The sequence below is a fragment of the Haliotis rubra genome, unplaced genomic scaffold (genome assembly GCF_003918875.1).
Source record: "Haliotis rubra isolate DU_JTF1 unplaced genomic scaffold, ASM391887v1 Scf248, whole genome shotgun sequence".
NCBI lineage: Eukaryota > Metazoa > Mollusca > Gastropoda > Lepetellida > Haliotidae > Haliotis > Haliotis rubra.
Window position 1 is genome coordinate 1,077,588 of NW_025766536.1, and position 72,089 is coordinate 1,149,676.

The window sequence follows — 72,089 nt, forward strand, 5'->3', positions numbered from 1 at the left end:
TTTACCCCAAGGACAGCTGAACTACACAGTGGATAATTTGTTTCAAAACAAGGTCCCCAACAAAATCGTTGTAGCGTTGGTATCTGCAGAAGCCGTCAATGGAAGTTACACCAAATCTCCCTTTAATTTCCAAATGTATAATCTCAGTTCTATTGTTCTTTATGTGGATGGAGAATCACTACCAGGGGAACCCCTACGGGTAACTGATAAACAGTACATTGCAGCTTATAATACTTTGTTTGAAGGAAGAGCATCCAGAGGGTTGAACATCAACAGGCACGACTTTAAGGGCTGATATGCTCTGTATCAGTTTTGTTTAGAACCCTATCATTTGAAAGAAGACTACTTGGATCTGATAAAAAGAGGAAGCGTATGGCCACACCTTCAGTTTAACACGGCATTACCCGAGACAACAAATCTGTTTCTCTATTCTGAGGATATTCTCATGCTGACAGTGGATAACGCGAGACATATATTGTACTCTACACCATGAATAAGCTACAATTGATGTGTGCCCTCTATGCGGATGGAATCAAAAAACAGTTAAATGTTAAAATATACTGAACAGCAAAAGAAACGCAAGTTTCGAAAAAATGAAATTTCATGAAGGTAAGCGTTCATGTATATGGAACGTTCATGGTAAAGTGACGTAATGATCCCAGATGAGATGATGTCATGCAATTTGACGTCCATACGAACCATTCACACAAGCACACCAACAGTGCAGCAAAACCATAATTTTAGCACATGCGTCGACGTTTCTGGATGGAAAGCATGCATTTAACTCTAGGTATTCTTTATAAAGGTTTGTTTAAAAACACTTGTAGAGGGGTATAAACAAAGCCCGCAGCCTAGACTCCCAGTTGTCCGATTTCTATTTGTGGAAGTCGCGGTGACTGAGCGGGTTAGGCGGCTGACTTTGTGTGCTGGCGACTTGGTGCCTGACTCTGAGGGTGTGGGTTCGAAACCCGGATGGGACTCAACCTAAAAAAGTACTAGAATCTGTAATTTACTAAGAAAGTATCATCCCAAATATAACATGCTGAACAAAGAAACAGTCACCAAATGTGTTTATTGAAACGCCTAGCTAGAAATGGCTTTCAAGGATTGAATGTCCCCGGTCCCCGGTGAAACTCTATGAATCAGTTGTTTAAACAGGGCGGTGATGAATGTCCCTTGTAGGAATAAATATTTTGGTTGAAGGATTGAATTGGGCATGTGTCATTAAAATGTCGAAATGTCTAAAAAATGTCATCGTTTTCAACAATTTCTAGTAGGTAGATCATTGACAAGACTGTCTTAAAGTTGTTGGTTGGGGTGAAGTGATCTTACGAGTGATACTATACGTAAATATGATTGAGAGTAGTGAGTGAGTGAGTTTAGTTTTACGCCACACTCAGCAATATTCCAGCTATATGGCGGCGGTCTGTAAATAATCGACTCTGGACCAGACAATCCAGTGATCAACAGCATTAGCAGCGATCTACGCAGTTGGGGGGCGGTGGGGTAGCCTAGTGGTTAAAGCGTTAAATAACTGTTCATCAATCAATCAGTCTACTGGGGGTTCTGATTGGGAACAGAAAAGTCCAACTATTATGGACCGGAAAAATGCGGATTAGAATTGGTCTTCAGCAGCCATGCTTGTCTTAAAAGGCAATTAATGGGATCGGGTGGTCAGGTTTGCTGACTTGGTTGACACATGTCATCGTGTCCCGATTGTGTAGATCGATGCTCATGATATTAATCACTGGGTTGTCTGGTCCACATTCGATTATTTACATACTGTCATCATATAACAAACGAACAACAAGAAAGCATTGGAAAGTTTACATTTATTTTCAGGGAGTTCCAAATGTTGACAAATTGAAATATTCACAGTAAACGTTGATTGGTCATCTACACCGCATTCAAAGTGAAACGACACTCTTAATTCTTAGGCTGTATTTGCATTTGCTTCAGATTTGATAATATGGTGATATAGACTTACAGATATGCTAAAGACCTGAAGTCGTGGGCTTGAAATCCCAAGACCTCACTCACTCACTCACAAACTCACTCACTCACACAACTCACCCAGGACGCAGGACGCCAAGTACTGATAACCATCTGATTTCTCAAAGGAAAAGTTCAAGCTCGTTTGGGACTGCCACATGGCACCTTGTGTCTTTTCTATGGCTTTCTAATGATATATTAGTTGCCTAGGCAATATGTTTAAAAACTAATGCATCCATTATTCTAATTTCAATATAGGTGCACGTCTGGCATGGCACGTCTCACTCACTCACTCACGCACTCACTCACTCACTCACGACAGAATGCTTTTTAGCCCATGTGTCAACAGTCAGCATCTCAGGCGTCGGTTCTTCAAACACAGTGGACAAACGCCCAGCCCAGTCAGCTAGATATTGCTTCAGCTTTTCCTCCGTCCCATTCTCGACACCAAGTGAAACCTGAGGGGTCAGGACGTCGAATCCGACCATGTTCAAAGTCCCAACCTGTAAAATACATCATAAACCTCGTAAATAGAGAATCTCACCCAAGTGTCTTCTGATATTAAATATATCAACACGATTAAAGTTACAAATATTCGAGGCTTGCCCAGGACATTTTACTTTAATCAACGAGTGATCATATATTTGATATCAAAAGACACGAGGGTGAGATTCTATTTATCATAAAAAAACACTCTTCTTTATTTTTCAATGAAAACTGTACGTCTGTGAATATGGTACTGTCATTGGACTTGCAGTGCAGTGATGTCATAGCATTGTGACGTCATCAAGTTCATGACGTCATAGCATTGTCAGGGGATTGCACAAAATCTAATTTCAAATCTATCTCCAAGGAGATATCGTTTGATCTCAGACAAGCAATATATCCTCAGAATTCTCGTAAAAGACCTCTCTACCTTATTCCCGGATTGAACCCGGAGAGTATAGCCAGTTTATTTGTAGTTTAACGCCGCACTGAGCTTTATGGCGGCGGTCTGGACCAGACGATCCGGTGGTCAACAGCATGAGCATCGATCTACGCAAGTGGGATACGATGACACATGGTCAACCAAGTCAGCGAGCCTGACCACCCGATCCCGTTAGTCGCCTCTTACGACAAGCGTGGGTTGCTGAAGACCCGGATCTTCACGTGTATTAGAACGCACACATCTGCCAGCCCACTCTATAATCAGAGCATTTAATTGGGGTCCGATTTTGTTTAGCGGTTACAATAGATATCAATGTCTAGAATACCGTGCATAAATGCTACACAGAGTTAAATCTAGAGTCACTCCGTTTAACAATTGGTTTTCAGCAACCCACGCTTGTAAGAGGCAACTAACGGGATCGGGTGGTCAGGCTCGCTGACTTGGTTGACACATGTCATCGTATCCCAATTGCGTATATCAATGGTCATGATGCTGATCACTGGATTGTCTGGTCCAGACAGCCGTCATATCAACTGACCGACAAAAGAAAGTACACGTATACCAAAAGTTACCATTTCTCAAATCGTAAAGAAATATTTTTGTAGGTAAATTATACACTGAAACATGTCGCCCCAACGTAGTAATTTGATACCTGCAGTGAAATTCACGTGCACGTCGGGAATAAAACGTCGAAGTGATCAACTGTATAAACAATGATTTTGGGCCTCTGTCAGAGATCCACATGCACTAAAGGTATAAAAGTTAGTGTGCGGACAGGTTACACATGCAGTTTGAAAATGATCACGTGGTCACAGATATGCCACGACTATCAGCAGTTGAACGTGAGAGGATCATAGGTATGCTCTAGATGGGGTCGACACACGCCAACCTTCGGCTGCACCCGTGTAGCCGTCTCTAGACTGCTGCAACGTTACAGGCAGACGGGGCAGACACAGGGCAGACCAAGATGTGGGAGACCGCGAGTAATAACACCAGCTGAAGACCGGCATTTGAGGACGTTAAACCTGAGAAACCGTTCGCTGACGGTAACGTCATCAGCGTCAAATTCCCTTGATCACCGTGTCAGTCGATACACGGTGGCTTGAAGTCTTCGGGCAGCAGGTATCAGAGCCTACAGACCCTTCAAAGGACAGGTGTTGACCCTTGAACACAGACGTCACAGATTGCGTTGGGCCCGAGTTGTTCGCCGTTGGCAGCGATGAGAGGAACAACGTGAACGTTCTACAGTGGCCAGCGTGTTCTCCAGACATGTCCCCGATCGAGCACATGCGGGATGCACTAGACAGAAACGCCCTAACCCACCACAGAATAGACAGCAACTTGCACAAGCCCTCCAGGACGAATGGCGTCGCATACCACGTGACTTGTCCGGCGTCTGACGTCTTCGGCTAGAAGGAGGCTGCGTGCCTGTATTGATGCAGGGGGTGGACATACAGGATACTAAAGTGATGGTAGTGAACATTTCTTGTGTGTAACTCAGTACCTGCTTATCCTCTATATGTTTGAAAACTGTTTTTCAGGAATCCCAGTAAACTTGCACATGTCTGACGCCACGTGTTTCTGTAGTATGCGTGTGATATTTATCTCAGGTTGAGTATAGATGTTGTTAACACCCCTGCATTATGTTTGTGTGTCTAGGTAGTCTTGGTCAATGATAATGACCTCTTGAAAACCTTGTATACTTTCTTTTTGCCGGTCAGTTTAGTAGGAATATTGCTGGATGCATTGTTAAACAGCAAACCAACCACGACAAGCATGGGTTACTGAGGATCAATTCTAATCCGGATCTTCACGGGTGCTAAATGAAAGTACTGGAACCAGTTACTGTTTTACCGGGGCGGTGGGGTAGCCTAATGGTTAAAGCGTTGGCTCATCTAGCCGAAGACCCGGGTTCGATTCCCCACATGGGTACAAAGTGTGAAGCCCATTTCTGGTGCCCCCCGCCGTGATGTTGCTGGAATATTGCTAAAAGCGGCGTAAAACCAAAACTCAGTCAGTCAGTCAGTTACTGTTTTACCACGTATACATACCTGCATTGGTAAGAGCATGGCTTCCAGGGACTTCACGGGTATGCTCGGAGATCCGGTAGTAAAGGACAGTAGCGCCCTTTTACCCTGGAATCAGAAAAATAGATAGATCTTATCTCGGTTTAAGGCTTAAACCAGTCAAATCTAGGAGTTTGATGTTTGAATGAATCATAGCAAAGCCTTTGTGCCCCTACTTTATAGGCTGGCTGGCAGTATATACTGGCTGAGTATATTAAGGCAGTTTATGACACTTCTTGGGCAGTGGGACCTGGTAGGTAGCGTTAGCTCGTCACACCGAATACCCGGGTTCGATTCCCCAATGTGTGGGGCCCAGTTTTGGTGTCCATCGCCGTGATACTAATTACAAGTAGTTCATCTTACTTCTGGGGCTGCGGGATAGCATAGTAGGTAAAGCGTTCACACCGAAGACCCGTGTTCGATTCCCTACCTACAATGAGTCAGTGGCGGTGGGATAGCCTAGTGGTTCAGGCGTTCACTCGTCACGCTGAAGACCCGTGTTCCATTCCGTTCAATGTGTTAACCCCATTCCTGGTGTCCACCGACGTAATATTGCTGGAATATTGCTGAAAGCAGTGTAAAACCGTACTCGTTCACTACAATCAATGAACCGCATTACTGGTGTCCTCCGACGTAATATTGCTGGAATATTGCTGAAAGCAGCGTAAAACCCTACTCACTCCCTAACTCACCCTTACCCTCAAATCACCTTCTTCGTAGAATCCTGTTTTGCGGACGAACCCCGAAATGACCTGGATGACCCTGTCCATCCAACCCTTCAGTATCGCGGGAAATGAGCTCCAATACAGAGGGAACTGGAACACGACCAGGTCCGCCTTCTCCACCTTGTCCACCTCCTCCTGGACATCCCTGCTTACATCAGATGGACCTGAATCTGAAACTGAATGGGGCAGCGGATTTAAACACGCGATCCTCCGCCCTCATCCTGGACATTCCTGTATACATCAGCTGAGCCTGAATCTGAAACTGGTGCAGGACCCGCTCGTCTTTATTCACTTCTGTCTGAGGGACAGAGGGTGAACGTGAGGTAAAGTGAGGTGAAATTGGGTTTAACGTCGTGCTTGAGAATATTTCGCTCATATGACGATGTGCATGCGTGTGTATGTGCGGCTGCTTGTACTAGCCCAGACTTAAGATGGTTTTATAGTGCAAGCCCACTGAGATACCATCACAGTGAAGCATGAATACCCCACTCAGACACATTGTACTGACCCCGAGCCGACCAGTCCTTGTTGTACCCATTAATACCGAGCACCAGGCAGGGACCAACAAGTACCATATTTGGTATGACGCGGTCGGGGATCGAACCCGCGACCTTCCGTTCTCCGGGCGGACGGGAGAACGTGAGAGAGACGGAGAGACTTATACACACATTTATTGTCCATGACAGGGAATACGAGTTGAAAGGGTCCAGTCAAGGGAAGATCTGAAGAGCAGTCAACAGCGAGTGGAACATTCCAGACTGGTTTTGTACCAGAGCGTTCTAGAAGTACCGTTTCACCCCTACACCAAACCTGTTTATATACAAACCTGAAAAATCTTCAAGTCGAACCAGTGGATCAAAGTTCATCTTGTACAGGTCGGACACGACGACGTTGTGGCCTTCTGACGACAGCACTTCGACAGCCTTTCGCAGGAGGGCGCCATTGAACGATTCAGGTTTGGGGTGAGCGTACACAATCAGCACATTCTTACCTCCCTTTGATGATGTGTTACCTGCAGTCGCCATTCTGTTGGTAAAAGAGGCAAGTGGTTGATTATAGAATGTGAATATGAGAGGAATTAATGACAATTTTGCAACATTACTGCGAACAAGGTTGACCTTTAGCAGCAGTGAATTTAAGTAGAGGTGACTAACCTGACCGGGTGGTCACGCTCCCTGACTTGGCTGTAAGCATGTCGGATCTCAGTTACATTATGCGAAAATACATTGTAGCTTGCATACACCATTGGCATTGCTTTACAGCGACTGATCTATGGATGAGATACTTTAATGTGCCGTAGACCGTGTAAACCTCCCTATAAATGTAATAACAATGAAGGTAAAAAAGGTATTGAATCAGCCTGTGCGAATGGGAGCAGTGAAGCGTGACGCAGGTGATTGTCTGTAAGGATGTAGATAAAATTACATATTAATTATAAACATTAGTTCTCTTACAGAAGTCGTCAGGGTAGATGAGTGATTGAGTTTAGTTTTACGCCGCACTAAGCAATATTCCAGCTATATGGTGGCGGTCTGTAAATAATCCAGTGATCAACAGCATGAGCATCGATCTGCGCAATTGGGAACCGATGACATAAGTCAACCAAGCCAGCGAGCCCGACCACCCGATCGCGTTAGTCGCCTCTTACGACAAGCATGGGTTACTGAAGATCAATATTCTAACCACGTTTAGTTGGACTAACCCCTTCAAGTATCTCAATATGGCAATGTGGGGAATATTGATTCTATTTGGATTTATACTATTTACAATGAATCGAAGAATTGGTCACCTGCGAGTCCAACTATTAGCCCGAGGTATCACTGCGGTGACAGTATTAACCACGTCAGATATACTCGTCTGGACACCCTCAGTAGTACACCTGGGAGTGTCCTCCCATTTGTGAGAACTCCCAGTTGTGAGACATTAATTAATGGTTCAGTGCACATAGGTTGTGTTTCCACATCCCTACAATATAAAGTGGGATCAGCCCAGCCCAATACCCACAGGAGGCATAGTTCATTTATGTGTTGATTAATGAAATAGATTATCAAAGATTATATTTACACAGAAGAAATAGTTCATTGAATATTTTATTTATTCAGAAGAATATGTAATTATGATAACACATTTTTATTGACTATTATGAAGTTTGAAAGTCATTTTGGTTTAAACATATTTTATCATTATTTATGAAAATGAATTGGTATTGGTGAAGTATTACTGCTTATGTTAACACCACTCCCATGCAACATAAAATATAAAATGAAATATATTTTTAAGTACATATAAATATATACAGATTACATCAAATACAACTATTCTCTAAGTAGTCATAATTAGAGACTTACAGTTGTGTGTGTCTAACAAGCTATTGCAGGAATATAAATCAATCACGAGAAGGTTGTTGAGTTAATTTCAGTATTTCCCTGTGAAAATTTGAAGGTTGTGTCTTGATGATATAATCGTGGACGGATTCAACTATTTTCTGGTGTACACAAGGAGTAAATTCTTTGTTTCCATTCAAAAAATTATCCAGGTTTTATCGGGTAGTTGATATCCACAAGAACAACATGGACTGTCTATTAAATGTCTGTTATACTTATCGGCGTTTAGGTCGCTATATCCGAGCCTGAGGCGACAGTGAACGATTGAACAAAAACAAGAGCCATAATTAAGATCAATATAAATCTTGTTTTCGGTTTTGGTAATTAGGTTTTAAAATTCTTTGAGACTGCATGACTCTTTGGAATTTGGAAGGGCATTCCATAAATATATTGTGTCGGGTAGAAAGGGTTTGGCATAAGGGGCATTTCGACTGTAAATTTCAGAGTTATTTCTTAAACTATAGCTTGTAGTTTCGGAGACGGAGTATATCTGAGTAGGTAAATTTACCTGAGTATGTTAATCAATTTATCTTATAAAGTTTCATTAAGTTACCTCCACACGATTCAGTTACATAGCAAATCAGTAATTAGCTAGGGTGAATCCATTCTCTCAGACAGGGGGGTATGGTGTGTTTTCGTTGTTAATTACCTACTCCACTGTCTAATAACTGGGAGTCTCACAACTGGGAGATCTCACAAATGGGAGTAGACCCACCTGGGTAATTGACCCCAAATCCTAAATAGGGTGACCTAATTAAACACCTGTGTCAACTCATTTGTGACCCGTTGCTATGCACATGGTCTATTTTTGGATTCCAAAGTGTTAGGGACATTTGGTTGACCTCATCACGGTGACGTAGAACGTTCTAAAAGGTATGACGTCATTTAGCAGGTAGGCAATATAAGGCCCCCCTAATTAGTCCTATGCCATTCTCATCTCAATCGCCAGAGAGAACGTACAGATCTTATGCTCTTCACGCTACTGATTCTGTTGGCTGTTTACCTTGAAGATAGAAAATAGAAGCAGTTCGCCGTGATATCCTGAGGAAGAATCACTCCGATCTCGAGATAAGTATACAGCATGTAGAAGTGGTGGTCGACAAACTGGTGCAGTTTGAAGTGCTTACTTGCCTCATGAAAGCTGAGATTATTGAGAAACCAGGGACGTCTTTTGATCGGGTCAGAGAACTACTGTCCATGTTACCTAGACGAGGCCCTCAAGCTTACACCCTATTCTGCAAAGCTTTGGAGGAATGCGGAGAGATCCAAGCCCTGACAATGCTTGGACTAGAGACTCCAAGTGACAAGTCACTAACAGACCTACAGCATGCCCGGAGTCATCTGGACTTAGGAGGTGAAGTGTTTGTAACTGCCAAGTCTTGGAATATTGTACTGAACATCCACATTGGGACGTATGATGTGTATTCCAGTGGCAGAAGTTATCCTACTCGTCGTGGCATCGTGCTCACCTTGAAACACTGGTTAGAAATACCAGGTGTAAAGCTGTCAGGGAAGGAAGAAATCGAGCCTATGTTCACCTAGGAGCTAACATGTATGCCACTTTGGAGCCAAATGGTGGTGTGGATCTACGACAGTGGGAGAAAATGAACAACTGGGAGTCGTACCTACTGCTAAGGGTATCTTGTTGTCCATTCAGCAATGGCAGAAACTGAGAGACTGTTGTGATGTGATGTCAGACTTTGTGCCAGAACTGAAGGACATGGTTCCCTGTATGGCACAAGAGGATCATCAAAACCAAATGGGGTACCTCCAGTGTTCCTTCTGTAATCCAAATGACTACAGTCAGTGGGTGTAAACCCATTCTTGTTTGGACTCTTGAACAGTCAACATGTTTGTCACATTACTGAGTGGTATTGTAAACAATGGTACCGTGACATTCAAGAAGCAGTGGAAGCTGTGATGGAGGAAATATCTCTCTGTGTGTAAATATTGTCTTTTGTGAATACAATGTTGCATTGTATTTTCGTCTTGGGTTTTGCTTAAATAGCATGATGCATGTGAGTAATGTTTAGTTGTGTTTGAGATGGCACCTTGGGAAAACTACTTGAATAGGATCTATTATCACCCACGTGGTCAACGTATGGGTAGTTGCATATTAATCTCGTACGTCACACGAGTGTCGTATCGCGTTGACCTGTGTCGTAACGACTTGACCTGAGATTGTAACGATTTGATTGGATAACCGATGGCCTCTCAATTAGGTCACATTCTGACGTAACTATTTTTTCATTCATAACAAACACGTGAATTCATTCATTCTACAACTTAAATGCATTGTGGGAATGTAAACATTGCGAACGTTGCCGTGTCGCTGTTTAATTGTGAGTCGAACTGAGACATTATATCTGTCGAAAAACATAAACGCATTGTTTCCACCAGTGATGTTAGCCGAATGAAGCAACTGAAAACCAAGAAACGAGGTGCAACGGAGTAGTTTACTGTAGGAGGCTGTACGAGGCGATGACAACTGACATGCATCGTGACGTCGGTTACCATGGCAGTGACGTCATTAGTGTGACGTCATGCAAATATTGTACTACAGTACAAAACTCTTCCGCAACCTCTTTATGAATCCGGTTTCGGTTTGAAACAAAAAACATAACAACAATACGCTATTTTGTCAATTTAAATGCATGTAAGACGTGGGTAATAAATAAAATACCACACTCAGTCTCATTACATACGCATTATACGAAACTCGTGACCTTCTTATGTTATCTGACCTCGCTTTCGCTCGGTCAGATACCATAGGAAGGACACTCGTTTCGTATAATTCGTATGTAATGAGACCTCGTGTAGTATTCTCTATTTACGATCCAGAACATCCTGGTAGTTATGCTGGACCCCAGAAGTTATATGAAGCCGTGAACGCCGAGGGTCAGTTTCAAATTGGTTTACATCGAATCAAGAAATGGCTCAAAGTTCAGGAAAACTATACGATGACTCACCAAGTTAGGAGAACATTTCCTACGACATTCTTACATGAGGCTGGATAAGATTTTATATGCTCCATGCTGAAGGGAAAGGAGATCCTTATCATTCCATTGTACGTGGAGGAGAAAAATCAGCCATGATGTCTGTCGATCGATATTTTGAACAAGTGGTCGAACAGGCCAAGGTTCTTATTCAGATCCCCCTATAAAAGGGGGAACTAAAACTGGAAAACAGTTCCTCCCAGAACCGCAAGCTGTGCACATCTAAAAAAGAGGGCTCTGGCGATAACTTGGATATACCCACCTTAAAGAAGAAATAATGGCTTCATACACTGAAAATTGATCCGTCGAAGCTAACGGTGATGGATTTAATCTCTTCACTATACCTCCTACCTATACGTCGGTGGATAAACAATATTATATGACCTACAGACCTTCGTTTCAAATTACAACCGATTCCAGTCCCATTGAATTAAATATCTCAGGACAAGGGGTAGATTACATTGGCTTGAGGAGAACTCAATTACATGTACAGGCCAGGATACTCAGAGCAGATGATATAGACATTACACAGATGAAAAAATAGGACCAGTCAATCTATGGCTTCAAAGTCTGTTCTCTCATTACGAGCTCGACCAATATTTATCCTTACAAGAGTTATATCAAGGTTCTTCTCAACGAAACCACATCAGTGAAACAATCTCTACTGCAGTCTCAACCAACTCTATTATAAAGATAGTGCGGGTTATTTGGATGAAACCACTCCTAATGCATGAAACAAGGGTCTGTTTCAAAGATATGAATACTCTAAGCATGGAACCGTGGATATGTGAGGACCTCTCTATGAAGATTTGATGGATTCAAACTTGATTAATGGCGTGGATTTACAAATACGAATGTTCTGCACCACAGCTGCATTTAATCTCATGTCTGGAGAAGACTCACCCAGTTACAAGGTTAAAATAGAAGATATCTATTTGAATATGTGTAAGATTCGACCCAGCTCAGCCATCACCACCAGTCATGCCAAAGTTCTCGCTCATCACACTGCAAAGTATCCTTTCACCAAAAGTGACATAAAAACTGTATCTTTACCCCAAGGACAGCTGAACTACACAGTGGATAATTTGTTTCAAAACAAGGTCCCCAACAAAATCGTTGTAGCGTTGGTATCTGCAGAAGCCGTCAATGGAAGTTACACCAAATCTCCCTTTAATTTCCAAATGTATAATCTCAGTTCTGTTGTTCTTTATGTGGATGGAGAATCACTACCAGGGGAACCCCTACGGGTAACTGATAAACAGTACATTGCAGCTTATAATACTTTGTTTGAAGGAAGAGCATCCAGAGGGTTGAACATCAACAGGCACGACTTTAAGGGCTGATTTGCTCTGTATCAGTTTTGTTTAGAACCCTATCATTTGAAAGAAGACTACTTGGATCTGATAAAAAGAGGAAGCGTAAGGCCACACCTTCAGTTTAACACGGCATTACCCGAGACAACAAATCTGATTCTCTATTCTGAGGATAATCTCATGCTGACCGTGGATAACGCGAGAAATATATTGTACTCTACACCATGAATAAGCTACAATTGATGTGTGCACTCTATGCGGATGGAATCACAAAACAGTTTAATGTTAAAATATACTGAACAGCAAAAGAAACGCAAGTTTCGAAAAAATGAAATTTCATGAAGGTAAGCGTTCATGTATATGGAACGTTCATGGTAAAGTGACGTAATGATCCCAGATGAGATGATGTCATGCAATTTGACGTCCATACGAACCATTCACACAAGCACACCAACAGTGCAGCAAAACCATAATTTTAGCACATGCGTCGACGTTTCTGGATGGAAAGCATGCATTTAACTCTAGGTATTCTTTATAAAGGTTTGTTTAAAAACACTTGTAGAGGGGTATAAACAAAGCCCGCAGCCTAGACTCCCAATTGTCCGATTTCTATTTGTGGAAGTCGCGGTGACTGAGCGGGTTAGGCGGCTGACTTTGTGTGCTGGCGACTTGGTGCCTGACTCTGAGGGTGTGGGTTCGAATCCCGGATGGGACTCAACCTAAAAAAGTACTAGAATCTGTAATTTACTAAGAAAGTATCATCCCAAATATAACATGTTGAACAAAGAAACAGTCACCAAATGTGTTTATTGAAACGCCTGGCTAGAAATGGCCTTCAAGGATTGAATGTCCCCGGTCCCCGATGAAACTCTATGAATCAGTTGTTTAAACAGGGCGGTGATGAATGTCCCTTGTAGGAATAAATATTTTGGTTGAAGGATTGAATTGGGCACGTGTCATTAAAATGTCGAAATGTCTCAAAAATGTCATCGTTTTCAACAATTTCTAGTGGGTAGATCATTGACAAGACTGTCTTAAAGTTGTTGGTTGGAGTGAAGTGATCTTACGAGTGATACTATACGTAAATGTGATTGAGAGTAGTGAGTGAGTGAGTTTAGTTTTACGCCACACTCAGCAATATTCCAGCTATATGGCGGCGGTCTGTAAATAATCGAGTCTGGTCCAGACAATCCAGTGATCAACAGCATGAACATCGATCTACGCAATTGGGAACCGATGACATGTGTCAGCCAAGTCAGCAAGCCTTACCACCCGATCCCGTTAGTCGCCTCTTACGACAAGCATAGTCGCCTTTTGTGGCAAGCATGGGTTGCTTAAGACCTATTCTACCCCGGATCTTCACGGGTCGATTGAGAGTAGAATAGCCCTACTGTTTTAAGCTCCTGGCACTGCTAGCTTGGGGTTATGACCCGTGAAGATCCGGGTTAGAATGAACCTTCAGGAACCCAAGGTTGTGTAAGAGGTGACTAACGGGATCGGGTGGTCAGACTTGGTTGACACATGCCATCGTATACCAACTGCGTAGACTGACTGACTGACTGACTGAGTTTGGTTTTACGCCGCTTTTAGCAATATTCCAGCTACATCACGGCGGGGAACACCAGAAATGGGCTTCACACATTGTACCCATGTGGGGATTCGAACCCGGGTCTTCGGCGTGACGAGCCAACGCTTTAACCACTAGGCTACCCCACCGGCCCCCAACTGCGTAGATCGCTGCTAATGCTGTTGATCACTGGATTGTCTGGTCCAGACTCGACCATTTACAGACCGCCGCCATATAGCTGGAATATTGCTGAGTGCGGCGTTAAACAACTGTTTATCAATCAATCAGTCTACTGGGGGTTCTGATTGGGAACAGAAAAGTCCAACTATTATGGACCGGAAAAATGCGGATTAGAATTGGTCTTCAGCAGCCATGCTTGTCTTAAAAGGCAATTAATGGGATCGGGTGGTCAGGTTTGCTGACTTGGTTGACACATGTCATCGTGTCCCGATTGTGTAGATCGATGCTCATGATATTAATCACTGGGTTGTCTGGTCCACATTCGATTATTTACATACTGTCATCATACAACAAACGAACAGCAAGAAAGCATTGGAAAGTTTACATTTATTTTCAGGGAGTTCCAAATGTTGACAAATTGAAATATTCACAGTAAACGTTGATTGGTCTTGCAATGAAAAGACATCTACACCGCATTCAAAGTGAAACGACACTCTTAATTCTTAGGCTGTATTTGCATCCCACAAAAAACCCCAAAACAAATCAGAAAGATTCCCTTCTATTTCCATACCCGTGAAGATCCTGGTTAGAATTGATCTTCAGCAACCCATGCTTGCTGTAAGAGGCGACTAACGGGATCGGATGGTCAGGCTCGCTGACTTGGTTGACACATGTTACGATGTTGATCACTGAATTGTTTGGCCGATTATTTACAGACCGCCGTCATATAGCTGGAATATTGCTGAATACGGCGTTAAACAACAACCAAACCAAACTATTTCCATCGGCAACGTGCATACACAACACATACAAAATAGAGCTATTCCGGCATTTCTAAAAATATTGAATAAGCCTATAATATTGCTCATTATATTGTCTGCTTCAGATTTGATAATATGGTGATATAGACTTACAGATATGCTAAAGACCTGCAGTCGTGGGCTTGAAATCCCAAGACCTCACTCACTCACTCACTCACTCACAAACTCACTCACTCACACACTCACACACTCACACACTCACCCAGGACGCAGGACGCCAAGTACTGATAACCATCTGATTTCTCAAAGGAAAAGTTCAAGCTCGTTTGGGACCGCCACATGGCACCTTGTGTCTTTTCTATGGCTTTCTAATGATATATTAGTTGCCTAGGCAATATGTTTAAAAACTAATGCATCCATTATTCTAATTTCAATATAGGTGCACGTCTGGCATGGCACGTCTCACTCACTCACTCACGCACTCACTCACTCACTCACGACAGAATGCTTTTTAGCCCATGTGTCAACAGTCAGCATCTCAGGCGTCGGTTCTTCAAACACAGTGGACAAACGCCCAGCCCAGTCAGCTAGATATTCCTTCAGCTTCTCCTCCGTCCCATTCTCGACACCAAGTGAAACCTGAGGGGTCAGGACGTCGAATCCGACCATGTTCAAAGGCCCAACCTGTAAAATACATCATAAACCTCGTAAATAGAGAATCTCACCCAAGTGTCTTCTGATATTAAATATATCAACACGATTAAAGTTACAAATATCCGAGGCTTGCCGATATATTTGATATCAGAAGACACGAGGGTGAGATTCTATTTATCATAAAAAACACTCTTCTGTATTTTTCAATGAAAACTGTACGTCTCTGAATATGGTACTGCCATTGGACTTGCAGTGCAGCGATGTCATAGCATTGTGACGTCATCAAGTTCATGACGTCATAGCATTGTTAGGGGATTGCACAAAACCTAATTTCAAATCTATCTCCAAGGAGATATCGTTTGATCTCAGACAAGCAATACATCTTCAGAATTCTTGTAAAAGACCTCTCTACCTTATTCCCGGATTGAACCCGGAGAGTATAGCCAGTTTGTTTGTAATTTAACGCCGCACTGAGCTTTATGGCGGCGGTCTGTAAATAATCGAGTCTGGACCAGACGATCCGGTGGTCAACAGCATGAACATCGATCTACGCAATTGGGATACGATGAACACATGGTCAACCAAGTCAGCGAGCCTGACCACCCGATCCCGTTAGTCGCCTCTTACGACAAGCGTAGATCGATGGTCATGATGCTGATCACTGGATTGTCTGGTCCAGACAGCCGCCATATAAACTGACCGACAAAAGAAAGTATACCAAAAATTACCATTTCTCAAATCTTAAAGAAATATTTGTGTAGGTAAATTATACACTGAAACATGTCGCCCCAACGTAGCAATTTGATACCTGCAGTGAAATTCACGTGCACGTCGGGAATAAAACGTCGAAGTGATCAATTGTATAAACCATGATTTGGGGCCTCTGTCAGAGTTCCACATGCACTAAAGGTATAAAAGTTAGTGTGCGGACAGGTTACACATGCAATTTGAAAATGATCACGTGGTCACAGATATGCCACGACTATCAGCAGCTTAACGTGAGAGGGTCATAGGTATGCTCTAGATGGGGTCGACACACGCCAACGTTGCAAGAACCAACGGCTGCACCCGTGTAGCCATCTCTAGACTGCTGCAACATTACAGGCAGACGGGTAAGACACAGGACAGACCAAGATGTGGCAGACTGCGAGTAATAACACCAGCTGAAGACCGGCATTTGAGGACGTTAAACCTGAGAAACCGTTTCCTGACGGTAACGTCATCAGCGTCGAATTGCCTTGATCACCGTGTCAGTCGATACACGGTGGCTAGAAGTCTTCGGGCAGCAGGTATCAGAGCCTACAGACCCTTCAAAGGACAGGTGTTGACCCCTGAACACAGACGTCACAGGGCCCGAGTTGTTCGCCGTTGGCAGCGACGAGAGGAACAACGTGAACGTTCTACAGTGGCCAGCACGTTCTCCAGACATGTCCCCGATCGAGCACATGCGGGATGCACTAGACAGAAACGCCCTAACCCACCACAGAATAGACAGCAACTTGCACAAGCCCTCCAGGACGAATGGCGTCGCATACCACGTGACTTGTCCGACGTTTTCGGCTAGAAGGAGGCTGCGAGCCTGTATTGATGCAAGGGGTGGAGATACATGATACTAAAGTGATGGTAGTGAACATTTCTTGTGTGTAACTCAGTACCTGCTTATCCTCTATGTGTTTGAAAACTTGTTTTCAGGACCCCCAGTGAACTTGCGCATGTGTGACGCCACGTGTTTTTGTAGTATGCGTGTGATTTTTAGCTCAGGTTGAATAAAGATGTTGTTAACACCACTGTATCATGTTTGTGTGTCTAGGTAGTCTGGGTCAATGATAATGACCTCTTGAAAACCTGGGGCGGTGGGGTAGACTAGTGGTTAAGGCGTTCGCTCGTCACGCTGAAGACTCGGGTTCGATTCCCCACATGGGTACAATGTGTAAAGACCATTTCTGGTGTCCCCCGCCGTGATATTGCTGGAATATTGCTAAAAGCGGCGTAAAACCAAAACTCACTCACTCTTGAAAACCATGTATATTATACTTTCTTTTGCCGGTCAGTTTAGTAGGAATCTTGCTGAGTGCAGTGTTAAACAAGAAACCAACCACGACAAGCATGGGTTACTGAGGACCAATTCTAACCCGGATCTTCACGGGTGCTAAATGAAAGTACTGGAACCAGTTACTGTTCATACCTGCATTGGTAAGAGCATGGCTTCCAGGGACTCAACGGGTATGCTCGGAGCTCCGGTAGTAAAGGACAGTAGCGCCCTTTTACCCTGGAATCAGAAAAATAGATAGATCTTATCTCGGTTTAAGGCTTAAACTTCAGTCAAATCTAGGAGTTTGATGTTTGAATGAATTATAGCAAAGCCTTTATGCCCCTTACTTTATCGGCTGGCTGGCACTATATACTGGCTGAGTATATTAAGGCAGTTTATGACACTTCTTGGGCAGCGGGACCTAGTAGGTAAAGCGTTAGCTTGTCACACCGAATATCCGGGTACGATTCCCCAATGTGTGGGGCCCAGTTTTGGTGTCCATCGCCGTGATAATAATTACAAGTAGTTCATTTACTTCTGGGGCTGCGGGATAGCATAGTAGGTAAAGCGTTCGCACCGAAGACCCGTGTTCGATTCCCTACCTACAATGAGTCAGTGGCGGTGGGATAGCCTAGTGGTTCAGGCGTTCACTCGTCACGCTGAAGACCCGTGTTCCTATCCTTTCAATGTGTTAACCCCATTCCTGGTGTCCTGTGGCGTAATATTGCTGGAATATTGCTAACATCAGCGTAAAACCTCACTTACTAACTCGACCTTACCCTTGACAAGGAGCGGTGGGGTAGCCTAGTGGTTAAAGCGTTCGCTCGTCACGCTGAAGACCCGGGTGCGATTCCCCACATGGGTATAATGAATGAACTCCATTCATGGTGTCCTCAGGCGTAATATTGCTGGAATATTGCTGAAAGCAGCGTAAAACCCTACACACTCACTAACTCACCCTTACCCTCAAATCACCTTCTTCGTAGAATCCTGTTTTGCGGACGAACCCCGAAATGACCTGGATGACCCTGTCCATCCAACCCTTCAGTATGGCAGGAAATGAGCTCCAATACAGAGGGAACTGGAACACGACCAGGTCCGCCCGCTCCACCTTGTCCACCTCCTCCTGGACATCCCTGCTTACATCAGATGGACCTGAATCTGAAACTGAATGGAGCAGCGGATTTAAACGGGGACTGCGACTGTAGGAACACTCACGCGATCTTCCGTCCTCATCCTGGACATGCCTGTATACATCAGCTGAGCCTGAATCTGAAACTGGTGCAGGACCCGCTCGTCCTTATTCACTTCTGTCTGAGGGACAGTGGGAGAACGTGAGGTGAGGTGAGGTGAAATTGGGTTTAACGTCGTGCTTGAGAATATTTCGCTCATATGACGACGTGCATGCGTGTATATGTATGTGCGGCTGCTTGTACTAGCCCAGACTTAAGCTGGTTTTATAGTGCAAGCCCACTGAGATACCTTGCCGCAGTGAAGCATGAATACCCCACTCAGACACATTGTACTGACTCCGAGCCGACCAGTCCTTGTTGTACCCATTAATACCGAGCACCAGGCAGGGATCAACAAGTACCATATTTGGTATGACGCGGTCGGGGATCGAACCCGCGACCTTCCGTTCTCCGGGCAGACGGGAGAACGTGAGAGAGACGGAGAGACTTATACACATATTGATTGTCCATGACAGGAAATAACGTAACTACGAGTTGAAAGGGCCCAGTCAAGAGAAGATTTGAAGAGCAGTCAACAGCGAGTGGAACATTCCAGAATGGTTTTGTACCAGAGCGTTCTAGAAGTACCGTTTCACCCCTACACCAAACCTGTTTATATACAAACCTGAAAAATCTTCAAGTCGAACCAGTGGATCAAAGTTCATCTTGTACAGGTCGGACACGACGACGTTGTGGCCTTTTGACGACAGCACTTCGACAGCCTTTCGCAGGAGGGCGCCATTGAACGATTCAGGTTTGGGGTGAGCGTACACAATCAGCACATTCTTACCTCCCTTTGATGATGTGTTACCTGCAGTAGCCATTCTGTTGGTGAAAGAGGCAAGTGGTTGATTATAGAATGTGAGAGGAATTAATAATAATTAACAAGGTTGTCCTTTAGCAGCAGTGAATTTGAGTAGAGGTGACTAACGGGGCCGTGTGGTCATGCTCCCTGACTTGGCTGTACGCATGTCCGATCCCAGTTACATTATGCGAAAATACATTGTAGCTTGCATACACCATTGCTGTACAGCGACTGATCTATGGAGGAGATACTTTAATGTGCGGTAGACCGTGTAAACCTCCCTATAAATGTAATAACAATGAAGGTAAAAAAGGTATTGAATCAGCCTGTGCGAATTGGAGCAGTGATGCGTGACGCAGGTGATTGTCTGGGATGTAGATAAAATTACATACTAATTATAAACATTAGTTCTCTTACAGAAGTCGTCAGGGTAGATGAGTGATTGAGTTTAGTTTTACGCCGCATTCAGCTGTATTCCAGATATATGGTGGCGGTCTATAAATACTCGAGTCTGGACCAGACAATCCAGTGATCAACATCATGAGTGAGTTTAGTTTTACACCGCACTCAGCAATATTCCAGCTATATGGCGGCGGTCTGTAAATAATCGAGTCTGGACCAGACAATCCAGTGATCAACAGCATGAGCATCGATCTACGCAATTGGGAACCGATGACATACGTCAACCAAGCCAGCGAGCCCGACCACCCGATCGCTTCAGTTGTCTGGGTTACTGAAGATCAATATTCTAACCACGTTTAGTTGGACTAACCCCTTCACGTATCTCAATATGGCAATGTGGGGAATATTGATTCTATTTGGATTTATACTATCTACAATGAATCGAAGAATTGGTCCAACTATTAGCCCAAGGTATCACTGCGGTGACAGTATCAACCACATCAGATATACTCGTCTGGACACCCTCAGTAGTACACCTGGGTATTGGACCCCAAATCCGCCATTTTGAATTTTTAATGAGACACCTGGATGAGCTAATTAAACACCTGTGTCACCTCATTTGTGACCCGTTGCTATGCACATGGTCTATTTGTTTATTCCAAAGTGTTAGGGAGATTTGGTTGACCTCACCACGGTGACGTAGAACGTTCTAAAAGGTCATTTAGCAGGTAGGCAATATAAGGCCCCCCTAATCAGTCCTATGCCATTCTACGTCGTCATATGAGCGAAATATTCTCAAGTACGACGTTAAACCCAATTTCACCTCACCTCACCTCACCTCACCTCACCTATGCCATTCCCATCTCAATCGCCAGAGAGAACGTACATATCTTATGCTCTTCACGCTACTGATTCTGTTGGCTGTTTACCTTGAAGATAGAAAATGGAAGCAGTTCGCAGTGATATCCTGAGGAAGAATCACTCCGATCTCGTGACAAGTATACAGCATGTAGAAGTGGTGGTCGACAAACTGGTGCAGTTTGAAGTGCTTACTTGCCTCATGAAAGCTGAGATTATTGAGAAACCAGGGACGTCTTTTGATCGGGTCAGGGAACTACTGTCCATGTTACCTAGACGAGGCCCTCAAGCTTACACCCTATTCTGCAAAGCTTTGGAGGAATGCGGAGAGATCCAAGCCCTGACAATGCTTGGACTAGAGACTCCAAGTGACAAGTCACTAACAGACCTACAGGATGCCCGGAGTCATCTGGACTTAGGAGGTGAAGTGTTTGTAACAGCCAGGTCTTGGAATATTGTACTGAACATCCACATTGGGACGTATGATGTGTATTCCAGTGGCAGAAGTTATCCTACTCGTCGTGGCATCGTGCCTAGTGCATGTGGAAGACAGACGTCCCATGCAGCTTTTGGCAACTGGGCACAGGCAGCTGTGAATCGGTTTCGAAGGGCTTGGCCATAACATATCGGTCATTTGCCCTTGATGCTTTTCTGGGTATTCCAGAGCGAGGTCTGTCCTTTACTCTACCAGTGGCCTGGAACCTGTCCCTCAGTCTGTGAATGACAGAGGGAGACACCTGAAGACAGAGAGCAACACTTCTTATGGAATCACCATCCTGTAACCATGCAATGGTCCTGCTTCTGTTGCGGGCGCTTAACGCTTTGCGCTGTGGCACGGTGAAGAAAATGTGAGGCTTCAATACTGTCTGTAGCTTCTTTTACAGGAATCGTTGCCACAAGCTGCATGGGAAGTCTGTCTTCCACATGCACTAGGCTGTTGTGTTTGGGCGTTTAAATCAAACATGGTGCTGGTGTGTTTCAGCACCCTTGTTTTTCGCGGCTTTTAACAATGTTTCATTTCACTCAAACTCAACGAATATTGAATCAGTTGCTCACTTCATGTTCCAACATGTCGTTTAAAGTGCCCATTAAGCACACAAAAAGTTGCATTTACCTTAGAGTATAAATGACCTCACCAGGTTTCAGTTTATTTTCGACTATCATATTTTAGGCTGTTCATATATTTTTTGTTTGTAGTATATATTGAGGGCTCAAGTTAGTGATCTTGAGCGGACAAGTTAGTATCTTGAGCGCTCAACTTCGTGTTTAGCATCTAATGGCATTAACGGAACGCACGTTTGCTTGACTGATGGCTACAATGTACAAACGTATATCCTTTTTGGAAGATTTCAAACGATGCAAAGTCGGAGTTAACTATTGGTGTTTATGATGAGACTATGTAAAACTATGCAAATGTATCATGAATATTGATAATATTTATGTAAATGTTCATCGTCTTTATGCTTGTCAATACTATTCTTTGTAACTGATTTTGTTACTTTTCGCTGTATTACGTAAAGCAGGCCCAGGTATGTGTTATGTCATAATATAAATTAAAACATAAACATGAGTAGGAGTTTATTGCAGGAATGAATAGTGGTTTTACTGACTTCTAATATTGGTACAACGTATTATGAACACTAGCACATAAAGCTTGGATAACTGTTTGTGCTTCGGCTTTATTGTGTATATATAGTATTACATGACCATGAAAAATGTAAACATTGAGTGTTATACTTAATTATAAAACTCATGTCTGATGTATTGAGTTTAACTCAATATCATATAAAACCCGCCTTATATATTTGATCCATTTGTATGTGCACGTGTAGCACATATACCGACTTCATTTCTTACTAAAATACCGTGTTCCCCGTTTTACTTCCTTCGTTTCAATCCCGTGTGTATACGTATGTGTGTTGTAATTTATTTAACATGTTTTAACAACACAGGAAGTTGAAGAATAAACACATCGATGAAGGCGGTGTCTTGAGCGAAATTCAACGCCATCCGGGTCCAACACTATTAGCAACGACCGTACACTATCCTGTTGCACGATAAACCACATTGGATACATGTTTGATGCATCCAACGAAAACCATGTATTTAGATCGTCGAAGTTGTCCGCAATAAAGTCTGTAACATCAGCGGGCCGGTGTGGTAGCCTAGTGGTTAAAGCGTCCGCTCGTCACGCCGAAGACCTGGGTTCAATTCCCACATGGGTACAAGAGTGAAGCCCATTTCTGGTGTCCCCCGCCGTGATATTGCTGGAATATTGCTATAAGCGGCGTAAAGCGTGCTCACTCACTCACTCACTGTAACATCAGCAAATCTGGTATCTGGTGCGAAAGAGGGACATACACCTCAGAATACGCTTCAAGTGGCGTACTATACTATACCATTATTTTAAACAAGAAGATGTATTATATTTTTGTATTGGAACCAAAGACTGAAATAAGCATGAATCAGCTCGCGTTTTCGCTCCCCCGTGGCTTCGACATGAACTGCTTATGGAGTAGTGTATCTCAATATATTAACCTGTGCGCTCAAGATACTAACTTATGCGCTCAAGATACTAACTTGTGCGCTCAACATACTAACTTGTGCGCTCAATATATTAACCTGTGCACTCAACATACTAACTTGTGCGCTCAAGATACTAACTTGTGCGCTCAACATACTAACTTGTGCGCTCAAGATACTAACTTGTGCGCTCAACATACTAACTTGTGCGCTCAACATACTAACTTGTGCGCTCAACATACTAACTTGTGCGCTAAATATATTAACTTGTGCGCTCAATATATTAACTTTCGCAGTCATCATACTAACTTGTGCGCTCAATATATTAACTTGTGCGCTCAATATATTAACTTTCGCAGTCATCATACTAACTTGTGCGCTCAATATACTAACTTGTGCGCTCAATATATTAACTTTCGCAGTCATCATACTAACTTGTGCGCTCAAGATACTAATTTATGCGCTCAAGATACTAACTTGTGCGCTCAACATACTAACTTGTGCGCTCAATATGTTAACTTGTGCGCTCAATATGTTAACTTGTGCACTCAAGATACTAACTTGTGCGCTCAATATACTAACTTGTGCAGTCAAGATACTAACTTGTGCGCTCAATATGTTAACTTGTGCACTCAAGATACTAACTTGTGCGCTCAATATACTAACTTGTGCAGTCAAGATACTAACTTGTGCGCTCAAGATATTAACTTATGCGCTCAAGATACAAACGTGTGCGCTCAACATACTAACTTGTGCACTCAAGATACTAACTTGTGCACTCAAGATACTAACTTGTGCGCTCAACATACTAACTTGTGCGCTCAAGATACTAACTTATGCGCTCAAGATACAAACGTGTGCGCTCAACATACTAACTTGTGCGCTCAATATATTAACTTGTGCGCTCAAGATACTAACTTGTGCGCTCAATATATTAACTTGTGCACTCAACATACTAAATTGTGCCTCAAGATAAATTTTATTTCATCAGGTCCCTTCAGCGCTTCCGTAGTTCCTTTCTATAAAGAAAATATAATTTAAAAATAAAATATAACGACATAAAAAAAATCACAAATCAAAAACCTTTCATGGTAACTATATATTTATATCTGAAGTATGAAGTCACTTATAATACATTTGTAATGGTAGTACTAAGCCGGGCTACAGATAAGGGGCGTATATACAGGCGTAATGTACACCTAAAAATCAATGAAATACGACATAATATAGGATTTCAAGCGTATCACGTACACACATAAATACCTTTGTACGTCTAACATTTAATTCCCGTGCGTATCGTGCAAATGGAATTCTATTTCGGATCAATACTGGTTGTCAAGAGTTTCTTTCGCGAAACGCAATTGGACACATGAGGAAACCCCGGAGGAGGGAATTCCCTTGCGTTGCCATGCAACGATATGCGTCAGTATTTTTCGTTTGGCTAAAAAACTACACTGTTCCTATTTATATCCAGTCGGACCAGGCATTTCGCTGATCACACGGTCCCTCAGTTATTTCTCACGGGTGTTCAAAATACTTTTTACACTAAATTAAAATCTCACTCTGTTACTGAGAACTGCGCATACATTGTGTCGGTATTATCGCATGCAAGGCGGTAACATATACCATTAGAATATTTGCAAAGAACAAACCACATCACCAACTCGATCGCTCACACAAAAAACATGTCCACTTGTAGTATGAGGTGTAAGTACACCCACACTCCTCCCCAAAAGTTATCAGTAGCCCCGACTGTCTTACATAAAATATGTTTGTACAGTTGTATGTTTATCTGGTGGATTAAATTCACAAAACACACTGACATGTACTCGGCTATATACTTTTTGTCTATAAATACTCTGAGTTCAGATGTACGTTAAGAGGACACGGGGGGCGGTGGGGTAGCCTAATGGTTAAAGGGGAACTGTACACGAATAAATCACATTTATTCTTATGTGAATCAAAGTGAACTGTTTTAATGAGTTAATACCTATGTTTGAAAATATACACTTATTTTTCTTACAATGTAAGTACAACCCACAAAATAAGTGCTGATATGTTATGCCAATATGAGGCCTTTGTTTGCAGAGCTAAAACAGGTCAGAGTTACCGCCCTTTGATTATGACGTAATTGGTGCCACTGGTCTCCTGTCTAGTCCCAAGATAAATTATACTGAAATTAATCACGTGAAAAAGGTTTGTGAAAATTCGAAACAAGCATAAGAACAGACAATGTAAGCAGCAGGACAGATTGATCGTGTGTATTTTCATTCATAACCTCACCTCAGTGAAAATACCAAATGTGTATAACAATGTTGACGTCCGTATGACATCACTATCGGGAAGCGACTTTTTCAAAATGGCGTGTTCACTGACACGAGTACGAAGTTTTCGAAGACATTTTCGTTGTTTCAAGCAACGTATATGCATGAATGTGACACGTAAGTAGTCCGAAAATTATGTCAGTCTGCTGGTTGTTATTTTCTTTTTGTTTTCATTGTGACCAAGGGAAATAGTCAGACATTAAGAGAGGTACCGTCATCGTTGTGCGTGAGTTGGCGTCAGTCATGGCGTCACGCTTTCAGAAACTGTAATATATGTTGTGATGAATCTAGAAAATCACAAGAATACACCTATTTTATTTAACTATCGCTTGCTACGATACCTTTCCATGCATGTTCTAAATCTAATGACCAGGCAACAAGTAGGCGAACGGATACACAGTGTAAAATCTGAGATTGGCTTTGTTTACATTTCAAACATGTGGTCCTTTCCCAGCGCGGCATCTGATATATTTCGTTCGATTTCACTGAAACACTTCGAATTGGTGACAAAGTCCACTTGCCAGTTTATTTTGAACTGTATGTGGAATTCAGGGATTCCTGTCAGGAAGATGGTGTTGAACTATACAATTTTATTGATTTTATGGGCGAAACATAACCAACATACATGTGACGTGAATTTATAAACACTCTGTAATATGGCTATGGCGTATTTTCCTTAACATTCTCAGCGATTCTCGATTCATCGACAATGCTTCAGAACGAGCATTGGTGATTTGATCATACAACAACAAAACTACCGCTGATCACAATGATACGTCTTTTTCTTTTAAATTGAGTTCTCCCAGTAAAATTTGACATTTGAATTAAGACATACTATAAATTAAGCAAAACGCAGTAAATGGTGATTTAGTAATGTGTCAAAACTGGCGAGATTTACGATGCATGTAATTTTCAGTATATTTGGATAATAAGCGGATGATACATCTATCATAGAACAAACAATGTTCAAAACTGCAAATTGCATTTATCTTCGTGATGTATTTGGATATGGTATCGATATCAAAGTGAAGGTGGAAGAGGAGGGACATATTGTACGATTTAAGTAGGAATTTTAGTAACAAACGTAGAACTCCGGCACATTCACAGATGGCAAGCTAGATGTAGTGCACGTTTTAATTTTTGTGAAAAATGATACTGTTGAAAAGGCGACCGACTCAGGTTGAATGTTATACAATTTGGTTACGTGGTAACACATTTAGTACAATGTATACTTTTTTTCAAAACAGCTACGTCATTACAGTATAGAACTGACCACATAGCCAGCTGACGGCTAGGCAACAGGTGGATTAAAACAGTAGCCTGCGCATCGAGACACAAGAACCACACCTATACCTGCACCACGTGAAATGGGTCTAATAAGGTCTAACGACGTCATCCGTTTATCGTTTTGGCACCAATGACGTCATTTCCAAGGGACATAAGCCATGGTGTGTTTATTGTGGACATAGAACTCTCGGTAAATGTTGAAAATATGAATTGATATAACGCAAAAAATAAATTAGTTGCTTCTGATATATGTACGTGTTTGGATATAAAACTACTTGATAAACACTTTTTATGATGAAAAAGTGCAAGACAAAAAGGTTAAATTTCGTGTACACTTGCCCTTTAAAACTTTGGCTCGTCACGCCGAAGACCCGGGTTCGAATCCCCACATGGGTACAATGTGTGAAGCCCATTTCTGGTGTCCCCCGCCGTGATGTTGCTGGAATATTGCTAAAAGCGGCGTAAAACGAAAACTAAGTCAGTAAGAGGACACGACCTCTAGAGGGAGGGCAATGGTTGTTTTTTCTAAATGTTTTCCAGAATAACGACGCGATTTCAGTTATTGCAACCATAACTAACTTTACACAATTTCAGAATATAAGCAATAACAACATACGACATAACCATAGGACACGTGTTGATCTAGTGTGTTCTGCCCGACTGAAAAAAACACTCGAAGCGAACATCTGTCGCCAGATCAGCCGATCTTACAGCCCGCTGTTATGAATGGCATACTGTAAAATATGGAGTGGAGTCTTGGAGTGGAGCCTTGGAGTGGAGTCTTGGAGTGGAGTCTGGAGTATGGAGTATAAGTGCACTTGTCACTTCTGTAAACACTGATTACTGTCTAGAATATGCCATTAATGGTTCTTCCCAGTTGTCGTTTATACCTCCGGAATCACCGGTTTCAAAAGTAAATATCTTATCTTACTCATCTTAGAGATTAGTCTTTCTTTTTACAGCTCTCGTAAAAATGTTTGTTAATGCTTGTCAGTTTACTCCAAACTTATTAATAAATCGTCACAAATTCGAACTCTGTGCAATTATACTTTCATTTGTAGACAGCAACGTAATCGAGATTGTAAAAATGTTTAAAAGGCAATTCTCAGCAGCATTCCTTTAGCTCTCTGACATTCTGAGGGCAGATCGTATCAGTGATGTGTTTCCTCTAATCTGTCACAGTCCAGTGGACTGCCCATACATAACCTGACAGAAAGTCAAGATTTTCGAAGCCATAGAGAGCTGATGAAACTCACTAACAATCAGCTTGCAAAATATTCTGCTGCATTTATTTTTGCTTTTTGTTTGTATGTTCAAGGATGTAGAGAGATGGCTATTTCTGAACAAAAAGCAAAACAATTATGACTTAGGAACAGTTACTTTTGCCATCACTGACAATAAATCCAGTTCTCGAATAATATAGTGCTATGTATCTTATGTAATCAATTTCTTTGTTAAGTAGGAAATAAATAATTCATGCAATAATAACTGTTATATTCCCTGATGATTAGAATGTCTTAGCGTAGACCTAATTTATGAACCTTTTCCCTTACTACCGATTCCTCTACACAATTGTGAATTTACAAGTGACAATGTTATATATGTTGTTTTTTGGCTAATAAATAATGCCCTTATTAATATTTTGTTTACACTTTGTAAATAATTTACATGCTTCTTCATTCATCCATTCATCCATCCTGCCATCTATTCATATACATTTTTCTTCTTGATGGCAGCGTGGTACTGTTACAGAATGACATTTCTGGAGTTGACAGGGCTAATTGATACGTGTATACAAAATGCCTCCTGTCTTCTGATAAAACTGATAACACCAACCAGCTACAAATGTGAAATGAATGTGCTTGTATAGCTTCCGTTATGATCAAAACAAAACAAACTCGGTCATCTAAATATTTACATTAAGACTCCATTCCGAGACTCCACTCCAAGACCCCACTCCAAGACTCCACTCCATGTTTTACAGTATGCCGTTATGAATAGCCCACATTTCTACTTTTCTGTGGCAACCCGTGACCGTGTGTTCGGTGGGAGCGAAGGGTTCTGTAACTCGCAAAGTTTTGTTTGATAAAACAACGTAACCAGATGTCTGAACGTACCTGTACGACACGGTATGTTCAACAGCTCCGAGGCTCGTAACATCCGCACTGAAGGAAGCCACTCTGTGTAACCTGGTATGACGTGGGTTCAATTGTAAATAACGCTGAAACATGACGCGAAAATGAAAACAAATTTTGCATTGTTCATTATTCACATACAATTAAGCTGTGAGCGAGCTCTGTGTGTGCTTTGCCAGAAACCCGATACTCTGGGTTCGGTGGGGAGTGTGAAGAGCTCTGTAGCGAAGGTCCTTGAAACGGAGGGTTTGTTTGCCTGGGTGTCTCGAGTCACACGAATAAACAGTAATAACTTCTGTGAAGAAATGAAAGTTTACGACAAAATGGACTTTTCAGGTAGGGTTGGTTGTTGGTTAACGCCGCACTCAGCAGTGTTCCAGCTATATGGCGGCCGTCTGTAAATAATCAAGTCTGGACCAGACAATCCTGTGATCAACGGCATGAGCATCAATCTACGCAATTGGGACATGTGTCAACCAAGTCAGTGAGTCTGACCACCCGATCGCCTTAGTCGCCTTTTACGACAATCATGGGTTGCTGGTAGGTGACTATTGAGGGGGAAACAACTATTGCGATAGGGATGGTCTATTGCGACCAACTATTGCAACATTTTTCCCCCCTTGAATTGTCTAATTTGAAGCCATTTCCCAAATTGATGTATAGTTAATATGAAATAAACAAGTTGAAGTAGTTTCAGTCTCTTTTAATAGCTGACAAGACACCTGACACCCAGATCAATTAAACAGTTAAAACATAAACACAATGAAGCTGCAAGTCTGCACCCAAACATCCTGTATTTTCCGCTGCGCATTTATTAACGGATGTCATTTACTAAACTATCGATAGTCACACACTATTTCGATGCATCGATAGTTTTTCGTTTCTACCATCGATTAATTGATATCGGACATTCAGCAATTGCAATCTATCGATAGTTCGAAGCATCCGTACAGACCTAGTTGCTGAAGATCAGTTCTAAACTGGATCTTCAAGGGTTTTCAAGTAGGGAGTATGAGTCCAACTCAAGCCAAAACTGATTTGACACCTCCAGATACGACAAGTAATGCTGAGAGCTAATCTGTTACTATACGGAGACACACACTAACACAACCAGGGTATGACTGACGGTGTGACATCACTACAGACACACTAACACAACCAGGTAATGACTGACTGTGTGACATCACTACAGACACACTAACAAAACCAGGGCATGACTGACAACACAACCAGGGCATGACTGATGGTGTGACATCACTACACACACACTAACACAACCAGGGCATGACTGACAGTGTGACATCACTAGACACACTAACACAACCAGGGCATGACTGACAGAGTGACATCACTACAGACACACTAACACAACCAGGGCATGACTGACAGTGTGACATCACTACAGGCACACTAACACAACCAGGACATGACTGACGGTGTGACATCACTACAGACACACTAACACAACCAGGCTATGACTGACAGTGTGACATAACTTCAGGCACACTAACACAACCAGGCTATGACTGACAGTGTGAAATCACCACAGGCACACTAACACAACCAGGGCATGACTGACGGTGTGACATCACTACAGACACACTAACACAACAAGAGCATGACTGACGGTGTGACATCACTACAGACACACTAACACAACCAGGGCATGACTGACGGTGTGACATCACTACAGACACACTAACACAAAAAGAGCATGACTGACAGTGTGACATCACTACAGACACACTAACACAACCAGGGCATGACTGACGGTGTGACATCACTAGAGACACACTAACACAACAAGGGCATGACTGACGGTGTGACATCACTAGAGACACACTAACACAACAAGAGCATGACTGACGGTGTGACATCACTACAGACACACTAACACAACAAGAGCATGACTGACGGTGTGACATCACTACAGACACACTAACACAACCAGGGCATGACTGACGGTGTGACATCACTACAGACACACTAACACAACCAGGGCATGACTGACGGTGTGACATCACTATAGACACACTAACACAACCAGGGCATGACTGACGGTGTGACATCACTATAGACACACTAACACAACCAGGGCATGACTGACGGTGTGACATCACTACACACACACTAACACAACCAGGGCATGACTGACGGTGTGACATCACTACAGACACACTAACACAACCAGGGCATGACTGACAGTGTGACATCACTACAGACAAACAAACACAACCAGGGCATGACTGACAGTGTGACATCACTAGAGACACACTAACACAACAAGAGCATGACTGACGGTGTGACATCACTACAGACACACTAACACAACAAGAGCATGACTGACGGTGTGACATCACTACAGACACACTAACACAACCAGGTCATGACTGACAGTGTGACATCACTACAGACACACTAACACAACAAGAGCATGACTGATGGTGTGACATCACTACAGACACATTAACACAACCAGGGCATGACTGATGGTGTGACATCACTACAGACACATTAACACAACCAGGGCATGACTGACAGTGTGACATCACTACAGACACACTAACACAACCAGGGCATGACTGATGGTGTGACATCACTACACACACACTAACACAACAAGAGCATGACTGATGGTGTGACATCACTACAGACACACTAACACAACCAGGGCATGACTGATGGTGTGACATCACTACAGACACATTAACACAACCAGGGCATGACTGACAGTGTGACATCACTACAGACACACTAACACAACAAGAGCATGACTGATGGTGTGACATCACTACAGTCACACTAACACAACCAGGGCATGACTGACGGTGTGACATCACTACAGACACACTAACACAACAAGAGCATGACTGACGGTGTGACATCACTATAGACACACTAACACAACCAGGGCATGACTGACGGTGTGACATCACTATAGACACACTAACACAACAAGAGCATGACTGACGGTGTGACATCACTACAGACACACTAACACAACCAGGGCATGACTGACGGTGTGACATCACTACAGACACACTGTAACAACCAGGGCATGACTGACAGTGTGACATCACTACACACACACTAACACAACCAGGGTATGACTGACGGTGTGACATCACTACAGACACACTAACACAACCAGGTCATGACTGACGGTGTGACATCACTACAGACACACTAACACAACCAGGTCATGACTGACAGTGTGACATCACTACAGACACACTAACACAACAAGAGCATGACTGACGGTGTGACATCACTACAGACACACAAACACAACAAGAGCATGACTGACGGTGTGACATCACTACAGACACACTACCACAACCAGGGCATGACTGACGGTGTGACATCACTACAGACACACTAACACAACAAGAGCATGACTGACGGTGTGACATCACTACAGACACACTAACACAACCAGGGCATGACTGACGGTGTGACATCACTACAGACACACTATCACAACAAGAGCATGACTGACGGTGTGACATCACTACAGACACACTAACACAACAAGAGGACGACTGACGGTGTGACATCACTACAGACACACTAACACAACCAGGGCATGACTGACAGTGTGACATCACTAGAGACACACTAACACAAGCAGGGCATGACTGAGAGTGTGACATCATTACAGACACACTAACACAACCAGGGCATGACTGACAGTGTGACATGATTAGAGACACACTAACACAACCAGGTCATGACTGACGGTGTGACATCACTACAGGCACACTAACACAACCAGGTCATGACTGACAGTGTGACATCACTACAGACACACTAACACAACCAGGGCATGACTGACGGTGTGACATCACTACAGGCACACTAACACAACAAGAGCACGACTGACAGTGTGACATCACTACAGACACACTAACACAACCAGGGCATGACTGACGGTGTGACATCACTAGAGACACACTAACACAACCAGGGCATGACTGACGGTGTGACATCACTACAGGCACACTAACACAACCAGGTCATGACTGACAGTGTGACATCACTACAGGCACACTTACACAACCAGGTCATGACTGACGGTGTGACATCACTACAGACACACTAACACAACCAGGTCATGACTGACGGTGTGACATCACTACAGACACACTAACACAACCAGGTCATGACTGACGGTGTGACATCACTACAGACACACTACCACAACCAGGGCATGACTGACAGTGTGACATCACTAGAGACACACTAACACAACCAGGGTATGACTGACGGTGTGACATCACTACAGACACACTAACACAACAAGAGCATGACTGACGGTGTGACATCACTACAGACACACAAACACAACAAGAGCATGACTGACAGTGTGACATCACTACATACACACTACCACACCCAGGGCATGACTGACGGTGTGACATCACTACAGACACACTACCACAACCAGGGCATGACTGACGGTGTGACATCACTAGAGACACACTACCACAACCAGGGTATGACTGACGGTGTGACATCACTACAGACACACTAACACAACAAGAGCATGACTGACGGTGTGACATCACTACAGACACACTAACAAAACAAGAGCATGACTGACGGTGTGACATCACTACAGACACACTAACACAACCAGGGTATGACTGACGGTGTGACATCACTACAGACACACTAACACAACCAGGGTATGACTGACAGTGTGACATCACTACAGACACACTAACACAGCAAGAGCATGACTGACGGTGTGACATCACTACAGACACACTAACACAACCAGGGCATGACTGACAGTGTGACATCACTACAGACACACTAACACAACCAGGGCATGACTGACAGTGTGACATCACTAGAAACACACTAACACAACCAGGTCATGACTGACGGTGTGACATCACTACACACACACTAACACAACCAGGGCATGACTGACAGTGTGACATCACTAGAAACACACTAACACAACCAGGTCATGACTGACAGTGTGACATCACTACAGACACACTAACACAACCAGGGCATGACTGATGGTGTGACATCACTACAGACACACTAACACAACCAGGGCATGACTGACAGTGTGACATCACTACAGACACACTAACACAACCAGGGCATGACTGACAGTGTGACATCACTAGAAACACACTAACACAACCAGGGCATGACTGACAGTGTGACATCACTACAGACACACTAACAGAACCAGGGCATGACTGACAGTGTGACATCACTAGAAACACACTAACACAACCAGGTCATGACTGACAGTGTGACATCACTACAGACACACTAACACAACCAGGGCATGACTGATGGTGTGACATCACTACAGACACACTAACACAACCAGGGCATGACTGACGGTGTGACATCACTACAGACACACTAACACAACCAGGGCATGACTGACAGTGTGACATCACTAGAAACACACTAACACAACCAGGTCATGACTGACGGTGTGACATCACTACAGTCACACTAACACAACCAGGGCATGACTGACAGTGTGACATCACTACAGACACACTAACACAACCAGGGCATGACTGACAGTGTGACATCACTACAGTCACACTAACACAACCAGGGCATGACTGACGGTGTGACATCATTACAGACACACTAACACAACCAGGGCATGACTGACAGTGTGACATCACTACAGACACACTAACACAACAAGGGCATGACTGACGGTGTGACATCACTACAGACACACTAACAAAACAAGAGCATGACTGACGGTGTGACATCACTACAGACACACTAACACAACCAGGGTATGACTGACGGTGTGACATCACTACAGACACACTAACACAACCAGGGTATGACTGACAGTGTGACATCACTACAGACACACTAACACAGCAAGAGCATGACTGACGGTGTGACATCACTACAGACACACTAACACAACCAGGGCATGACTGACAGTGTGACATCACTACAGACACACTAACACAACCAGGGCATGACTGACGGTGTGACATCACTACAGACACACTAACACAACCAGGGCATGACTGATGGTGTGACATCACTACAGACACACTAACACAACCAGGGCATGACTGACGGTGTGACATCACTACAGACACACTAACACAACCAGGGCATGACTGACAGTGTGACATCACTAGAAACACACTAACACAACCAGGTCATGACTGACGGTGTGACATCACTACAGTCACACTAACACAACCAGGGCATGACTGACAGTGTGACATCACTACAGACACACTAACACAACCAGGGCATGACTGACAGTGTGACATCACTACAGTCACACTAACACAACCAGGGCATGACTGACGGTGTGACATCATTACAGACACACTAACACAACCAGGGCATGACTGACAGTGTGACATCACTACAGACACACTAACACAACAAGGGCATGACTGACGGTGTGACATCACTAGAGACACACTAACACAACCAGGGCATGACTGACGGTGTGACATCACTACAGACACACTAACACAACCAGGGCATGACTGACGGTGTGACATCACTACAGACACACTAACACAACCAGGGCATGACTGACGGTGTGACATCACTACAGACACACTAACACAACCAGGTCATGACTGACGGTGTGACATCACTACAGACACACTAACACAACCAGGGCATGACTGACGGTGTGACATCACTACAGACACACTAACACAACCAGGGCATGACTGACAGTGTGACATCACTAGAAACACACTAACACAACCAGGGCATGACTGACAGTGTGACATCACTACAGACACATTAACACAACCAGGGCATGACTGACGGTGTGACATCACTACAGACACATTAACACAACCAGGGCATGACTGACGGTGTGACATCACTACAGACACATTAACACAACCAGGTCATGACTGACAGTGTGACATCACTACAGACACATTAACACAACCAGGGCATGACTGACGGTGTGACATCACTACAGACACACTAACACAACCAGGGCATGACTGACAGTGTGACATCACTAGAAACACACTAACACAACCAGGGCATGACTGACGGTGTGACATCACTACAGACACACTAACACAACCAGGGCATGACTGACGGTGTGACATCACTACAGACACACTAACACAACCAGGGCATGACTGACGGTGTGACATCACTAGAGACACACTAACACAACCAGGGCATGACTGACGGTGTGACATCACTACAGACACACTAACACAACCAGGGCATGACTGACGGTGTGACATCACTACAGACACACTAACACAACCAGGGCATGACTGACGGTGTGACATCACTACAGACACACTAACACAACCAGGGCATGACTGACGGTGTGACATCACTACAGACACACTAACACAAACCAGGGCATGACTGACGGTGTGACATCACTACAGACACACTAACACAACCAGGGCATGACTGACGGTGTGACATCACTACAGACACATCACTAACACAACCAGGGCATGACTGACGGTGTGACATCACTACAGACACACTAACACAACCAGGGCATGACTGACGGTGTGACATCACTACAGACACACTAACACAACCAGGGCATGACTGACGGTGTGACATCACTACAGACACACTAACACAACCAGGGCATGACTGACGGTGTGACATCACTACAGACACACTAACACAACAAGAGCATGACTGACGGTGTGACATCACTACAGACACACTAACACAACCAGGGCATGACTGACGGTGTGACATCACTACAGACACACTAACACAACCAGGGCATGACTGACGGTGTGACATCACTACAGACACACTAACACAGCCAGGGCATGACTGACGGTGTGACATCACTACAGACACACTAACACAACCAGGGCATGACTGACAGTGTGACATCACTACAGACACACTAACACAACCAGGGTATGACTGACGGTGTGACATCACTACAGACACACTAACACAACCAGGTCATGACTGACGGTGTGACATCACTACAGACACACTAACACAACCAGGGCATGACTGACGGTGTGACATCACTACAGACACACTAACACAACAAGGGCATGACTGACGGTGTGACATCACTACAGACACACTAACACAACCAGGGTATGACTGACAGTGTGACATCACTACAGACACACTAACACAACCAGGGCATGACTGACGGTGTGACATCACTACAGGCACACTAACACAACCAGGGCATGACTGACGGTGTGACATCACTACAGACACACTAACACAACCAGGGCATGACTGACGGTGTGACATCACTACAGACACACTAACACAACCAGGGCATGACTGACGGTGTGACATCACTACAGACACACTAACACAACCAGGGCATGACTGACAGTGTGACATCACTACAGACACACTAACACAACCAGGACATGACTGACAGTGTGACATCACTACAGACACACTAACACAACCAGGTCATGACTGACGGTGTGACATCACTACAGACACACTAACACAACCAGGGCATGACTGACGGTGTGACATCACTACAGACACACTAACACAACAAGGGCATGACTGACGGTGTGACATCACTATAAACACACTAACACAACAAGAGCATGACTGATGGTGTGACATCACTATAGACACACTAACACAACCAGGGCATGACTGACAGTGTGACATCACTACAGACACACTAACACAACCAGGGCATGACTGACAGTGTGACATCACTATAGACACACTAACACAACCAGGGCATGACTGACGGTGTGACATCACTACAGACACACTAACACAACCAGGGCATGACTGACAGTGTGACATCACTACAGACACACTAACACAACCAGGGCATGGCTGACAGTGTGACATCACTATAGACACACTAACACAACCAGGTCATGACTGACAGTGTGACATGACTACAGACACACTAACACATCCAGGGCATGGCTGACAGTGTGACATCACTATAGACACACTAACACAACCAGGACATGACTGACAGTGTGACATCACTATAGACACACTAACACATCCAGGACATGACTGACAGTGTGACATCACTATAGACACACTAACACAACCAGGACATGACTGACAGTGTGACATCACTATAGACACACTAACACATCCAGGGCATGGCTGACAGTGTGACATCACTATAGACACACTAACACATCCAGGACATGACTGACAGTGTGACATGACTACAGACACACTAACACAACCAGGACATGACTGACAGTGTGACATCACTATAGACACACTAACACAACCAGGGTATGACTGACAGTGTGACATGACTACAGACACACTAACACATCCAGGGCATGACTGACGGTGTGACATCACTATAGACACACTAACACAACCAGGGCATGACTGACGGTGTGACATCACTATAGACACACTAACACAACCAGGTCATGACTGACGGTGTGACATCACTACAGACACACTAACACAACAAGAGCATGACTGACGGTGTGACATCACTATAGACACACACTGACGGTGTGACATCACACAGACACTGACGGTGTGACATCACTATAGACACACTAACACAACCAGGGCATGACTGACGGTGTGACATCACTATAGACACACTAACACAACCAGGGCATGACTGACGGTGTGACATCACTATAGACACACTAACACAACCAGGGCATGACTGACGGTGTGACATCACTATAGACACACTAACACAACCAGGGCATGACTGACAGTGTGACATCACTACAGACACACTAACACAACAAGAGCATGACTGACAACACAACAAGAGCATGACTGACGGTGTGACATCACTATAGACACACTAACACAACAAGAGCATGACTGATGGTGTGACATCACTATAGACACACTAACACAACAAGAGCATGACTGATGGTGTGACATCACTATAGACACACTAACACAACCAGGACATGACTGACGGTGTGAGATCACTATAGACACACTAACACAACCAGGGCATGACTGACGGTGTGACATCACTATAGACACACTAACACAACAAGAGCATGACTGATGGTGTGACATCACTATAGACACACTAACACAACCAGGACATGACTGACGGTGTGAGATCACTATAGACACACTAACACAACCAGGGCATGACTGACGGTGTGACATCACTATAGACACACTAACACAACCAGGTCATGACTGATGGTGTGACATCACTATAGACACACTAACACAACCAGGGCATGACTGACGGTGTGACATCACTATAGACAAACAAACACAACCAGGGCATGACTGACGGTGTGACATCACTACAGACACACTAACACAACCAGGTCATCACCGATAGTCATAGCATGAAACAATTCAAATTTGAACCATCTAAACATTGTGCTTAGTAGACACAAACTACAAACAGTGATGTAAAGAAAATTGAAGAATTTTATTTTCTCTTAGACACATATAATGTTGCATGACATCTCTTAACAACTATGTCTTAACTAATCACATATGTACACAGATAATATAATAACAATAGAAAATCATTGTAACAAATCTTCAGCTATTTACATCATTAACAAAATTTGATGAAAAAAGACAATACATAGATTCAAGGCCACAACACACCTCACATATGTTAAAAACAAATCCTTTGTGATATATAGTAGTGGGGATCTATCTAGCATATTCCAACTCATTGACTAGGAGGTTTAAAATGTTTGTATTTTATCACATACAGAAGTATTCTAAAATAGTGTCTTAACATTGTTTTAACATAATTTGGTAAAAATGTTCATTAAAACCTTAGTCCTTATTGATTAAGTTACCAGCTTAGTAAAATACAAGACATCAGAGACATCACAACAGTCACCATATAAGGACATAAATTTGAAATTTTTAAACCCTATTTTTATTTTTTAACTAATATCTGTTTTAAACCTCAGTTCCAATATCGGCCTATGTTCAGGTCTAGATCTAGATCCCTGTACAGGTGTCAGGATATTAATCACAAAAATAATTATTCTCCATTGTCAGAGAACAGTCCACAGGTGTTTCACAAGTGCTAAGGACACACTTTATTTTAATTACTTGGTTACATATCCCTGACCATAATTTTTGCTTATGTGGAAAAAAATAATTTCAATTTTCCATTTTTCAAATACCACCTATAAATATAATCCAAATAATTTAAAAATCTATTTGACTGAAATTGACTTTCTGTTACAAATTTAGCATTGTTGAAACAACATTTTAAATATTGAAACAAATATAATCGCCAAATTAATATTACCAAGTGAAAATGCTCGGTTTTTAAAACCCTGTTATAGTAAAAAATGAGAACACCTGAATGGCTGATAGAATATTTTCTTTTTCTTTTGAACAGCCTACTTGAGTGAAAGCCCCTAAGGAAAAAAAAAATCTGAAATAGCATTTCGTTTTTGTTACCACCTACCGACAGGATTATTGCTGTAAATAAATCTGTAAACCAAGTAATAAAAAGTGTGACCTAAATTTACTCTTGTCCCAGAAGTATTTTCAGTCATTTACTACTATGCTCTATGGTTAAAATATAACAAATATGATACTTATTGTGAGTTTGTTGGTTAATGCCACACTCAGCAATATTCCAGCCACATGGCGGCGGTCTGTAAATAATCGAGTCTGGGCAAGATTAATGCAAAATTGAATGCTGAAAATCAATGCAGAATTTAAAAATCAATTAAAATACAATATTATAATTTATGCATCATATTGAGTATTTTGTAAATTTAAGTGCATAGATAAATACATTTATTATTTATTTATTTCCTAGCAACACAAATAGTAAATTAAGTAAAACTTTTCCAAAGATTACTCTGTATACCAAATTTTGAAGCACTGTTTCAACTGTGATCATGTTTGATACATCCTTTAAGGATTTAAGTTACACGCCTGTGAAGATATATATGTAATCACAATAAACTGTTACAACACTAAACGCAAATGCTAAACAATCAAGCTGCAGACAAACATGTGTTGATATGAACAAGGGAGGTAACTATGAAGCTACTGACCACACCTGAAGCCAGTGCATTGTCTCTGATGTTACAAAGGTCAAAACCTTTTTTCGGACGTCTCATGTTTGTTTCCTGATTAGATTAATGTCTGCAATCAAGTCTGGATCAGACAATCCTGTGATTGACATCATGAATAACGTTCTATGCTAACCAACAGGTTAGCTGACGCGACCTTCTACTAGGGTTTGTTAAACTCAGTATAGCAGTGTAATGAATAATACTGAGTCGAAGTTTACTTTGACTGGGAAATGAACACGTGCATAGACTAAGTCAGTGAGCCTGACCATCTGATCCTGCTACTCCACTTCATGAAGCATCTCGCGAACTCAGATAAATGTCTCATTCATTTCAGTTCAAAGTGTCTCCAGTTCAGTTCAAAGTCTTAAAAACTCAGTTCAACGACCCATGAATTCATTTGAATGCTAATGCGGTCAGCCCAATGTCAGGAACCATGATACCTGTATTGCACGCTTCTTACAACCATTGATCAATGTACTACAAATAAATACATACAAATGTCTCTTGTAGGGCTGACTATCAATGTAGATCATAGATAATCGAAAACTAATATCGATTGATTATTCTTAAACATGCAAATAACTTTGAAGCGAAAATGCCCAAAAGGTCTGAAAGAAATGAATATATTTCACATCACTGGCGAGTGATGATTGTTTCTACATGGATTATTAACACAATAGCATCCTGAACATAATTTAGAAGCAGAATAAAGACCAAACTTTGTAGATTGTATGAGTAAACTTACAACAATTTCTATCACAAAAGTTAATGTACAGTATTTTTGATACCACAATTTTCATATCGATAATGATTAATAATTTTTTCTATCAACGATATCTCCGATTATCGATCCTTTTAGCCAGCCCTAATCTCTAGCCAACTGTTAAATACACCAGGTTGTAACAGGCCAATATCAACATGACATGGTATAAGACACTTTGTTAGTTTGCTGCGGAAGCATTAAGGCTTGGCATGTCACTTAATGTGCAGGCATAATCTGAAAAAATATGTAGCAAATTATTTGAAATTAAATTAAACATTTATGAAATAACAAATGAAAGTTGACATAAGAAGTTTTATGACATCATTGCTGAGTGTATTACACATAAAATGTGAAATTCATGAATTGAGTAGTCTAAAAGTGATGTAAAAAAAGTATATGTTTGCTTTAAGCAATAGTTTATTTAGGAAGAGAAATTTACATGAAAGGGATTGCACAGGCAATTTAATGTCTATTTAGACATCTCTACGTTAAAAAGATATGTTACAAAACTTCTTGATTTTCAACAAGTGAGTGAGTTCTGTTTGACACAGATTTTCTGTTGCATTGCAGTGCTTCACATATCCAAGGAAGGCAACTCTGCAGAATGATAAAGGACTTACAGTTCCTTACGATAAATGTTATGTTTGTTTTTGAAAAAATGCACCTCACTAGAGAAAAATAGAGCCATCTCGAAGATGATAAAAATAGCTTCTGTACAAAAATAACAAATTGATAGTATGAGCGAAAATGAGCTATAAACATGAAGTGACCAAAATGTTGTTGAACAGAAGAGATATACACAATGCAAAACCGTAATGACATGAAATAAATGAGGACGCGTTGACCGCTCATCTGTGGGAGAGAATACTGCGGCTGTTCGACATTATGGCTGCAAGTTTATCATACAGTTTGGGCGGGAACTCTGACTTCCTGCTCTCCATGATCTTGACACACGTGCTTCCGTCGAACGCTTGTGTGCGGAAATAACACCTGACCTTGGTGATATCGACAAGGTTCAACAGAGTGTCAATCAAAGTGTAGTCCCTTGTTTCTAGTGCATACATGAAGGCTGTCTTTCCACTCTTTTTGTCCTGAAGAACAGAAACACAGATGAGTATTATAGTTTGTTGTTACCTTCCTCTGGGTAAAGGGGCGGTGGGGTAGCCTAGTGGTTAAAGCGTTGGCTCGTCACGCCGAAGACCCGGGTTCAAATCCCCACATGGGTACAATGAGTGAAGCCCATTTGTGGTGTCCCCCGCTGTTATGTTGCTGGAATATTGCTATAGTTTGGCATGAAATGCATGTGGACCCGGTTTTTTGTAAATATCTCTTCATCCAATGACCCAATCGATCTCAAACTGTGCAAGTGGATGTTTTGTCAGACAACCTAATCACATTGTAAATCACCGATTTTATGCATTTGTATTAAAGAATCTGTCTATGTAACTGTCAACAAAATAAACAGCAGAACGCAGAAGGCTTGCAGAGGGAGGGAGCCAATGACCTGTAACAGCGGCAGTGTTGGGTCATAAAGGTCAACGTTCGTCAATGTAGGTCAGCTTTGCTGATGACCCTGATGTCAAAAGAATCTAACTTTGGATGCCTACCTTTTTGTACAAGGTTTTGTTTATTGGTTGTTGGTTTATTTTTCACAATTGTTAGCACGATGTTCTTTTTCACGCCAAGAGCAAAAAGTTATGCGTTTCATGTAATCCGACACCTTATAAATCGGTTTGCTACGTTTGCTCTCTTTTTAAAAAAAATTAAACACATTGCTAATTAAACGTTTAGCATCATCTGAATAAGCTTTCATGATGACAGCTAGAAGAGGTCAAGGTGAATGATCCAAACGGTCTATCACTGTGCAGTGCACAGGTAACTATCATGAACTGCACGTGCATTTACCTTTATGACCCAACACTACCGCTGTTTACAGAGATTCTGCGTTCTGCTGTTTATTTTGTTGACAGTTACATAGACAAAATACAAATGCGGGTCCACATGCATTTCATTGTCCAAACTATAAAGCGATTGGGTCATTGGAAAGAGATATTTACAAACTCAGTCAGTCAGTCAGTCCTCTCAGTCAGTCAGTCAGTCCTCTTCGTAATACAATTCAACTAGATTCCAATTCAGGCAGTCTGACCATCCAATCCACTCAGTGGCCTCTAATGATAAGCATGATGATCGAGAGGTTGCTAAAGGGAGGCAAGAACAAGTACCATCCTAGCATCTTATGGTGTGACTCAGCCAGGGACTGAACCACCAATCTAGTTCAACTCTCTTCGCCGACGGTCTATCCACTAGAGCATAGTGGCAGTCAATAAAGGGAGGTCATGATTTGAGTTTTCAAACAATATCCCATCCATATCACTGACTGACTGACTGAGTTTGGTTTTATGCCGCTTTTAGCAATATTCCAGCAATATCACGGCGGGGGACACCAGAAATGGGCTTAACACATTGTGCCCATGTGGGGAATCGAACCCGGGTCTTTGGCGTGACGAGCCAACGCTTTAACCACTAGGCTACCCCACCGCCCCCCATCCATATCACAATGAAGATACCAGAAATAAGCTTCACACATTGTACCCATGTGGGAATCTAACCCGGGTTTTTGGCATGACTTGGGAACACTTTAACCACTAGGTTATAAGAATTGAACAAACGGCACCCTTGTCACCAGGCTACAGACACGCTAGGATGTAACGAAAATGCTATTCAAATCAACATTAAACCTCCTGCTCATTCTCTCGTCAAGCACATGAAGAAAGCAGCTCTCACCTGCGAGTTTGGATCAGCTCCGGCCCTGATAAGGTTTTCAATGATGGGTTTGCTGTCTGTGGGGGCGCCGGTGTCGGGGCGAGGTTGGCCGTGCTCAAGGATGGCACAATGAAGGGCAGTACAACCTGTAAGCAAAATATCACACTAGTTCAACAAATTCAACACTAGATCTGTTAGTGGTTTTCCGATAAACGAAAATAATCGAATATCGATCGAAAGAAGGATTAAAAATTATTATTGATTGTATAAAACATATTTTTGATTAATCAGAATTGTGTTGTTTTAGTATAACACACTTGAATGAAGCAAACTAACCATAAATTTTGACGAATATTCACGAACAAACATGCGCTCAACAGCGTAAAGCTATGTGCATTGTAAAATTTTAATTACTTTTATTGTTTAATTACAGTTCCAGTGTGTTTCTTGCATGTGTACATTTCATTGCATGACAGTATTAGTTATTAAAAACATTAATTAGAAAACTGGAGAAAAAAACTTCAAATTGGTGATTACATTAAAAATGTATATATTTCGATTATAATCGATAATCGTTCATCACAAGTCATCTGATAATCAATAGTGGATTTGGTTTCCGATTCTAAGATCTGTGAACAGTGGTAAACAGTTATACTATTCAAAACAAGTCAAAGAACATTTGATACTTTCATAGATAGCTTTCACTATTTTAAATCTGTCCTAGCACGACAACTACTATTGTAATATGGAATTGTGGAGCGTTCTTTCACATCTCATGAGTAGAGTACATGTATTGAGCAGGAGAATGGCGGAACTCTGGCTCTAACAAATAATCTATTTAACATGTCAAGATCAGAAATGAGATTTTTTTTTCTGTCTTTCATACCTAAACACATGTAAGATACTGTGACACGTTTAAGAAAACCTTTGCAACACAGGAGACAGTAACGGAGCAACAGAGCAACATTCACCAACAGAAACTATGTGGGATCTACCTAAAAGGCTCAGCTCTACATTATCAACCCCAAAAAATAGAGGTTGGGTGATGATGATGATTTTAAGGGGAGGGTCACCCATTTTGTTCTGGGGAGCTGGGGGTGGGGGGTGGGGTGCAAATCAATTTTGTACACACACGTACTAGGGGTCATTAATTTTGTACATAAAAATATGTTTATAATTATGCTTATAAATTATGGGAAGGGGAGGGGGTGGTCATTGATTTTGTACATGACATGCAGCGGGAGGTCACTTATTTGTACATAAATTTTAGGGGGGTGGGGGTCATTCACATTGTACATGCTTTTCCATAAATATCATCATCTCTCCCCCTAACCATACATTATGAATGGTCCCTAAGCAATCTCTGAATGAAAACTTAAACTAACATTTCATGACTAATCAGTTAAGACAACACTGACCAATAAAGCCTCAACCTAAAGTGCCATAATTCAGATGTTTGGGTCTAGTTTACATTATTTTGCCTAGAAGAACCTGATAAGAAACGTTTATGGACACTTTATGTGCCCAAATGGGAGGTTAAGGCTCTCACTGAGATGAAATGGACCCCATTTCTTAGGTTGTCTTTGTGAATGAGCTTATTTCTTTGAATCCTCCTTTGAAATTTCTTAAGGGGGGAGCTGTCAAAATGGGTGAAAAAAAATGGAATGCGAATTTGCATGTCATTCTTAAGCACGGGCCAAGCCAGTCTTCTCTGTGTTGTTCGGGGCGGTGGGGTAGCCTAGTGGTTAAAGCGTTGGCTCGTCACGCCGAAGGCCCGGGTTCGATTCCCCACATGGGCACAATGTGTTAAGCCCATTTCTGGTGTCCCCCGCCGTGATATTGCTGGAATATTGCTAAAAGCGGTGTAAAACTAAACTCAGTCAGTCAGTCAGTCTCTGTGTTGTTCCAATTTTAGTATATGTACTGCGTTATAATGAATCATGGTTTTATAAGCCAGGGCTATGAAAAAGTGACTTGAATATTATTAAAACACGAATTCATTCAGCTGAACCAGTGATGACAAAACAGTGTGCCAACAATTTCAAAGGGAGATAATTACATTTCTTAATTACCTCCCTTTGCCTACACACATTTATTTTTTTACATCATCCTTATCACAACAGTATTTGAAAGTTAACATCTTAAAAAAGTGTTTTTCTAAAGATCAACACCCTACATACTTGTTTAATGGACTTCCTCACAAAAAAATGAAAGTTTACACACATTCAAAGGGAGATAATGTATCAGAGACGTCGAGTTATCTCCCTTTGAACTTACTTATTCCCCCCCCATCACGTCCATGAATCCTGTGTATAACTTTCAAGCAACAAAGGGATATTGTAGGGTAAATACATATAACCTTGGGGCACTGTGAAGATTCTGCTGTTTATAGCCAAACAGGGAAAGGCTATATAATCTGCATAAATTAGTTCCCGAATAGTTTCGGATATTAGTCACACTTTCACATCACTATGACTTCATTTATCCAGTAACAAATTGCTTGTATTGTGACGCAGGTTGTGAATCGATTATCATGAGACTCGTATCACGATACAATACTAAACTGCTGTATCGGTACACTAGTACATGTATGGCAAAAGGTTTAACATGATTTGGTGAAACTAACCGTCGGAGTTGAACATGTTGAGATTCAGGTCCTGTGCTCTAAGTAATGACTGGAGAGTTGTGAGATGATCCTTCCCATTGGATGACGCACTGTGTATAGCTGCCTTCACTTCCTTCTGTCCGTTTGTAGATGTCCGCTGGAATCAAAATGTCCCATTGAAATATGTATATCTCGGATAGGTAAGCTAATAGGGATGTCGACCCGTGAAGGTCCAGGCTAGAATGAACCTTCAGTAACCCATGCTTGTCGTAAGAGGCGACTAATGGGATTGGGCCATACATATTTCCTAATTGTCCATGAAAAGACAACATTTTTTATTCTCAGAGATTAAAAAGTTCTAATTTCCCATCTTTGTGCATGAAAAATAATTATTTATAACTTTCATAACATCAAAAAATATGATACAAAAATTGCAAAATGTAAATGATACATAAACATATTTAAACTGATACTTTCAAAACTAAATATCCATACAGTTTTGAATGTATCGATAATTGTATTGTCTTAGAAAAAGAATCGATGCATCTCAGTGTTTCTCAATGTTACTGTAAACGTACTTATTTTCGCGTGGTGCAATTTTCGCGGAATTGACAGTTTAGACTACATCGCGCGGTCAATTATTCGCGCAATCAGTAATTGCCGGAACTGCCAGCTGTCTCTTTGGCCGCCACTAATAGCAGTGAAAACAAACAGAGTGGCTTAACCTGTCAGGCGGCGTTTATTGCTTACTCACCGGAAATCCCTATCTGTGCGATATACTAGTACACAGTAATCCGTTTACCCACGGAAGAGATGAAAAACACATCAGTCTTATGTTCCGAATTCTGACGATCTGACGAATTAACTTCTACTGTATATGAAGCTCTTTGTGATTTCAAACAAGCCGGGTTGTTGTGAATGAGATGATTGAGTGTTAAGTGACTATTAAGCTTCATGATGTACTGGTAAATAAAATCTTAATGAATAAATAAAATACTGCTGTATTATTTCTTTCGAGTCGCTTCATGGTAATCTGTTTTGTATCAAACCATCTGTCATGTGACCAATTTCCATGGCGGCCACAATACACATTGCTGTTATCGCTAATTCGGCGATGGGATTTGGCTCATTATTTGAATATGTTTTGGGAAATCCATTATAGCGACAGTTAAGTATGATTCTTTATGCTACTATCAGTCGTCATTTTAAGATTCCCGTAGATTTCTGTCTTCAAACTTGATGTGTTATGGTAACAACTCAGGGGCGAACGTGGCTAGACTGAATGAATGACAGGTTTATTCGCGGTGTATAAATTTTCGCGCTAAAATGTTTTTAAAATTGCGATCCAAAATGCACAATGCAAACATCATCAAGTAAAGATATCAATTCATTAGGTATTTTCAAGACAGCAGAAGCTTAATAAGCATTTTCAGGCTGACCACACATGTTGAAAAGATTGTAAATACCTCTGCAAGCAGATTGACATCGGCGCCATACTTGATAAGCATCTCCACCATATCAGGTTGGTTGGCGCTGACGGCAAGATATACAGGAGTCTGTGACAGAAATATGACTTGTCTGTGACAAAACTATAAATTGTCATAAACAGAAACAAAAGGATCATGATTGTCTGTAATAGGATCATGCTTAGGCTGCTAGTGATGATACAAAAAATATTCTTGAAAATCAAACTTTCATTTATATCTAACATGTCTGTACATGTGTGTAAAGAAGAGAAACCATGGCAACCAGACTAGAAGTGGGAAAGAAGCATTGTTTTAGGAAAAAATCAGAGGCCCAGATAAGCTGCGTATCCGGGTAAAATACGCATAGAAAATTTCCAATTATGCATTGAAAAATAATTGTTGCGTACCAATTACGCATTTAAAATGTTAGATACGCAAAAAGTTTAAAACAAATGCGTACGGAAAATATATTTATAAAAATCGCTTGCGTAATGAAAAAGACATCAATTGCTATCAAGTTGTACTGTTAGTATCGACAAGTGCTATACTGTCCATTTAGGATGAGTGATGTTTTATGAACTCATTTCCCTTATATTTAAGTTGGTTTTGATTAGGTATGACATAAGGCAGAACATACCTGCTTAGTAGACTTACTCAGTGACATAATACTTAGGTGAGTAAAATGACTGAAATACGCACATGTTTGAAAGCAGTGGGTAACGGAAAATGAAATACCCACTCAACATTCATAATACCCACTCCAAAAAAGTACAGTGGGTACAGTACCCACATAAGTTAAATCTTATCTGGAGCTCTGAAAAAATGTTATTTTTGGTAAATATCCGCACACAATGTCAGTATTTCTCTTTCTACATCACAGCTAGTTACCTTTGAATATGTAACTTTGAATATTTCATCATAAGCACATCGTTACTGGAAGCTTTTACACTGGTATGTTTAACATGTTGTCTTTTACGAAAGCACATTTTGTACTTCGTTTGATAAACAGATGTAGTACCTCGATAAAAACCAAAAAACAAACAAAACACAAACTTTGACATCTTTCCCTGAGTATACCACAAGATGATGGACAATACCATGTGAGGCCTGCAATATTTCTCGTACCTGTCTCTCGCTGTTCTGTGTCTATCATGGTCTACGTGAGGCCTGCAATATGTCTCGTACCTGTCTCTCGCTGTTCTGTGCCTATCATGGTCTACGTGAGGCCTGCAATATGTCTCGTACCTGTCTCTCGCTGTTCTGTGTCTATCATGGTCTACGTGAGGCCTGCAATATTTCTCGTACCTGTCTCTCGCTGTTCTCTGTGTCTATCATGGTCTGTGTCTATCATGTGGAGGCCTGCAATATTTCTCGTACCTGTCTCTGTGTCTATCATGGTCTCAGCTGTTCTCTGTGTCTATCATGGCCTCGTGGGGCCTGCAATATTTCTCCTGTCTCTCTCTGTTCTGTGTGTCTATCATGGTCTGCAGGTTCTCTCGCACGATCCTCTCCAGCAGCGCCTGCACCATGTACTTGTCCGCCTTACACACAGCCACATGCAGGTACCTGAAACACAGAGGCCAGAGCTACAGATAACTTTTTGGGTCATTGAGTTACGTACTCGCTTGTGTTCATCTCAATTGGGTATCCTAATTTTCCTTTGAGTAACCAAATAATTTGTACCCACCTCACTCAAACTTAATTGGGTATTTTGCCATTTTCCATTAATTGTAAAAATATAATAAAGTTTAAATGTTGGTTTACGTGTTTGTTATTTATATTTGATCTGTAAGATGAGAAACGATAAGATAGTCTGCAAGTTGCCAAGTTCATGTGCTGAAATAGAACCTCTCAATATACCTTAGTTACTTTATCTATCCTCAGTAATCTCTAAGTTAAAAGGGGTGGTGGGGTAGCCTAGTGGTTAAAGCGTTGGCTCGTCACGCCGAAGACCCGGGTTCGAATCCCCACATGGGTACAATGTGTGAAGCCAATTTCTGGTGTCCCCCGCCGTACATGGGGTTGCTGGAATCCCCCGCCGTGATGTTGGTGGAATATTGCTAAAAGCGGCGTAAAACCAAACACAGTCAGTCAGTCTTAGTTAAGATTTGACATTTTTGTGTACAAAGCAATCTCTGCCCTAAGGTTAACGTAACTCCCATATCTTGACATAGACTTGCGACAGTCTTAGCGTAACTAAGGTTAACAGTCTTAGCGCTAAGGTTAACGTAACTCCCATACCTTGACATAGACTTGCAACAGTCTAAGCGTTAAGGTTAACGTAACTCCCATACCTTGACATAGACTTGCAACAGTCTTAGCTCTAAGGTTAACGTAACTCCTGTACCTTGACATAGACTTGCAACAGTCTTAGCGCTAAGGTCACTTTATACAACGGAGCCCTGGAGTCATCGCAGAGTCAACTCTGTATTAAACAAATTATATTTTTCCTTCTCAAAAATCTGTATTTACTATAATTCATACTAGACTTCATGCTTTCAAATAAAAAATAATTGGCAGAGCTCAATCAACCAAACACAACAGTGGCGTAAGACGCTGGCTTTTGACAAGTGGAGAACCTACATGATTGAAAAGAACATGACTTGACTAGTTTTGCAATTTGTAGAACTCTAGAACAGGGATGGCAACAGGAACATCTATTTTCAGTTGAAACTTAATATTGTGTCATCAAACAGGGGGTTGGAATTGCTCAATTTGAATTAAAATCGGAGGAAATCCGTGGATCAGCGAAAAATTGCCATCCCTGTTAGAATCAATTCCAGGTGGATGTTTCCAAGTTTCAATCCAACTTACGTGTCCCCATCTTGGTCGGTGCACTTCAGCTCCTCCGCCGTCATGGTTGCCACACATCTACGAGCGATGTTCAACTGATTGATATTTGTTTTGGGAGCTGGAATGAAAAATACTGAGGTTAAACGATTATACTTACAGGTTAAAATTCCTTTCATAACTTTGAAGAAATGACTAGTATTTCACTGAAATGTGAATAGAATAACCATTGTGATCCAAGATTGCTGGCCAAGGCACCTTGTTTGAAATCCTGAATACATCCATGCACTTAAAAATACATTTTGTCTTAGTAATATATACATATGCAAATATCACTTGGATGTTCAAGTGGGTATCCCTTATACAAAGGGATAGCTGGCATCACAATGTTTTGTTCTGCTAATGTATTGGTAACCATGACATGAGAATCAAATGATCACAATCAATAATGTCTGAAGCAGGTTAGTGGGATACATTATACATTTCCATTATATTTAAGTTGGTTTTGATTAGGTATGACATAAGGCAGAACATACTGCTTTACTGATTAAAATCATAAAACTTAGAAGAAAGAATAAGATTTTGGATGATTAATGGAATCTCACCCTTGCATTTTGATATGAAATATATTCATACTAGTCGATAAGTTTAAAAAATCTAGGCAAGATTTGAGTTTTGGAACTTCTTGGCGTTGATATATTTGATGATTTTGTTTTAAAATTAGTTTTGCTGTTTAAAACCGCATTCAGCAATATTTTAGCTATAGGACAGGGTTTTAAGTAATCGAGTCTGAACCAGACAATCCCGTGATCAACATCACGAGCATCCATCTACACAATTGGGATACGATGATATGTGTGAGCCAAGTCAGTGAGTCTGATCACATGATCTCGTTAGTCACCTCTTACGACAAGCATGGTTGGCTGAAAACCAATTCTGACCCAGATCTTCAAGGGATACATGGATGAGATTCACAAAATCTGACAATTTGTTACATTGTCTTATAAAAGGCATAAAGTGATACAGGTCATTCTTGATGTTGTTTGAAGAGCCAATCTACAATGATGATTTAGGACAATCGTGGGACTACAATCTCTTTGCAAATCATGTCGCAAGTATCTGCGACAGAACCCTAATTGTCACTCCCTGATTTCGACAACAGACAAAACTTTTGAACACTTACTTGAAGGCTGAGTCTTGTTGGAACTCTGTGGCACCTGACCACTTGTCATCAGTGACACTTGACCAGATGGCTGCGCTGGTTTGGGTGTTGTCACTGCCTTTGGAGATGAATTCACAGGCACGTTTCTAGAGTCAGACGTAGCTATCCCCGGGAACAGGGTTTGGCTGAATCTTCGGGCGTATTGATCTGAAAGTGGGTGTCTTCTTTGCTGGTGGTTGAGGAGGTGACGCAACAAACACGATTTGGGGAGGAGCCGGTATTACGAGGATCTGCCCAGTTGTGACAGGAGTCGGATTCATCTTCTGAGAATTGATGACACTCGGGGTGACCGATATCGGGAACTCCTGTTGTACTAGGAGGTTGCTTCACTAACAGAACTGGTGTGCTGGAGGTTGGAACTTTACGCTGAATCTGATTGGGCTGGACGCTGGCTACTGGGATGCTTTTCCTGGGACCAGGCTGACCAGTAGCGGGCAGTTTCTGGTGCAGGGGAACAGGTGCTTGTTTCTGAACTGGCAGCACTGTTTCTTGGACTCCTTTCTTATGTTTCTTCTTGTGTTCATCCACATAAAGATCCAACCCAATGGTTTCAATAACATCCAGAAAGGTCTCCAAATTGTTATCAATATAATTGCTATTCTGACTAGATTCTTTTCCTTGGTCAACTACAGGTGTCTGCAAGTATCCAGTCTGATGTATTGGGTTCACCGCTCCCCCTGGAACTTGATACTCCAAGCCCTGGTAGCCCATATTACTCTGGTAGCTTGGCGCCTGGTGGCCATACCCTTGACTGGTCGGCACTGGCTGATTGGAGCTTGTGGGAGTGGGAGGGTGTCTGGAACTGGTGTCATACAAATCAATATTCACTCGTACCCCATTGTGGAGCTCCTGGGACTTCCAATGTCAATGGCAGATCCTGGACTTGAAGCAGATGTCATGCACGCGCCACTGTCGACAGAAGGAGGTGGAGAGTACATGGTCTGCTCTGGAGGGGAATCCTGAATCTCGCTGTAGGGGCTGTATGGACTACTGGCTCCCTCGCTGATGTAGCCCTCACTGGCCGAGTCCTCGGTGGAGAAACTTGTTCGGGTTTCCCCTCCTTTTTGGCTTCGAATGGTCTCCATCACTTGGTTGACATTGACTTGGGTCTGATCCAAATACGATCCATTGACCAGTTGGGGATTCGGGCGTGAAATGTTGTTATGGCAACCCTGCCGAAGGGAGTATGGGGGGATGTTTGTAAGCATCTCTGGATCCTTGTAAGGCTCGTCACCCTGACTCAGCAAATTAAGGATGTCAAATTCTCCCGAATTTGCAGTGTCTCCGCACTGGAAGCTGGGTATCAGAGACTCTATGTCTGGGCTGTTTACCGTCACTTGGCCACCGGAAAAACTCTTTGTAGAAACAACATTTGAGAAAGTCAGATTTGAAGTTTGCGTCTTGGATGGGTCACTCAGATTGTTGATCGGCTCCACAGGCTTTGTATACTTGTAAGGCTGCTGGTCAAATTCATCGCGGGATCGTTTCGTCACTTCTTGTGGGTAGTTGCTCATAGTCGACCGCTGCTGGCACACTAAGTTGTTGTTATACAACTGAGGAACTTGGCTGTAATTACCAGAAAACTGGCCATAAAGTTGTCGGTTGACGCTCACTGGGTAGTTCTTAGCAGCGACATGGTTATATCGGTCAACATGTGGATTGTGATTGGCTGGATTCCCACCCATAGGGCCTCTCTCTGTTGGCTGCTCGGTTTCGGCTTCTTGTTGCTTCCGTTTTTTCAACCTCCGCCAGTGTTGTGATTTCTGATTCATTTATTTCCGTGTACTGCTCTCCATCATCCAAGCCTGGTTTCTCATCCAATCTGACATTGGAGATTTTGCTGCTCAGGTCATCAACCTCAGTCCCTGGTTTGATTTCTGCCAAAGATTTCAACTTGTCTGCAATTGTGACCTTGGAGAGGGCAGTGACCAGGGAATCAGGGGTCGTTCCGTTTGTGTCGTCTTCAGAATCAGAGAGGCCATTTTCGACTGGCTGTGGAACACTATGTGTTTCGGACATTTTGTTATTGTTTCTGTTCATCTCTGAGTTACCTCCCTTTGATGATGGTGCCTCATCTACTTCTCCATTGCGATCAGTTAGATGGGGCTTTCCTGAAACAGATCAAAGATATATCTTTCAACTGTCAGTTTGTTCTAATCATTGGTTTAAGATGATGCTTCAATTGGAATATGTTAAATAACTTTAAAATAATATATCATCAGGCTACATATCTGTTGTTTCTGTATCAAAATGTATAAAGAATAACATTATTTGATAAGTTGGTGTAATGGCTTAACACGTTTTCAATACAATAAACACATCTAAAACTTGCAATCATGATCTAATTAACATGTAAATTAGGTCATTTCGAAAGAAAATACCCTCATTTCACTCCATACATTGACATGATGTATATTTCCTAAATATAATGAAAAGGAGCCTTGAGACTTTCATCATGGAAATCTAGACTTGCCACATAATCTAGACTTGCCACATATTCTAGACTTGCTACATAATCTAGACTTGCATGGGCTTTCTTGGATATGTTTGCTTCAGGGTCTGTATGACAGACTAAAGGACATCATACTGCATATAAAACTCCCCTGTGAAATCTATATGATGACAAAGAATGTCCCCTCAAAATGGGTGTACTATTTAACAATTAATATTGAAACGTCAAAGTTCAGAACAGCTGATGATGATAACTAATACTAAAGTTACAACACATACTGCTATGAGCTCATCAGCATGTCATTATCCGGCGATGCTTATCCACAAATAAAATCATGTCATAACTGCCCATCGAGTTTGTTGCCAGTCCAAAGCCAACAAAATATTCTATTTTACTGTCGGCAAATCCGATGCGCAAATTACATCCGTGATAAAATTGTCAACACATCGTCACGATCTGGCCTTGGTTGCCTAGCTCTTGCATCCGATATGTGACAAACTTTCTCCAAGGGCCATAATGGTCAACCCCACATACCTGCTACGCAATGATAACGGTGCTTTTGTCGCCTGGTTATTCCTGTACAGCGATGTGTGCAGGATTACGCTCAGTCAAATAAACTAACAATGGCGGACACTGTATACACGGTGAACTCTCCTTAGCTATGCATGAGCTGTCACACTGGCTGTGTCAACAACGGATTTGTGGGTCTGGCTTTTTAGCCGACATGTAGGTCAAACGGTAACAGGCATGACGCAGTAATCACGTGACCAGCTGTCAACCAGGGGAGATATATGATCTTGTTGCCGACCGGGCTGTGTCAATGGCTGGTTGTTTAGTTTCAGTGTCGATTGCCTTATTTTAATCGAAATATTTTCAAACAAAACGATATGGTTTTACTTTAAGCCTTGTTTAGTTTTAAGTTCTGTACGACTGAAAACAAATTGATATCGCTAAATTAGATGTCACTCAAAATGGGTCGCATTCACAAATATATATAAATGTCATGACATTAAATATGATATTTGTGTTGTTCAGTACATACAGTATCTAAAATGTCGTAATTTAATAAAGACTGCCAGTATGAAACTGCGAAACCGTTTATTTCTTTCCTTGTGTAAAACCGACTTGACATATTTACTCGTGTGTACATAGATAACATATGGATTGTAGTGACGATCAAGGTGAATAAAACTACGTAAAATATAAGCAGAACGAGGAACGGAATGTGAAAATGCTTATTGTCCCGGTCTAGGCAACAGATCTAGACGGAAACGAGCGAAAAAGTCGACATAACACTCACCTGTTGAAATCACATTATCCAGTTTCTTGTCCACGTCAGTAACATCACACGCCCCATCCTCTTCAACATCATCAGGCAACTCGCCCGATGTGAACTTCATAGTGAAACGTGTAATCCTGAAATCACAAGTTGTAGAACGATCCTTACTGTTGTGCTCACAAGCTGAAGAATCAGTAATGGAACTGATATGGCAACCCGGAAGACGAATCCGATTGGCTATGTCGTCACTAGAAATGAAAAGGGGAATCCCCTAATTATAGACATGGGTTTCGTCAGACCAATCAAACCACTCCGTTTACGCCGGAGCGACCACTGACGATTTACAGTATGCAGTATAACCACCAATGAGAAATGAGAACTGTCTGTAATTGAAATAATCTCGCAGCTGCATTGTTGAAGCGGTATTTTCTAAAAGGAAATACCCAACCTGCAATATCTGCTCCTCTCCGAAAACAGCGGTCGATAATGGCGTTGAATAAATGTATTCATAGCTCTTGAAGTTTTCAAATCGTTAATACGGGCGTTGTGTAAATTTAGAATTGGCTTTCATGATTTTAGAATTCACTATTTACGCAAACCCAATAGAGCTTTCAGTGATGTAAATGAATCCATCTGTAAAAATTGTAATACAGGTAATATTGAAAGTGAATTTCATGTATTATTTGTGTGTACCAAGTATTTAGATTTAAAAAAGTAATTATTTATCATTTGTATCAACACCTGTAAGAGATGAACAAATATTGTCCAGTCTGTTAAATTCTAAAAATATTGATATTATCAAATCTATTGCAATTTATTTAAAACATGTCTTTAATGCAAGAAATGTCACCACAACCATCACGTGCATATAATTGTAGCAAGTGTATTTGTACTATAGGCCTTTAGGCCCGGAATACTGAATAAATATGAATCTTAATCTGAATCTGAAGTTTTCAGAAACAACTCAGTTAAGACTGCCCGTATACAACCAGACTGACTGACTGACTGAGTGTGGTTTTACACCGCTTTTAGCAATATTCCAGCAATATCACGGCGGGGGACACCAGAAATGGGTTTCACTCATTGTACCCATGTGGGGATTCGAACCCGGGTCTTCGGCGTGACGAGCCAGTATACAACCAGAGACCATATAATAAGATTATTTCATGGTAACCTAGTTTTGATCAGGTCATTGCTGTTTTGCTTTGTTTTATTGTTTTAATGCTGCACTTCAGCTATATGGCAGCGGTCGGTAAATAATGGCGTCTGGTCCAGACAATCCAATGATTGAGCATCGATCTACAAAATTAGGATACGATGACATCCGTGAACCAAATCAGCCAAATCCGATCCCCTTAGTCGCCTCATAAGACATGCATTGGTTGCGGAAGATCAATTCTAACCCGGATGTACACGGGTGAGTGGTATTATGAGAAATGGATCACGATGACTCGCAGTCTAAACTTGGAGGGCGGTGGGGTAGCCCAGTGGTTAAAGCGTTCGTCCTTATTGCCGAAGACCCGGGTTCGATTCCAAACATGGGTACAATGTGTAAAGCCCATTTCTGGTGTCCCTCGGCATGATATTGGTGGAATATTGCTAAAAGCGGCATAAAACCAAACTCACTCACTCAATCTAAATTGTTCTCAGCCGGCTTGCGACTCTTCATTTCGCACACAAGCAACCATCTGCTTTTATAGCATTGGCCAACAGACCAACAATTACATAGGCAATATAGGGGCTTTTTACCAACCTCACAACACAAAACTCTCATATTTAAAAAAAAAAATCTTCTGCAATGAAACCACCCGGTCAGGCTCACTGACTTGGATGACACGTCATTGTATCCCATTCGCCTTGGGTTTGAAGCCGCTTTGATCGGTATTATAAAATATATTAACTGCATGTCGGCGAGGTTAGACAGGAAAGCCTGACGCGGCGGAATGGGGAAGGTTTCGGACGGTTCCCAGACGCCCAAGAGTAGTTAACAACGTCTCTATAGCGCCTTTTTTCAAGATGGCGGCACTTCCGGTCTTGCGATCCAAGATGGCGGCACCTCCGGTCTTGCGATCCAAGATGACGGCACTTCCGGTCTCGCGATCCAAGATGGCGGCACTTCCGGTCTTGCGATCCAAGATGGCGGACGCGATCCAAGATGGCGGACGCGTTTCAAGATGGCGGGGCGCGTTTCAAGATGGCGGACGCGTTTCAAGATGGCGGGGCGGGTTTCAAGATGGCGGAGCGGGTTTCAAGATGGCGGGGCGGGTTTCAAGATGGCGGACGCGTTTCAAGATCGCGACGGACGGGGAAGGAGGGAGGGAGGGTGGGTGGTGATGACGATGGCGTGCGTGCGGTGACGATGATGTAGTTCTAGATAAGTGTGTTTATTGTTGTACCAGCCTCAAAGATACCTATATTTGTCGGTTGACGTATGGATGCAAGCGTGTAGTGAAACGAAAGCTGGGCATTCACCCATGCCAATGTGTGACCCAGCTCTGGTCCCTGTGAGTGAGGTACACACCACAAAACGGTCCTTTTCAGGGCCACCCATCTCTCTCAAAAGAATGGTACATTCAATGCAAACAACAATAATAACAACGATAGACTGGCATTTTGTTCAAACGTTTATTTCCCCCCGCTAACAAGAACACTTTGACAAAAGAGGCAGGATTAGGGGCGTCCCTGATCTTTTGTTTACAAACGGTATGAACTGTAACATCATAATTGTAACATATCACAATATATTCACCTAATGATGTGAACGTTGTGATTTCATTGTATCTACTACAAAATGGTTCAAGTGGCTGCAACACAATGCCCAGTAACGGTACTCACACATGTTGTTTTCATTCAAGGGGCTTTCCTGTCTACCATACTCTTGATCCATTTGTTTTGGGGAATTGTTTGCACACCTTCGTAAACCCGTGTCACGATCGTGACTATCACTAAGGAGATCCCGAGATTTAACTGTGAAGAGTGGGCATAACACCATTCTTTTGAAAGTGACGGTCCCATGGCAAATGGCTACCGCTGTTGTGTTTACGTTAGACATTGCATAACTGTGACGTCATCGATGACTTCACAGCTCATGTGGAATTCCCAGAACTGAGTATTTTCCGAGAACTGCTCATTCTCATTTCTTTAACGTAGGAGCCCTGTGTTGCCATTCTGGGCGATTGCATTAAAGTCATCTATGTTTTTTCCAGTTTCATCTGTATACCATCCTGTGACCGTATGCACATGTTAGGCGTAGCTAACGTCAGGCGTAACACACTACGTCGGGCTTAGCAGCGCCCTCCTCTTACACGTCATGCACAACGTCGGTTAAGCCTAGGCGTTGCTACACCCGGATTAACGGATTTACGTCGAGGAGCAGAGAGCTATTTTCAGATTTTCGAACGTTTTTAAACCACCGGTAAAAAGGCGCGAAACAACTTCTCGGTACATCCCTTTCAGCCGTAATCATGGAAAGCCAAAGAAAACCGAGAAAACCCAACTTTACCGATGGATCCTGATGGAGAAATAACATGGACTTTCAAAATGGGCTTCACCATAAATGTCGCCATTTTTTACACATTACGAAATCACGATTCACAGCGTTATTTGGTGTATGTTTTCAAATGTTCAAATCGGATAATTACTACTCAGAAGTATTGAATTTCAAATAGCATATTACTGATCACTGATATCAGGTTTTCATGAAATCACTAATGATAATTCTGAAAATACACTTACACGAACGCCGAAGTTCGCTTTCCGTCATAGTGGATAGTGTTTACAAAATCACGTTTCGCGAAGGCCGGTATTGAGACGCCAATTATATCACGTATATATCATATTCAGCTGCGACAAATGCATCACTGAATTCCCCATACATTTTAGAATCAAATTACAAATGGGCTTTGTCACCAATATCAACTGTCTTGATAAAATGAAACGAAAGATATTGGGTGTGACAAGTCCAAACGAACGCTGTGCTCGAAAGGCTGCGCTTGTAAAGAACGAAAAATTCCGATTTTACACTACGTATCATTTTCTGAAATTTTCCGACATTCAGCCGTCTATTCATTGCTTGCAGTGGCTCAATAGCTTTAGAATATGCATGGAAAGAGTATCGTAGCAAGACATGGGAAATTAAAAACAGATACAATGCAATCATTTGATAATTCATAAGAAATTGTCGAAGTTTCCGTGCAGCGTGACGCCATGACTGACGCAAAATCACGCAGAACGACAAAGGTAATTATCAGCATTTCTGGCTTCTTCTCTTACTTTAATACAATGAAAACGAAAAAACATATAACAATACACAGATAGTCAGAATCATTCTGATTACTTACATCTCATATTTTATAAACGAACGATCCTTGAATCAAGGGAAGGGTCCTCGCAAAATCCTGTGTACCCTTGTCAACGACGCCGCCATTTTGTAAGATATCGGTCATCGGTAGTGATGTCATACGTCAACATTGTTGTACATGTTAGGCATTTTCTTTGAGGTGAATGTCGGTTGAACAAGAGTAAACACAATCGCCCTATCCTTCCGATTACACTTTCAGTATTATGATGTATGGTTTGCGTATCGTTCAGATATTTTTTCATCAAACTAATTTCTGTATATACATTTAGCCTTGTTCAATACCATATTATACGTGGATATAAGGGCAGGCGGTTTTTTTTTATTCTTTGAAAGTTTTTGATTGTTTGAATAATATTTACATAAGAAATTGACGCATTTAGTGTAGTACACCATATTTTAAATCTTTACACAAGTATTAGAAGATCACACGTAGCCATAACTGCAAAATATTTGGGTGTTGTGAAATATTATTTTTCATTTACGTTAAATTGATGCCAAACAGGTGCGCGTGCTACTCACAATAAGATACGCAGTCAAACCGTCTAATTGTTGATATATTCGGGACACTATTTAATTGGTAAAATCATTCGTTTTATGTTTTCTCTAAAGAGTGTTAAATTCTGACATAGAAGCCGAGACCTTTTATACAATTAATGGAAATTAGGTAAGATATATACTAATTAGCAAACCAATGTCGTCTTTTTCCGATAAAACAAGCAATGACGTCAACTAAAATGTTGTATTATTATCAGTAATTTCATTACATTTGAAGATATGGCTAGTACTCCGTTAATAATGATGTAAAATTAGTCATAATACATCTACACAAACAGGAGAACATGGGAATCTAAGAACTAACTTACATATCGGATAGGGTCATCCAAATCGCTATTACCTGCTTCTCAAGTAGTACATTGCCATCTTTTCTTATAAATTGTGAAACTACCAAAACGTATCCGCTCACATTGTTGAACTTTGAATTGGAATAGTTTGGTTTACCGTGAACACAGCATAACGAAAATATAGCGTCCGTATCCACAACAACTTTTCTCCAAGTGATCTGAGTTACATTGACCTAGTGTTAAGCATAGCGGAGTTATGCCCCGTTATCTTTATACGTGTATGACCTCCCTGTGGTCGGTTGACGTCATAGAAGAAAATCCATTTTTGGCACTTATCGCGAGTCATTTTTAATGTTGAGCGTGTAACGTTAAGCATTAGCACATAAACCCATTTCATATACACTTATGTCGTTCCGATATCAGGCTGTATTTTCTTCGCTCACACTTTCTGTAAAGATGCCAAATTAAAAAATTCGTAGCAGAGTGCTTTTATCGGTGCACGACAAAAAGCGGAGAAATTGACACTCAGTTTTTTAACGCGTAACAAAATTTTGGACAACATTTAGCAGTGTCTATTTCTAATACCGCCGAGGTAGTCGCACTTATATTTATACCAACAGATAGGAAATTAAATGTTCTACATTTCTGTGTAATTTTAAAGCCGTACGCAGATCCAGGACCACAAGAGCGCAATTCTCGCAATACGTTCACTTTTCAAACCTTTTGAAAATGTGCGGCTGAAAAAAAACCCTCGGCATCCAGTGCCGCTATTACAGGGCTACGCCTGGCTTACGCCTGCTGGGTAGGTGACGTAAATATAGAGCGCTGCGACTGGCGTAACTTTAATTATTACCCACGTGGTCAACGTATGGGTAGTTGCATATTAATCTCGTACGTCACACGAGTGTCGTATCGCGTTGACCTGTGTCGTAACGACTTGACCTGAAATTCTAACGATTTGATTGGATAACCGATGACCTCTCAATTAGGTCATATTCTGACGTAACTATTTTTTCATTCATAACAAACACGTGAATTCATTCATTCTACAACTTAAATGCATTGTGGGAATGTAAACATTGCGAACGTTGCCGTGTCGCTGTTTAATTGTGAGTCGAACTGAGACATTATATCTGTCGAAAAACATAAACGCAATGTTTGCACCAGTGATGTTAGCCGAATGAAGCAACTGGAAACCAAGAAACGAGGTGCAACGGAGTAGTTTACTGTAGGAGGCTGTACGAGGCGATGACAACTGACATGCATCGTGACGTCGGTTACCATGGCAGTGACGTCATTAGTGTGACGTCATGCAAATATTGTACTACAGTACAAAACTCTTCCGCAACCTCTTTATGAAACCAGTTTCGGTTTGTCAATATAAATGCATGTAAGACGTGGGTAATAAATAAAATACCACACTCGGTCTCATTACATACGAATTATACGAAACTCGTGACCTTCCTATGATATCTGACCTCGCTTTCGCTCGGTCAGATACCATAGGAAGGACACTCGTTTCGTATAATTCGTATGTAATGAGACCTCGGGCGCGTTGTTCAGCACAAGTTTGCAAGCTTCGCTGCGCTACTCTGCGCTACGCTGCCTGCTTTCCCGCGCAACGGACTGCTGTGTGAGCGCTTCATTCAACATGGCGTCGTCCAATGTAAACACCTCACCGATCATAGCCACAATTTTGGCACACGAAGCTTCAGAAGACATTCCCTGCAATTATTTTGAAGTATATTCGCAACAACTCGTGAGAAGAAACTATACACACCATCTCGACAGCTTTTAACCCCTTTGTGACCAGAATGCGTCCAAAAGTCAACGATCTGTCAACATAAAGAATTACATTGCCGATGTCGTTAATATATATAACTACGACGATGTTGCCTTCAGGTCACATTTCAGAATGGCTAGATCATCTGTAGAAGTATGAATATGCTTCAATTTAACTAATAAATGTATTATGGATGTATGGTTTGCGTATCGTTCAGATATTTTTCATCAAACTAATTTCTGTATATACATTTAGCCTTGTTCAATACCATATTATACGTGGATATAAGGGCAGGCGGTTTTTTTTATTCTTTGAAAGTTTTTGATTGTTTGAATAATATTTACATAAGAAATTGACGCATTTAGTGTAGTACACCATATTTTAAATCTTTACACAAGTATTAGAAGATCACACGTAGCCATAACTGCAAAATATTTGGGTGTTGTGAAATATTATTTTTCATTTACGTTAAATTGATGCCAAACAGGTGCGCGTGCTACTCACAATAAGATACGCAGTCAAACCGTCTAATTGTTGATATATTCGGGACACTATTTAATTGGTAAAATCATTCGTTTTATGTTTTCTCTAAAGAGTGTTAAATTCTGACATAGAAGCCGAGACCTTTATACAATTAATGGAAATTAGGTAAGATATATACTAATTAGCAAACCAATGTCGTCTTTTCCCGATAAAACAAGCAATGACGTCAACTAAAATGTTGTATTATTATCAGTAATTTCATTACATTTGAAGATATGGCTAGTAATTCGTTAATAATGATGTAAAATTAGTCATAATACATCTACACAAACAGGAGAACATGGGAATCTAAGAACTAACTTACATATCGGATAGGGTCATCCAAATCGCTATTACCTGCTTCTCAAGTAGTACATTGCCATCTTTTCTTATAAATTGTGAAACTACCAAAACGTATCCGCTCACATTGTTGAACTTTGAATTGGAATAGTTTGGTTTACCGTGAACACAGCATAACGAAAATATAGCGTCCGTATCCACAACAACTTTTCTCCAAGTGATCTGAGTTACATTGACCTAGTGTTAAGCATAGCGGAGTTATGCCCCGTTATCTTTATACGTGTATGACCTCCCTGTGGTCGGTTGACGTCATAGAAGAAAATCCATTTTGGCACTTCTATCGCGAGTCATTTTTAATGTTGAGCGTGTAACGTTAAGCATTAGCACATAAACCCATTTCATATACACTTATGTCGTTCCGATATCAGGCTGTATTTTCTTCGCTCACACTTTCTGTAAAGATGCCAAATTAAAAAATTCGTAGCAGAGTGCTTTTATCGGTGCACGACAAAAAGCGGAGAAATTGACACTCAGTTTTTTAACGCGTAACAAAATTTTGGACAACATTTAGCAGTGTCTATTTCTAATACCGCCGAGGTAGTCGCACTTATATTTATACCAACAGATAGGAAATTAAATGTTCTACATTTCTGTGTAATTTTAAAGCCGTACGCAGATCCAGGACCACAAGAGCGCAATTCTCGCAATACGTTCACTTTTCAAACCTTTTGAAAATGTGCGGCTGAAAACCCCTCGGCATCCAGTGCCGCTATTACAGGGCTACGCCTTCGGCTTACGCCTGCTGGGTAGGTGACGTAAATATAGAGCTGCGACTGGCGTAACTTTAATTATTACCCACGTGGTCAACGTATGGGTAGTTGCATATTAATCTCGTACGTCACACGAGTGTCGTATCGCGTTGACCTGTGTCGTAACGACTTGACCTGAAATTCTAACGATTTGATTGATAACCGATGACCTCTCAATTAGGTCATATTCTGACGTAACTATTTTTTCATTCATAACAAACACGTGAATTCATTCATTCTACAACTTAAATGCATTGTGGAATAAACATTGCGAACGTTGCCGTGTCGCTGTTTAATTGTGAGTCGAACTGAGACATTATATCTGTCGAAAACATAAACGCAATGTTTGCACCAGTGATGTTAGCCGAATGAAGCAACTGGAAACCAAGAAACGAGGTGCAACGGAGTAGTTTACTGTAGGAGGCTGTACGAGGCGATGACAACTGACATGCATCGTGACGTCGGTTACCATGGCAGTGACGTCATTAGTGTGACGTCATGCAAATATTGTACTACAGTACAAAACTCTTCCGCAACCTCTTTATGAAACCAGTTTCGGTTTGAAACCAAAACATCAATATAAAATGCATGTAAGACGTGGGTAATAAATAAAATAATATTATTCGGTCTCATTACATACGATTATACGAGAGCTGTGATCTTCCTATGATATCTGACCTCGCTTTCGCCTCGGTCAGATACCATAGGAAGGACACTCGTTTCGTATAATTCGTATGTAATGAGACCTCGGGCGCGTTGTTCAGCACAAGTTTGCAAGCTTCGCTGCGCTACTCTGCGCTACGCTGCCTGCTTTCCCGCGCAACGGACTGCTGTGTGAGCGCTTCATTCAACATGGCGTCGTCCAATGTAAACACCTCACCGATCATAGCCACAATTTTGGCACACGAAGCTTCAGAAGACATTCCCTGCAATTATTTTGATGAATATTCGCAACAACTCGTGAGAATAAACTATGCACACCATCTCGACAGCTTTTTACCCCTTTGTGACCAGAATGCGTCCAAAAGTCAACCATCTGTCAACATAAAGAATTACATTGCCGATGTCGTTAATAACTACGACGATGTTGCCTTCAGGTCACATTTCAGAATGGCTAGATCATCTGTAGAGGTATGAATATGCTTCAATTTAACTAATAAATAAATAATTCACGATAATAGTCATAAATAATTAGAGTGCTCCCGCTGTCTCGTCTCATCGCTGCTCGGTAACTCTCCACTGCTCATTGTATTTCCAATTTAAAACACGTCAACTGGCTAGCGACAAGTTATCGCCGGGTAGCAGTTATCGCCAATACATCGGTATCACATGTGTACAGTTCCGGTCAGTTACAATTCTGGTATTTTTTTCCCAGCGGTATCTACAGGACAGCAAAAGAAAATTCTTCATGGCATGTAACACAGAGAAAAGTTAAAAATAAAGTTATGAACGCTAACAAATTTTTAACTTAGTCGGGGGAATGTCCCATGACCTATATAATAGCAAATTCAAGTTCACAAGTCATTCCGTATCAATCTACTGTGAAAGAAACACTCAAATTGTCAAATTGTCACACAATCAATTATTCGGAGTTAATGTATGATATAAAAACATATTATTTCACGAATGGCGTGAGAAATTCTGAATGGCGATAACTGTTACAGTTAGTTGTGAGAAAACATCTATTTATACTTCCATACTTTACTTCCGCTTTGTTATATAAAAACATGATCGGCGACAGTAAACAGACTGGACACATCTGTGAATAGCTAATGAAGTATCATGATTAATTTTTTTTTTCATTAATTTAACGAACGGCGAAGTAATTTTGTAAATACCACTAAAATATGGCGATAACTGTTTGCTAGCCAGTAGTCTTCAGCAGGATCTGAAAATGTGCCCCCGGTGAATTGCACTACTCCCTCAATTTACATATGTGAAGTGTTCCCATACCTCAAGCACTGTACATTGTTGCACCATACTTTTTTCGATATAACGATGGAGCCGTTTTGCGTCATGTATACATTGTATATATACTGTGATTGTCCTCCAAAAACAAATCCAAAAATTTATAGCCTCAATGTTAAGCCCCCCTCCCCAAGAAATAATAGATATGTAGAAAGGAAACCCTCCCGACCATTCCCTCCAGTACATGACATGTGTACAAAATTGATCATCATTCATCCATATCCCCAAATTTATGTCTAAAGTAAGAGAACCCCCTGCATGTCGTGTACAAAATCATCAATGAGGACTCTCGCCCTCCATCCCCAAATACAAGTGTACCAAATATTGGTGACCCCCCTCCCCCCTAGAACAAAATGACCCCACTCTTATAATCATGGACTCCCACCCACCCCACTTACCCCCAAGCCATAAATATGGAATGATCACTAATTCAAATACTATGTTGTTTTAGGTGTTAATGGGACATATTGCTGGCAAGACTCCATGGCGGACAGTAACACTTCAGAAGAAAACTTTAGCTTCTTTATGGACCATGGCAAATCAGGAGTCTTTTCGAGGTGTTGGGGACCGGTTTGGCATAGAGAGGGATCAACTGCAGAGGATCTTCATAAGTTTCTGTGAGACTATCCTGGAGATAAGAGGTGAATATATAAAATGGCCATCAAAGGAAGGTGCGATTGTAAATATTCAAGAATTTGAAGAAAGGTGGAGCTTTCCTCATACAGTTGGTGCTATTGATTGCACAGAGGTACCCATTAAACCACCTAATCAGAACAGAGACAGTTACATAAACAGGAAGGGTGTAGCTTCCATGAAGACTCAGGCCGTGTGTGATCACAAATTGCGTTTTATGGACGTTTACAGTGGCTGGGTTGGCTCTGTTCACGATGCCCGCATGTTCCGAAACAGCCCACTGGCTTTACATCTTGCTCGACCCGATGTCTTGCCACCAAACGCTCACATCATAGGTGATGGTGCTTATCCACTGCAGATCAGTCTGATGACCCCATTTAGGGATAATGGTCATTTAAGCGACTTACAAAAAAAGTACAACAGAATTCACAGTTCAGCTCGAACAGTGATTGAACGAAGCTTTGCTTTACTGAAGAGCAAATGGAGAAGACTCAAGTATTTGGACATGGACTTGATGGACAAGGTTCCCAACGTCATTGTAACAGCTTGTGTTCTACACAACTTGATTATCGACCTTGAACAGGTGGAAGAGAATGATACTGTTGCTGATATGGATAACGAGGAAGGTCAACATGCAGTTCTTGATGATGTAAGAAATGCAGCTGCTGCTGTTAAGCGTCAAAGGATTGCTAACATGTTGTGATTATCATTTAACACACATACCTTGCCTATCGACAGCATTATGAATGATACTTCTGTGAATTATACAATTATTGAAATGAGAGCTCTTCAGCTGAATGTGTCAAGTTAATTCATGTATTGATACTGCTGCCCATACACTATCCAATCCACACTTGATGTAAATCAGTGTAAATGATAACTAAGATATATGTTATTGTAAATGCAATTTATTTCCTTTGTGGAAAATATAAATAAACATAATATCTTCAACAATAACAGCTGTTATGCAATGAAATAACATGATGACCATTGCAATAAACATTCCATTCATCACAAAACTCTCCTTTGTTCTTTCTCACTCTTAAGAGTGAATTCAAACATGTTAGCCACCATTGGTTCAAGTGGGAAAAAATGCAATGACAAAGTGAAAATTCTGCATGAAATGATAACTGTATATAAATGTACCAAACCCCTAACAGAGTTGAGGGCATCTACCTACATCCCCTGCAACATACTAGTACTGTGAATTTGTCGAAATACAACTGTTTCTGTCAATGGGAAATGAGAGGTAAGGAAGGTATTCAGTTATCATGATCTGCACCAGCATTTCCACTTGTGACAAACAGGTCATATGAGTTAATCATATTCCACATGACCAGACCTTCCAACTAGAGGTAGGCTTACTTAAACCAGTTTGAAAATTAACAGTTGAACACTGGTAACAAGTAACAAGAAATGGCACCCTTTAGGCTATAGACAAGCATTTTCACAACTAAACTGAACAGGTTAGAGAACAGGTTACATAATTATGGCTTGAAAACTGAATTGAAGTCCCAGTCATTACATAACAGATATGTACTCTCTCAAGGCGATATGAGACTTGAAAAATTTGTCCGACATCATTCCATTAAAAAAAAGAACTAAAAACAGTTCTTTTCCACAGAGCATTCAACCAAGCGCCTTAGAGCAAACCGTGCATTCAGGCGCTATACAAATTTAACATTATTATTATTAAAGTAAAATGTTGACCGATGTAGAAAAGTCGTGTTGGAAAAATATATGTCCGAAACACTAATTTTGCAGATGTTTTCCTTGATTATAATCAGTTACACAGAATAGTGGATAATATTTTGACTATCCTAATAATACTGATTATCCTAATAATACTGATAATCCTTATTATGTGCATGTGACACTTATGACAATGAAATGCAAGAGAAACAATACATGAATAATGCAAGGCAAAAAATTATTAGAGAAAGACATACCGCCAACGTTGACCTATCAGACACTGTAAAATCCATAACACATACACATTATCTCAGAAATAAAATATGAATACACAGCCAGCCATACACAACATACACACGTATAAATACACATCATACCATAACAGACCACCATACCATACACATTACACCATACCATACTACCATAGACTTCATACCCACCATGCCATACCTACAAGCCCTACCCTACATACACTTACATACCTATACTATCAATCCATACACACACACACACATATACATGCATACCCAAAGAAGTTTCCAATGAAATATGAAAACTGAAATACATTTCGTCCACAAGTACACACACATATACTACCCATTAAAAGTTTAGACTAACTTAAAGCATTCACTATACGTTATGTGTATATATATTTGGTTACATGGAAGATGAATTACTCCACTTCCTTGGGGGAACCAACTGCAAACCTGATGCAGATGAAATGCACGAGGATTATGTATCAAATTGCTGTAAATATGAACATGTGAACAGCTGCATTTTGGTTTAAAGTTTTGAACTCATGACAAGAATCTTTTCAACCTTACGCATTTGTTTTACAATACATCAGCTGACTGAAAACAGGGGCTACATTTGCACTAATGAGTAAACTTTTTAAGGGTAGTGTACATATATACATGCTTGCATACATCCTACAGTGACATGCCAGTTCTGTGTCAAGAATTGTAAACTTCTGAAAATAAATGACATCTGTCCAATCTGATTTCTACAGGCAAGGTTGTATACAATAACAATACTTCACTCATTTCAGCACACTAATTACATGTAAATAATGTTCATGTTACTTTTATGAGCTAATCAAATCAGGCTAACCATACGTACTAGTTACTTGTAGTATTATACATGGACGGAGAAGGTAATTAAACCACCCAGATCAATACTATATTGTTCAAAACAACTCATGTTCAGTTCTCTCAGTGTATTTTCAAATAATTTACGGACTGATATTGAACTAATACCTATAGAAACAAATAGCCATTTTGACACATTTATGATCTGGACAGCGAATCTTTCAGGAGAGTTGCCAGATCTCTAAGGACACTATTCCTTTCTTCTTGCACTTGTATCGACCTCAGTTGGATTTCCTGCATTCTCTGTAATTGTTGATCCATGTGCGTCCTGTCATTTTCCATGGCCCTTTCAAACCAGGCTGGTGCTTCAGGAGGTGTAGAAACTGTTGAAGTACGCCTCTTCTTGCTCTTTGGTGTGCGTTCATCAGCTGGTATTGTGGGTGCTGAAGATTGAGAAGAAGGCTGTTTGCTGGATTCTTGAGAGGGATCCAAACCAGTGGACTGTGGATCCTCCAGACAGCTGATGGTTGACACAGGTACCACTGCAGGATCTCCGGCCATAATGGACTGCATTCGATTGTAATATGCCCAGTCAGTTCTGCCATTTCCGGACTTCTTGTTTCTGTCACATATTCTCTTGTAGGTCTGCTTGAGATTACGAAGTTTCTTGTCACACATTTCACCACTGATGTGGTATCCATAACCAACCATTCCATTTGCAATGGTCCTCCAAACAGACGACCTGCTCACGGATGGGTTTGAGAACCTGTCCCTATTTTCTTCGTATAGGTCCAGCATCAAACGGATGGCTCTATCGTGCCAGTGAAACATACATTCTGTAAAATCAAAACAAAAGAGTTAACATCAAAAGGTAGTACATGTACCTCAAAGCGTAAACAATTAGGTCTGGAGAAATGAACTGAAAATTGATCTATTATAGCTTATTAAAAATGCAAAGACGGGGACAGGTGTGCAGTATTCAGTTCTCCATTTTACATAAATTTGCATTTGACATTGACTACACATCAAATGTACGTTACTTAATAACACACACACAAACAGTTACCCACATATGGTCTGGGAACATGTTGAGCTGTCACTGAGCAGATTTAATAGGTTTTATAAAACCTATATTAGTTATATAGGTTAGATAACCTAGTTATCCAACTTCCAAAGGCGATTATTATTTTTTCAGAGATAAAAAGCTCCATCAACAATCAATTCAGCGAAAAGCAATGAATGAAAAGCATAGAAAATATATAACAAAATACCATGCTGGTTACTGGTTTTCTTCAAAGATTATGACGCTATTTCAATTGGATATGTAAACCTGTAATTAACATCTGAGCTGAGGAAGCATCTGTCCTGTTAGTCTGAATAAAGTTGGATATGAAGCCCCAAAGCTTTGTCTCTCATGTTATATGGCAACTTTGGCGCACCTTGGTAGCTTACTAGCTCCATTTTAGTGGATGGCATACATTGCGTGTCAAGTTTTAAGCAACACACTATATGGTGCTAAAGCAGAGGCGTTAACACTTGTACAAATAGCACTATCTCCC

The 72,089-nt window shown here is 41.6% G+C and overlaps 4 protein-coding genes and 1 long non-coding RNA gene across 7 annotated transcripts; 2 read left to right on the top strand and 3 right to left on the bottom strand.

Annotated features, from left to right (window-relative positions):
• Window positions 1–1,817: 1,817 nt before the first annotated feature.
• Window positions 1,818–7,200, bottom strand: LOC124279221 (ribosyldihydronicotinamide dehydrogenase [quinone]-like). The gene is made up of 6 exons (XM_046715032.1): window positions 6,866–7,200; window positions 6,538–6,737; window positions 5,679–5,887; window positions 4,972–5,055; window positions 4,298–4,348; window positions 1,818–2,495 (listed from the first exon to the last, which is right to left on the bottom strand). The coding sequence occupies exons 1-6, from the start codon at window positions 6,961–6,963 to the stop codon at window positions 2,298–2,300; spliced, it is 840 nt and encodes a 279-aa protein (XP_046570988.1). The 5' UTR covers window positions 6,964–7,200; the 3' UTR covers window positions 1,818–2,297.
• Window positions 1,818–29,551, bottom strand: LOC124279222 (ribosyldihydronicotinamide dehydrogenase [quinone]-like). Of its 2 annotated transcripts, none has more exons than XM_046715034.1 (6): window positions 29,147–29,551; window positions 19,456–19,655; window positions 18,563–18,765; window positions 17,752–17,835; window positions 15,110–15,596; window positions 1,818–2,284 (listed from the first exon to the last, which is right to left on the bottom strand). In XM_046715034.1, the coding sequence occupies exons 1-5, from the start codon at window positions 29,257–29,259 to the stop codon at window positions 15,399–15,401; spliced, it is 798 nt and encodes a 265-aa protein (XP_046570990.1). In that variant the 5' UTR covers window positions 29,260–29,551; the 3' UTR covers window positions 1,818–2,284; window positions 15,110–15,398. The 2 variants fall into 2 exon arrangements, with proteins under 2 accessions (XP_046570990.1, XP_046570989.1); XM_046715033.1 differs by having other exon boundaries at window positions 18,557–18,765.
• An 11,503-nt stretch (window positions 29,552–41,054) lies between these two features.
• LOC124279225 lies at window positions 41,055–47,107 on the top strand. Its single transcript, XR_006899329.1, has 3 exons — window positions 41,055–41,261; window positions 43,107–43,111; window positions 47,096–47,107. It is a non-coding gene; the product is annotated as an uncharacterized LOC124279225 (long non-coding RNA).
• Window positions 42,139–56,757, bottom strand: LOC124279224 (nuclear factor NF-kappa-B p105 subunit-like). Of its 2 annotated transcripts, XM_046715036.1 has the most exons (8): window positions 56,555–56,757; window positions 52,764–54,913; window positions 51,605–51,701; window positions 50,242–50,356; window positions 48,791–48,880; window positions 47,346–47,481; window positions 44,741–44,865; window positions 42,139–43,047 (listed from the first exon to the last, which is right to left on the bottom strand). In XM_046715036.1, the coding sequence occupies exons 2-8, from the start codon at window positions 52,810–52,812 to the stop codon at window positions 42,805–42,807; spliced, it is 855 nt and encodes a 284-aa protein (XP_046570992.1). In that variant the 5' UTR covers window positions 52,813–54,913; window positions 56,555–56,757; the 3' UTR covers window positions 42,139–42,804. The 2 variants fall into 2 exon arrangements, with proteins under 2 accessions (XP_046570992.1, XP_046570991.1); XM_046715035.1 differs by lacking the exons at window positions 42,139–43,047; window positions 44,741–44,865; window positions 47,346–47,481; ... (2 more) ...; window positions 51,605–51,701; window positions 56,555–56,757 and adding an exon at window positions 55,789–55,936 and having other exon boundaries at window positions 53,421–54,913.
• Window positions 56,758–67,649: 10,892 nt separating this feature from the next.
• On the top strand, window positions 67,650–68,453 carry LOC124279234 (putative nuclease HARBI1). The gene has a single exon (XM_046715045.1). It carries the CDS (start codon window positions 67,650–67,652, stop codon window positions 68,451–68,453), a length of 804 nt encoding a protein of 267 aa, XP_046571001.1.
• The last annotated feature ends 3,636 nt before the right edge of the window (window positions 68,454–72,089 follow it).

Excerpts from the sequence above, each read along its gene's own strand:
- LOC124279234 (XM_046715045.1), top strand. The coding sequence starts at position 67,650 with ATGGCAAATCAGGAGTCTTTTCGAGGTGTTGGGGACCGGTTTGGCATA.
- LOC124279222 (XM_046715033.1), bottom strand. The coding sequence starts at position 29,259 with ATGTTTCAGCGTTATTTACAATTGAACCCACGTCATACCAGGTTACAC. Across the intron at positions 19,656-29,146 it reads GAACATACCGTGTCGTACAG|AATGGCTACTGCAGGTAACA; the intron begins GTACGTTCAGAC and ends TTTCACCAACAG. Across the intron at positions 17,836-18,556 it reads AAGGTGATTTGAGGGTAAGG|GGTAAAAGGGCGCTACTGTC; the intron begins GTGAGTTAGTGA and ends TTCTGATTCCAG.
- LOC124279221 (XM_046715032.1), bottom strand. The coding sequence starts at position 6,963 with ATGCCAATGGTGTATGCAAGCTACAATGTATTTTCGCATAATGTAACT. Across the intron at positions 5,056-5,678 it reads AAGGTGATTTGAGGGTAAGG|GGTAAAAGGGCGCTACTGTC; the intron begins GTGAGTTAGGGA and ends TTCTGATTCCAG. Across the intron at positions 2,496-4,297 it reads GACGCCGGACAAGTCACGTG|GTTGGGACTTTGAACATGGT; the intron begins GTATGCGACGCC and ends TGTATTTTACAG.
- LOC124279224 (XM_046715035.1), bottom strand. The coding sequence starts at position 54,574 with ATGAATCAGAAATCACAACACTGGCGGAGGTTGAAAAAACGGAAGCAA.